General features: G+C 39.8%; 3 protein-coding genes across 3 annotated transcripts; all 3 read right to left on the reverse strand.

Moving 5' to 3' along the window:
- Window positions 1-9688: 9688 nt before the first annotated feature.
- Window positions 9689-45857, reverse strand: foxk2b (forkhead box K2b). Its single transcript, XM_061981467.2, has 9 exons — window positions 45366-45857; window positions 28934-29128; window positions 18860-19013; window positions 18643-18789; window positions 18376-18569; window positions 16257-16453; window positions 15956-16192; window positions 15692-15892; window positions 9689-10813 (listed from the first exon to the last, which is right to left on the reverse strand). The coding sequence occupies exons 1-9, from the start codon at window positions 45659-45661 to the stop codon at window positions 10620-10622; spliced, it is 1815 nt and encodes a 604-aa protein (XP_061837451.1). The 5' UTR covers window positions 45662-45857; the 3' UTR covers window positions 9689-10619.
- Window positions 45858-63255: 17398 nt separating this feature from the next.
- On the reverse strand, window positions 63256-64978 carry LOC133620192 (transmembrane protein 238-like). The gene is made up of 2 exons (XM_061981470.2): window positions 64926-64978; window positions 63256-64814 (listed from the first exon to the last, which is right to left on the reverse strand). Exon 2 carries the CDS (start codon window positions 64625-64627, stop codon window positions 64139-64141), a length of 489 nt encoding a protein of 162 aa, XP_061837454.1. The 5' UTR covers window positions 64628-64814; window positions 64926-64978; the 3' UTR covers window positions 63256-64138.
- Window positions 64979-67466: 2488 nt separating this feature from the next.
- On the reverse strand, window positions 67467-67976 carry LOC133620582 (phosphoinositide-interacting protein-like). The gene has a single exon (XM_061982168.2). It carries the CDS (start codon window positions 67974-67976, stop codon window positions 67569-67571), a length of 408 nt encoding a protein of 135 aa, XP_061838152.1. The 3' UTR covers window positions 67467-67568.
- Window positions 67977-72089: the final 4113 nt, after the last annotated feature.

Here is a 72089-nt window from a genome sequence, read left to right on the forward strand (position 1 = left end):
AAGTTTCATACGCTCCTTGTAATGATACTCAATGCTAGCATGTTAGCATACTAATGCTAGCTATCTTTACAGGTGTAAATTTTGGTACTTACATGTACACCTGTACCATTAGTTAAAAAAAGCTAACATGCTAAGTTAGCTGTTTTCTAAGCTAATTTTAGAAGTGTACACGCAAGTCAGATATTTTTGAAAGTGACATTTATTAGCTGTTAGCATGCTAACATTAGTAGGTTTACATGTTAACGTTAGCAAGTAAGTATGCTAACATTAACAGGCTAGCATACCAATACTAGCTAGCTTTACAGCTTACACCCCAGATTCATATATTTTAGTGCCACCTGTAAAAGGGTTTTAAAAAGCTACCATTCTATGAGTTAACTTTTAGCATTTTCTTAAACCAATTTTACAGGTGTACATGTAAGTCATATTTTGTTGCTTGCATGTATACCTGTGAACTTAGTTTAAAAAGCTACAATCCTAATAGTTAACTGTTAGTATGCTAGCGTTTTTTTCCCCCTCTAACGGCTCATATGGTAGCTGTTTAGACAAATTTGACAGGTATTAACTATTTTAGCTAACTATTAAGTGTCAGATATTTTGGCATGTGACATATATTAGCTGTTAGCATGCTAACATTAACATGCTTACATGGTAACTTTTAACAAGTAAGTAACCATGCTAAAATCTACTTGCTAATGTTACGCTAGGTTTTATTTTAGCTAGTTTTACAGGCATAGACCTCAGTCATATATTTTGGTACTTACCTCCACGTACACTTGTAAAATTAGTTAAAAACGGCATAACACAGCTTAAAAACTATTATTCCAACAGTTAACTGTTAGCATGCTAGCTTTTCTTATCTAACATGATGGCTTAACTAATTTTAAAGGTGTACATCTCAGTCATGTTTTGGATCTTGCCACTTACATGTATACCTGTGAAGATAGAGCTAACATGTTAACATTAGCATACGTTAGCATGTTAATTTTAACATGCATACTTGTTAAAGTTAACGGTTAATGTTAGCATGCTAACCGCTAATATATGTCAAATACCAAAATATCGGACTTAACTAATTTTACAAGTAAACATGTAAGTCAGATAATTTAGCATGTGAAATATATTAGCTGTTAGCATGCTCACATTGACATGTTTACTTTAACAAGTAAACATGCTAAAGTTTACATGCGTATGCATAACGTTATGCTAGCTTTTAATTTAGTTAATTTTACAGGCATACACCTCAAAGTCCTATATTTTGGTACTTACACCCCTGTATACCTTTAACATTTGTTTAAAAAGCTACCATGCTAACAGTTAACTGTTATCTTTTCTAGCTAACTATTAACATGGTAGCTGTTTAAACAAATGTTACAGGTATACATGTACGTTGCATATATTTGGTACTACCAAAGCTGACAGTTAAAGGCCTACTGAAATGTGATTTTGTTATTTAAACGGGGATAGCAGGTCCATTCTATATGTCATACTTGATATTGCCATATTTTTGCTGAAAGGATTTAGTAGAGAACATCGACGATAAAGTTCGCAACTTTTGGTCGCTGATAAAAAAGCCTTGCCTGTACCGGAAGTAGCAGATGAGTAGCGTGACGTCACAGGTTGTGGAGCTCCTCACATCCGCACATTGTTTATAATCACGGCCACCAGCAGCGAGAGCGATTCGGACCGAGAAGGCGACGATTTCCCCATTAATTTGAGCGATGATGAAAGATTTGTGGATGAGGAAAGTGAGAGTGAAGGACGAGAGGGCAGTGGGAGCGATTCAGATAGGGAAGATGCTGTGAGAGGCGGGTGGGACCTGATATTCAGCTGGGAATGACTAAAACAGTAAATAAACACAAGACATACAGGTAAAAGCCAGTAAATTAGAATATTTTGAAAAACTTGATTTATTTCAGTAATTGCATTCAAAAGGTGTAACTTGTACATTATATTTATTCATTGGACACAGACTGATGCATTCAAATGTTTATTTCATTTAATTTTGATGATTTGAAGTGGCAACAAATGAAATCCAAAATTCCGTGTGTCACAAAATTAGAATATTACTTAAGGCTAATACAAAAAAGGGATTTTTAGACATGTTGGCCAACTGAAAAGTATGAAAATGAAAAATATGAGCATGTACAATACTCAATACTTGGTTGGAGCTCCTTTTGCCTCAATTACTGCGTTAATGCGGCGTGGCATGGAGTCGATGAGTTTCTGGCACTGCTCAGGTGTTATGAGAGCCCAGGTTGCTCTGATAGTGGCCTTCAACTCTTCTGCGTTTTTGGGTCTGGCATTCTGCATCTTCCTTTTCACAATACCCCACAGATTTTCTATGGGGCTAAGGTCAGGGGAGTTGGCGGGCCAATTTAGAACAGAAATACCATGGTCCGTAAACCAGGCACGGGTAGATTTTGCGCTGTGTGCAGGCGCCAAGTCCTGTTGGAACTTGACATCTCCATCTCCATAGAGCAGGTCAGCAGCAGGAAGCATGAAGTGCTCTAAAACTTGCTGGTAGACGGCTGCGTTGACCCTGGATCTCAGGAAACAGAGTGGACCGACACCAGCAGATGACATGGCACCCCAAACCATCACCCAACCATGCAAATTTTGCATTTCCTTTGGAAATCGAGGTCCCAGAGTCTGGAGGAAGACAGGAGAGGCACAGGATCCACGTTGCCTGAAGTCTAGTGTAAAGTTTCCACCATCAGTGATGGTTTGGGGTGCCATGTCATCTGCTGGTGTCGGTCCACTCTGTTTCCTGAGATCCAGGGTCAACGCAGCCGTCTACTAGCAAGTTTTAGAGCACTTCATGCTTCCTGCTGCTGACCTGCTCTATGGAGATGGAGATTTCAAGTTCCAACAGGACTTGGCGCCTGCACACAGCGCAAAATCTACTCGTGCCTGGTTTACGGACCATGGTATTTCTGTTCTAAATTGGCCAGCCAACTCCCCTGACCTTAGCCCCATAGAAAATCTGTGGGGTATTGTGAAAAGGAAGATGCAGAATGCCAGACCCAAAAACGCAGAAGAGTTGAAGGCCACTATCAGAGCAACCTGGGCTCTCATAACACCTGAGCAGTGCCAGAAACTCATCGACTCCATGCCACGCCGCATTAACGCAGTAATTGAGGCAAAAGGAGCTCCAACCAAGTATTGAGTATTGTACATGCTCATATTTTTCATTTTCATACTTTTCAGTTGGCCAACATTTCTAAAAATCCCTTTTTTGTATTAGCCTTAAGTAATATTCTAATTTTGTGACACACGGAATTTTGGATTTTCATTTGTTGCCACTTCAAATCATCAAAATTAAATGAAATAAACATTTGAATGCATCAGTCTGTGTGCAATGAATAAATATAATGTACAAGTTACACCTTTTGAATGCAATTACTGAAATAAATCAAGTTTTTCAAAATATTCTAATTTACTGGCTTTTACCTGTATATACATACTTGCCAACCCTCCCGGATTTTCCGGGAGATTCCCGAAATTCAGCGCCTCTCCCGAAAACCTCCCGGGACAAATTTTCTCCCGAAAATCTCCTGAAATTCAGGCGCACCTGGAGGCCACGCCCCCTCCAGCTCCATGCGGACCTGGAGGGTCCGCATGGAGCAATGTTGTTGTAATATATTGAGTTGAAGGCAATAAACAGGCGAGGGGATGAAGTACTTCTCTTTACTGTAGACTTCAGAACAGACTCACACACTTGACGTCAGGTGCGCAACACCACGTAACACTTGATGAACTTTATGTTTATTCATGCACAACGCGGGTGTTTTTCAAAACGGAGAAGTTTCGAGCCGTATGTACACTTTTGCCGTCCTTCCACGCTACACAGAGTTATTTGTGGCAGCAGACAACGGCGACAAGCTCCGGTTGGAGGTCATTTCCAGAGGATTAGTGTTCAGAAATAGTTGTTCTTCGGAGGACACAGAGGTCAGAGGTCATCTAATAAAAGCCTGGTCACATGGTGCAGACTTTAAAAAGCGCATTCACTCGCTACTTTGCTTCTTCTGATATTGTCAGATGGCCTCCTCTTCCCCGTCCACTGTATTAACATTCCACGGAGGCAGTCGCAACAAGGTGGTTGCCATGGCGACGCCACCTACACAGCGGCGAGAGATGCTGCAGAGCGTGGTTAGTCAGCCGGCCTGTGTGGGTCGTCACCGCTGATATATGCTGCTAAATATGATATAAAATTATTATTTTATTTGATACATGCTTCTAAATGCTACAATATTGCTAAATATGATATAAAATGATTGTTTTGATTTGATACAGGCTGCTAAATGCTACATTGCTAAATATGATATAAAATTATTTTATTTGATACATGCTGCTAAATGCTACAACATTGCTAAATATGATATACAATGATTGTTTTGATTTGATACATGCTGCTAAATGCTACATTACTAAATATGATATAAAACAATTTTTTTTATTAGATACACGCTGCTAAATGCTACAATATTACTAAATATGATCTAAAATTATTTTTCCTATTTGATACATGCCAAATGCTACACTACTGCCAAATTTGTTCTAAAATTATTTTTTAATTTGATACACGCTGCTAAATGCTACAATATTGCTAGATATGATCTAAAATGTTTATTTTTTATTTGATACATGTCGCTAAATGCTACAATATTGCTAAATTTGTTCTAAAAAAATGTTTTGATACATGCTGCTGAATGCTACAATATTGCTAAATATGATCTAAAACTTTTTTTCTAAATTTGATACATGCTGTTAAATGCTACAATATTGCTAAATTTGTTCTAAAATTATTTTTTTATTTGATACATGCTGCTAAATGCTACAATATTGCTAAATATGATCTAAAATATTTTTTCTAAATTTGATACATCCTGCTAAATGCTACAATATTGCTAAATATGACCTACAATTATTATTTTTTATTTTGATACATGCTGCTAAATGCTACAATATTGCTAAATTTGTTCTAAAATTATTTTTTCATTTGATACATGCTGCTAAATGCTACAATATTGCTAAATATGATCTAAAAAAAATTTCTAAATTTGATACATGCTGTTAAATGCTACAATATTGCCAAATATGATCTAAAACATTTTTTTTGGTACATGCTAAATGCTACAATATTGCTAAATTTGTTCTAAAATTATTTTTTTTATTTGATACATGCTGCTAAATGCTACAATATTGCTAAATATGATCTAAAATATTTTTTCTAAATTTGATACATGCTGCTAAATGCTACAATATTGCTAAATATGAGCTACAATTATTATTTTTTATTTTGATACATGCTGCTAAATGCTACAATATTGCTAAATTTGTTCTAAAATTATTTTTTCATTTGATACATGCTGCTAAATGCTACAATATTGCTAAATATGATCTAAAAATGTTTTCAAAATTTGATACATGCTGTTAAATGCTACAATATTGCTAAATATGATCTAAAACATTTTTTTGGTACATGCTAAATGCTACAATATTGCTAAATTTGTTTTAAAATTATTTTTTTATTTGATACATGCTGCTAAATGCTACAATATTGCTAAATATGATCTAAAATATGTTTTCTAAATTTGATACATGCTGCTAAATGCTACAATATTGCTAAATATGATCTAAAATATTTTTTCTAAATTTGATACATGCTGCTAAATGCTACAATATTGCTAAATATGAGCTACAATTATTATTTTTTATTTTGATACATGCTGCTAAATGCTACAATATTGCTAAATTTGTTCTAAAATTATTTTTTCATTTGATACATGCTGCTAAATGCTACAATATTGCTAAATATGATCTAAAAATGTTTTCAAAATTTGATACATGCTGTTAAATGCTACAATATTGCTAAATATGATCTAAAACATTTTTTTGGTACATGCTAAATGCTACAATATTGCTAAATTTGTTTTAAAATTATTTTTTTATTTGATACATGCTGCTAAATGCTACAATATTGCTAAATATGATCTAAAATATGTTTTCTAAATTTGATACATGCTGCTAAATGCTACAATATTGCTAAATATGATCTAAAATATTTTTTCTAAATTTGATACATGCTGCTAAATGCTACAATATTGCTAAATATGAGCTACATTTATTATTTTTTATTTTTGATACATGCTGCTAAATGCTACAATATTGCTAAATTTGTTGTAAAAATTTTTTTTCATTTGATACAAGCTGCAATATTGCTAAATATGATCTAAAAATGTTTTCAAAATTTGATACATGCTGTTAAATGCTACAATATTGCTAAGGACGATCTAAAATTGTTTTTGATTTGATACATGCTGCTAAATGCTACAATATTGCTAAGTGTGATCTAAAATTATTTATCAAAACGTGATACATGCTGCAATATTGCTAAATTAGATTTATTTTTTTATTTTATTTGATACAAGCTATGAAATGCTTAAATTTAACTAAATATGATCTAAAAGTATTTGTAAAAATTTGATACATGCTGCTAAATGCTACAACATTGCTAAATTTGATTGACTTTATTTATTTGGTACAGGCTTTTAAATGCTACACTACTTCTAAATATGATTTAAAATATTGTTTTAATTTGATACATGCTGCTAAATGCTACAATATGGCTTAATATGATCTAAAAAATGTTTTTAATTTGGTACATGCCAAGTGCTACAATTTGCTAAATATGATTAAAAAAAATGTATTTGATAAATGCTACACTATTTCTAAATATAATCTAAAATTAATTTTCAAAATGTTATCCATGCTGCAATATTGTTAAATATGATCTATAACATTTTTTTATTTTTTATTATTTGAGGTATGAATCTAAATGCAACACTACTGAATAATATAAATGCAGTCTATTATACAGCATTATTCACATGTAAATAATATATGTACAATGCTGTATAAGACTGTATTTATATTATTCATATGTAAAAAATACACAGTGTTTATTGTGAGCAAACTGTGGTGCTGAATTTCCCCCAGGGATCAATAAAGTAATTTATATGCCATTCTATTCAGTAGTGTTGCATTTAGATTCATGCCTCAAATAAAAAAAAATGCTGCATATGATCTCTGTTTTATTTGAGAGATGCTGCTAAATGCTACTAAACATGATCTGATATTTTTTTCAAAGTTGAGACACGCTGTCAAATGCTACAGAACTGCTAAATATTCTCCAAAATGATTGTTTTCAAAAGTTGAGACACTGTTGCTGCATCCTGGGGGCAACAGGAAGTAGCTCACATGACTGTCAAGCTACAAAGCAAACATACTGACTTTGGCGCCCCCGAGTGGCCAAAGTGTGCGTTGCGTGTCTGACACCAAATTACTGAGCGCATTCTGCATCATTGACGAGTGGACGGATTTCATGCGTTGCGAGTAATGTGCTTCATGAAACACGTGCGACATGCCATGAATCACACGTCTGATTGTTCTCACTTGCTGTGAAAATAATATCCTCTCATTTTTTTCTTTTGGCTGCACTTCACCTTTCAACTGGACCAGAGGTGTCCAAATGTCTGACAGTTTTTTAAATACATAATATTACATAAAATCACAACAATAAGACACGTAGGAAAGAAAAAACTACTGCCTCAATATATTGAATATAGGCATAAATTAAATACAAAAAAGTAGCATTACCTCATTCACAATTATAAGTACATTTTAACAATGATCGTTTATGATTCAATGATCTTTTAAATTATATTTACTGTTGGATAAGAAATATATAAAACAATGCAACAGAACGTAGTACTAACAAGTACAGTATTTTAATGAGGTAATGTGATAATAATCTCCGTCAAATACACCATCAGCAGCTTCTCCATATTTACGTGAATACATGTTTGGATATTATTTTAACGTCCTTGCCAGGCGTTATGGACTCATTGTGCTTCAGTATGGTGCAGACGAGCAGTGCTACGCTCCAACTGCTTCACCAAGTTAGCTAGCTACACGCTCTGTCATGGTTTTAATTTATTTCTCTAATTCAATGAATAGCATCCACTTCTTCTCAGAACTGTCCTTCACACTCACTTTCTTCACAACCTGGCCTAAAAAAACAAAGTTATGTCCATCTCGAGCTATGAGCTAATGATAGCAAGTAAGAAAAGATGACACACTCATTCACTCACTCTTGTGGTCAAAAGTTTACATACACTTGTAAAGAACATAATGTCATGGCTGTCTTGAGTTTCCAATCATTTCTACAACTCTTATTTTTTTGTGATAGAGTGATTGGAGCACATACTTGTTGGTCACAAAAAACATTCATGAATTTATAAATGGCTGATTTATATAGGCTAGTAAGGTAAAGTTTTGTACCTGATAAGTTTCGGCTATCTTGCTTCTGCAGCCTTCATCAGAGGTGTCACGTGATGTTAGCGTGACGTCATCTGTGACGTGTTATATGGATTGTTCCATCCCACCTGAAGTGGTGGGATGGCGGTGTCCCCTGGTGTCTGGATGTCTACCAAACGGCCGGGGGCGGCCCTGCAAGACTGTGTCCCATAGTTGGTAGGCTCCTTCGTCCCTGTTGACAGTCTTTGACTTAAACATGTGGACAAAGCTGAAGAAACAAGTCCAGGTCAGAAAACCAACAATTTAGCTGAACTGCACCAATTTTGTCAAGAGGAGTGGTCAAAAATTCAACCAGAAGCTTGTGGATGGCTACCAAAAGCGCCTTATTGCAGTGAAACTTGCCAAGGGACATGTAACCAAATATTAACATTGCTATATGTATACTTTTGACCCAGCAGATTTGCTCACATTTTCAGTAGACCCATAATAAATTCATAAAAGAACCAAACTTCATGAATGTTTTTTGTGGCCAACAAGCATGTGCTCTAATCACTCTATCACAAAAAAATAAGAGTTGTAGAAATTATTGGAAACTCAAGACAGCCATGACATTATGTTCTTTACAAGTGTATGATCACGACTGTATATACATGCATACACACACATGCATACATACAGTACATGCATACATACACATACACACGGACTGAATTTTAAAAGAACAGTGAAAAAGTAAAACAAATATATATATATATTTATATATATTTAAAGACAACATTTTGTGTCAGCTTTGAGTTGTAGGTGACAGAGTATATTATTATTTGTACATTTGATCTTTTTCTCATTAGGTCTTGATTTTTTGTTGTTTTTTCTTACATTTTCACTGTTCTTTTATTTTATTATGTGTGGGGTTTTCTGTATTGTTAAAATGCTACACAGTTTTTTGGGGGGAAATAACAACCCAAAAAACCCTTGTGATGTCACTGCCAAAGCATAGAAATATGGCACCACTTTATGGAATGTTTACAATGAAAACAAAAACAAAAAATTATAGCTAATATTTCAGAATAATTTCTACAAATAGTAATATTTTTTGTTATTATTATTCCTTGTTATAAATTATTCTGATCTACATTTTGCCGTATAATTGACGTTTGTGATTGTTCCCTTGAAGAATAAAAAATAACTATAATTACAACCCAGTCTTTTGAACGGCTCTTTGGAAGAAATTAATCCTTTCAAAGAGCCATTATTCCATCTCTAATATTTATAAACACAAAGTAAATCTTGAATTATTTTGTACGCCATAAAGCAGTAAAACAAAAAAGGCACTGCCCTCTAGTGGCGAAATGAAGGACAAAAGACAGACTTTAAATTAATTTATTTAAAAAAAAAAGCATTCCTCCACTGAAGCTGAACAAACATTTCTTCTTTGACTACGTTTGGAACGTGTACAATCAGAGCGACGTCACGGGGGCGGGGTCAACACGACGACGAGGAGAAAAAGTTAAAGAAAAGGCGATGAAGAGGACGAAGGAGGCGTAAAAAAGAACAGAAACATTTCATCAAGTGCAGGTCAGCTTTGGATTGTTTTTTTTTTTGTCTTTTTCTTCCGTCGGGGCGAAGGCGCTCGCACTCATGCAGGATCAACGTGGCGTTTGCGTGTCACAAGGGGGCGGGGTCTGTTGCCGTACAAGTCATTTTTTCTTTTTTCTAGATTAGTCACCGAGCTGGCGTCTTTATATCGATGATGGAAGTTCATGAAAAGATGTAAAAAAAAATACAAACAAACAAAAAAACAGTCCTGTGCTCCACGCGGCTGCGGGACAGGAAGTTCCGAGCTGAGCGGGCTAGCTGCCAAACGTTCGGGAATACGGACTCCCGTTCTGATTGTGTCGATGGTTTGTCAAGATGGCCGCCACCCACGCCGCCGGCCCGGTAGGTTCTGGTGACACTGGAGGGGGGAGGAGGGGCCGCCGGGGTCTCCTATCGGCTGAGGTAGATGCGACAGAGAGGCGGCGTCCGTCTCGAGCGGAGGCGGGACCACTCAGGACGAAAGTCAGCTCTTAAGGTGGATTTAAGGCTTCCTGCAGTCGAGTTTCGTCAGCGGCCATGTCCGTTTAGCTCCGCCCCTTTTCTAAGTTTCAGTTCTTTAAGTCCACAAGAGTGAAAATGACGAGATTCCTCCTCGTTTGGCACCTCGAGATCGGGAGGCGGGACAAGTAAAAGAAACAACGAGGGATGCGAGGGGGAAAAAGTCGCGGTGCTGGAGGGGTGTGTGGCGTGTAATTAACGAGCTAATTGAGGCGGCTGATCGGGTCGTTACCTGCTGACGAGTCCGCCGCCGGCCTCGCCGCGTCCTCTGTTTTGACACGCTTAGCATCGGGCGCTCCTGCCGCCTGCTGGTCGCCGTTCTGCCGCTTGGTGGGGAGGCAGGCAGAGGCGGAGGCGTGGTCCGCCAGCAGATGCAGCGGGCTGGCCACCGCCGCAGCTGAAGAAGAGCGACAAATGGCAGCGATTAAAAAAAAAAAGGTAACAGCATATTTCTGCAGCAAATCTAATTTGATGATTTTCAATGCCACTTAAAACAAACGTAATGCCCAGGTCCTATTGCAGATAGCTGTTACCATAAATTCAAAACTACAGCAGTTTTTTTCCCTACGCTCTAAACCCTGCGGCTAGTTTATGTATTTTTCTTCGCTGATGGCCATAATGCAAATAGTTAAATTAAAAAATAAAAATAAAAAGCAAAGACACTGGAAAGGTGTGACGGCGCCATTTTTTAAATGAGTTCTGCTGCTTTGCCCATCTGTTTAGACTGAGCTTTCAACCAGAAGTACGAGTGCCGTTCCATCTTGTAGCCATCCATAGCGTTTCTACTCGTATGGATTGGTACCGGGCCGCACAAGAAATAAAAAAAAAACGTTTTTATTACCGGTAAATCAACAGAAAAAACACAATATATACATTATATATCAATATAGATCAATACAGTCTGCAGGGATACAGTCCGTAAGCACACATGATTGTATTTCTTTAGAACAAAAAATAAATAAAAAAATAAAAAAAATAAAACATACCCCCCCCCACGGTCCATGGGACAAATTTTCAAGCATTGACCGGTCCGCAGTTACAAAAAGGTGGGGAACCACTGTACTAAACCATCTCATGTGTAATGTCTGTAAGAGCGTTTTCATGCATATGTGTACTTGCTATCCTGTATTTTCCACAAATTTTCTCAAAAGCTGACAGTGCGGCTTATAACCCGGTGCGCCTTATATATGGATTACCGTATTTTCCGCACTATAAGGCGCACCGGATTATTAGCCGCACCTTCAATGAATGGCATATTTCATAACTTTGTCCACCAATAAGCCCCCCGGACTATAAGCCGCGCCTACGCTGCGCTAAAGGGAATGTCAAAAAAACAGTCAGATAGGTCAGTCAAACTTTAATAATATATTAAAAACCAGCGTTCTAACAACTCTGTTCACTCCCAAAATGTACGCAAATGTGCAATCACAAACATAGTAAAATTCAAAATAGTGCAGAGCAATAGCAACATAATGTTGCTCGAACGTTAATGTCACAACACACAAAATAAACATAGCGCTCACTTTCTGAAGTTATTCTTCATTCGTAAATCCTTCGTCTTCGGTGTCCGAAGTGAAAAGTTGGGCAAATTTACGATCCACTGGCAGATGTTGGCGTCGTCTGGCGCTGCCTCCTCGTCTTAGTGAAGGTGTGTTCGCCTTCTGTCATCCATTGTTCCCACGCAGTTAGCAGTCTAGCTTCGAATGCCCTGTTGACACCAATATCTAGCGGCTGGAGGTCTTTTGTCAATCCACCCGGAATGACGGCGAGTATTGAATTAAGCGCGTAAGCGTGTCTCTCAATGTGCTGTTATGAGCTAGCAAATATAACAACTACACTACCCAGCATGCAACGATAGTTACGAGCATGCGCGGTAGCCCTGAGAAGCGTTGTATGCTGGCAGTTAGAATGTGGTTATGAGCACGCTGTGAGTAAACGTTGAGAACTCAGTTAACACGCCTCGTCTGCATTATTTATAATTAGACAGACAACACACTTAATAGGAGCCATTTTGGGGTCTTTACATAAACACACAAATGGAAATGAAACGTCACATATCCCAGCATGCACCGCGCGCTTCTTCGTCATCCACTGTTCCCACGCAGTTAGCAGTCTAGCTTCGAATGCCCTGTTGACACCAATATCTAGCGGCTGGAGGTCTTTTGTCAATCCACCCGGAATGACGGCGAGTATTGAATTAAGCGCGTAAGCGTGTCTCTCAATGTGCTGTTATGAGCTAGCAAATATAACAACTACACTACCCAGCATGCAACGATAGTTACGAGCATGCGCGGTAGCCCTGAGAAGCGTTGTATGCTGGCAGTTAGAATGTGGTTATGAGCACGCTGTGAGTAAACGTTGAGAACTCAGTTAACACGCCTCGTCTGCATTATTTATAATTAGACAGACAACACACTTAATAGGAGCCATTTTGGGGTCTTTACATAAACACACAAATGGAAATGAAACGTCACATATCCCAGCATGCACCGCGCGCTTCTTCTACGGGGAAAAAAGATGGCGGCTGTTTACCGTAGTTGCGAGACCTAAACTTTATGAAAATGAATCTTAATATTTATCCATATATAAAGCGCACCGGGTTATAAGGCGCACTGTCAGCTTTTGAGAAAATTTGTGGTTTTTAGGTGCGCCTTATAGTGCGGAAAATACGGTAATATTAATATTCATTTTCATAAAGTTTAGGTCTCGCAACTACGGTAAACAGCCGCCATCTTTTTTCCCCGTAGAAGAGGAAGCGCTTCTTCTTCTATGGTAAGCAACCGCCAAGGTAAGCACCCGCCCCCATAGAAGAGGAAGCGCTTCTTCTTCTACTGTAAGCAACCACCCGCCCCCGTAGAAGAAGAAGAAGCGCGCGGATATTACGTTTCATTTCCTTTGTGTGTTTACATCTGTAAAGACCACAAAATGGCTCCTACTAAGCGACAGGTTTCCGGTTCATGAAAAGACGCAATCTCTCCATCCGCACACGGACTACTATTTCACAGCAACTGCCTAAAGACTTTCAAGAAAAGCTGGCTACTTTCCGTGCATATTGTAAAAACAAGATAGCTGAAAAAAAGATCCGGCCAGAGAACATTATCAACATGGACGAGGTTCCACTGACTTTTGATATTCCTGTGAACCGCACTGTGGATACAACGGGAGCACGTACGGTGAATATTCGCACCACAGGGAATGAGAAGTCGTCCTTCACTGTGGTTCTAGCTTGCCATGCTAATGGCCAGAAACTTCCACCCATGGTGATATTCAAAAGGAAGACCTTGCCAAAAGAGACCTTTCCAGCCGGCGTCATCATAAAAGCTAACTCGAAGGGATGGATGGATGAAGAAAAGATGAGCGAGTGGTTAAGGGAAGTTTACGCGAAGAGGCCGGGTGGCTTTTTTCACGCAGCTCCGTCCATGTTGATATACGACTCCATGCGCGCCCACATCACGGTGGTTTTTAATATATTATTAAAGTTTGACTGACCTATCTGACTGTTTTTTTGACATTCCCTTTAGCGCAGTTAGATGCGGCTTATAACACGGGGCGGCTTATAGGTGGACAAAGTTTTGAAATATGCCGTTCATTGAAGGCGCGGCTTATAACCCAGGGCGGCTTATGGTGCGGAAAATACGGTACTGAAGAAACCATCATTAGCATTAGCTAATATGCTGACACGTTTACTAGTGTCTGTGTTAGTATTATTATCTTGGAATGGCATTTTTTTTGTATTGTTCCTGTTACAAAAAATCCTCAGTAAATCCATCAAAACGTCACCGTGGAGTTATTGAGTCTGTTTAGCTGATTGGAGAGCTAACTTCCCCAGCTAGTGGGTCTATGACGATGACTTCTGTTTTGTTTGATCAGCCGTTTTACAGGTATGTAAATAAACATTTACAGAATCTTTTTGTGTAAATAACTAATTTCACAACGTATATATCTGAGGCTTACATACCAAAGACTATAAAAATGGAACCCATTACCTCCCTGTTTGGCACTCAGCATCAAGGGTTGGAATTGGGGGTTAAATCACCAAAAATGATTCCCGGGCACAGCCACCACTGCTGCTTACCTCACCTCCCAGGGGGCGATCAAGAGTGATGGGTTAAATGCAGAGAATAATTTCGCCACACCTAGTGTGTGTGTGACAATCATGGGTACTTTAATTTTTAACTTTATAGTCCGGTGCGGCTAATATATGGGGGGAAACTATTCTCGTAAAATTTAGTGGGCTTATATATCAGTACGTTCTAGATTTTACAGTAAAAAAAGAGCTCAGTAAAAAAAAACAAAAAAAAAACAGTCGTAGAGTTTTTTAAATTTACAATAATATGCTGTAAAATCCACCATAAATGTTACCGTGAAATCTATTGTAATTTTTACAGTGTACAATTTGATGGAAAACTATGAAATCATAAGTCGGGCAGATACTCAGGTATTTATTTTTATTTTAACAAAAGGATTGTTTTAAAAGTAGGATAAAATAATATTTTTTGCAAAAATGGATAACATTACGGTTTTAAAAATATGCAATTTCATGCAGTACATGTTTTTTTCCTGTCAAAACAAAGAATGATACATTTAGTAAGAAAAGATAAACTACTTTATTGACATCTTATTTCCGGGCATTCGCAGGCCATATAAAATTATGTGGCGGGCCAGATCTGGCCCCTCGGCCTTGAGTTTGACTCCTATTCTTTAGTAAATTAGAATTAAGTAGCAAGACTGTTTGATCTGATCATTTATCTTTATCGTTAACTGCCGTTAATAGTCGAATTGTGATTAGCTAATAGCATTAGTGATTTCACCACGTTGATACCCACTGAGCAACGTTTGTAGGACTAGTTGCACACGCTGTGGAACCCTCTCGGGGTTTACCATTGCTGGGCTTCAAACAGATTTTAAAGGTCAGCCGGTCACTTTCGCTGAAATTTGCATTTTCCCGACATATATTCCTTTACCCGCTTTCACCACAGCATGAGCATTTTCACAGGATGTAGCATTCTTTTTGGCTTTTAGCTCGGTAGCTAACACCCTGTACCCTCAGCCGAAGGACCCAGGTTTGGGTCCCGGGCTGACCGGAAGCAGGGACTAAACCAGGCGGAATTGTACTACATTTTTTAATGCCTTTGGACATCGAATTGAATGCTTTTAAAAGGCCATATTTTTTGCAAAATCCTTTTAATGAATTTATATTCTTTTTAATGACTCGCAAGAACCCTAGTGTTTCGGGACAAAGCGATGTCATGTGCGGCGTGTCGGGGTCTCTCACCGGAGCTGGCGGCGCTCTGGATGGCGGTGGTGATGCTGTGGGTGCCGTTCTGCACAATGGCCTTGATGGGCAGTTGGTGCTGACCAATGGGCGCCTGCTGCACGATGGTGACGGTTTGCAGGGGCGTGACCGCCTGGGTGCTCTGGATGATGCGACTGGCTCCGCTCGTGGAGGTGATGGTGGAAACGCCCTCCATTTTGACTGAGGAAACACGCACGTTAGCCGAAATGCTAATGCTAAGTGTCGCCGCGATCAAAAGCTCACCTTTGACCTCGGCGTGCTCGCCGTTCTCCTGCAGTTCGCTCTTGCTGATGATGGTGGCCGGCTGGGCGATGACGGTGGATCCCGCTGGGATCTGCTGCAGGACATGGACGGTCTGGACCGCCGGCTGGGAGGCGCTGGTGCTGACGGGGGACGCCATGGTGTAGGTGACAGGCTTCATGCTAGGAGGTAACTGACCCTGGACGGCGATGAGGACCGGCTGGCTGCTGACGGGGGAGCCTGGAAGACCACAGAACATGGTTGTCAGTCTTAAAGGGACACCTAAAGGCCCCCTAATACCCACCTGAGGTGGTCTGTGCAAAGCGAGCCTCTTGGATCACGGCCAGCTTGGGCTGCAACGCCGTGGTAATGACGGCGGGGGCCGAGGTGTCCATCTCCAGAGGGACAGGGGAGCCCTCTCGAGACAGGCTCTCAGGAGTCTGCACGCCGCTGGAGTGAGCCGACAGCACCCCCAAGTGGTTGGGAGAGGCGGGTGCGCTCCTGTCGGAGAACAAAAATTTAAGGCCTAAATTAAATGTTGTCTTATATGCATTTGAGTTGATGATTGATGATGGTATGTTCTTATTTCCAGGTTAAGGTTGAATAATGCTAACATCTGGCAGCTAATTTTAATTTTAACTTTTTGATGGACTTTATCCTCAACTCCTGCCTCATCAATAACATTTCCACATTGGTGAGACTTTGGCGTGAGCGATTTCAAAATACGCAGGACTCGATATGACTGGAAGCGACACTTAAAGGGGACCTATTATGTAAAACCAACTTTTCTTCCCCATTTTTTGTGTATTTTAGAATCTGCATAAGTCCCAAAAATGATAAATCAAACCAGATCAAAAGAAGAAGAAAAAAAATACTCCTAGGAAAAAGAAAAAAAAATACCTTTGGTGTGAGCGATGCGTAATGACAACGCAGGACACGCAAGTCAAGTCTAAGAACACAGAATTTCGTTTGTAATCGTTACGTCTCGTCTCGATTACTGTAACGTATTATTTTCGGGTCTCCCTATGTCTAGCATTAAAAGATTACAGTTGGTACAAAATGCGGCTGCTAGACTTTTGACAAGAACAAGAAAGTTTGATCATATTACGCCTATACTGGCTCACCTGCACTGGCTTCCTGTGTACTTAAGATGTGACTTTAAGGTTTTACTACTTACGTATAAAATACTACACGGTCTAGCTCCAGCCTATCTTGCCGATTGTATTGTACCATATGTCCCGGCAAGAAATCTGCGTTCAAAGAACTCCGCCTTATTAGTGATTCCCAGAGCCCAAAAAAAGTCTGCGGGCTATAGAGCGTTTTCTATTCGGGCTTCAGTACTATGGAATGCCCTCCCGGTAACAGTTAGAGATGCTACCTCAGTAGAAGCATTTAAGTCCCATCTTAAAACTCAGTTGTATACTCTAGCCTTTAAATAGACCCCCTTTTTAGACCAGTTGATCTGCCGTTTCTTTTCTTTTCTCCTCTGCTCCCCTCTCCCTTGTGGAGGGGGAGTTACACAGGTCCGGTGGCCATGGAGGAAGTGCTGGCTGTCCAGAGTCGGGACCCGGGGTGGACCGCTTGCCTGTGCATCAGTTGGGGACATCTCTGCGCTGCTGACCCGTCTCCGCTCGGGACGGTTTCCTGCTGGCTGCACTATGGACTGGACTCTCACTATTATGTTGGATCTACTATGGGCTGGACTTTCGCTGATATGTTGGATCCACTATGGACTGGACTTTCACAATATTATGTCAGACCCACTCGACATCCATTGCGGTCTCCCCTAGAGGGGGGGGGGGGGGGGGGGGTTGTTTACCCACAAATGCGGTCCTGTCATAGTCATTCACATCGACGTCCCTCTGGGGTGAGTTTTTCCTTGCCCTTATGTGGGCTCTGTACCGAGGATGTCGTTGTGGCTTGTGCAGCCCTTTGAGACACTTGTGATTTAGGGCTATATATATGGACGTAGCTGCGATTGTCAAGTTGACCAGCGTTTTACACAACAAGTTACGCCCGTGGTTTCAGCACATGCGAGCCCTGTTCTAACTTAGAGGAATTACCCAGGATGTGATTAAGTATTTCCAGGTAGTGGATTTGTTGTAGTGGCTGGGTGACAACCATACCAATGATGCTTGAGGGGCCTCCCGGCTACCAGTGACTACTGTGATCTACAGTAGAATACGCAGGGGTGAAAGGAGTGTAAAGGGGAATATATGGCTGGTATTTCATGTTTAGATGGCTCTATGTTAAAAATGTATTTAGAAGATTATTTTTTTAATGCTTTAACTATGAAAATATTTATTATTAATAAACATACTTCACAAAAATGTCTTTACCACGGTCAGGCCTGGAACTAATTAACCGCGATAAACAAGGAAGGACTGTACTGCGCTTCCATGGCAAAAGAGCGTGTGTCGGACCTAGAGGAGAGGGGTCCGTGTGGGGTCCTGAAGCAGGGGACGCCGCGGGGCCTTCGTTTCCTGAAGGCCTGCTCGATGAGCTTGCCCTCTGAGGACGGGTCTATCCTCCAGAAGGAACCTTTGCCGGGCTCCTCCTGCGAGCGAGCCACTTTGATGAAGTAGCGGTTCAGCGACAGGTTGTGACGGATGGAGTTCTGTGGCGAAGGAGGGGAAGAGAGACGTTAGCAGTCGCTTCGGCGTGTTGATGGTGCCGTCCGTCCCACAGACCTGCCAGCCCTTGTCGGCAGTTCTGTAGTAGGGATAGTTCTTGGTGATGTGGTTGTAGATCCCGTTTAGTGTGAGCTGCTTGTCCTGCGCCATGGTGATGGCCTGGACGATCAGCTGAGCATACGAGTAGGGAGGCTTGGAGTCGTCCTGCGTGGGGAATGACAACAGCTTAGCTTCGAGGAACATTACTTTGTATTAAGAGTAGCGCTGCTCTCACCTTAGGACTGTCCTCTCCTGACGCCTCTTTGTCGTTGTCAGGCTGAGAGTTGTCGTTGATGAGCTGCAGCTCGGCAGAGCTCACCATGCGGCCTCCCATGCGGTAGCCAGAGGAACCGGCACCTCGCGGGCTGGAGGGGCACGAGTTGGCAGCACTGAGGGGTAGAACAACAACAAGGCCATCACTGCACCGTTTGGAACTAAGTCCTCACTCTTCAAGGCTTGTGCATAACACTCCTTAAAGTTCATGCAAGTCAGAAAACTCCACACTCTTATACCAGGGATACCGATTATTAGGAGTCAAGGAGGCCGATAATCGAAATTTGAAGCAGATATTAATTTGCAGTAAGTAAACAGCTGGAAAAGGCTTGAAGTTGATTTTTTTTAAAATATTATTCTTTAGGAAACGTGGGACCAGTAGCGACATAATGTTTGATGCGGCACTAATGTTGTGGTTAACAGCAAAAACATCAAAAACCTTTATTACGTTTGTCTAAGAGGAGCATCAACATTTCCATTTCAAAATATGGCAAATCTCCTTGGAAAATTGGTAAAATATGGCATTGTCTACATCACAATAACTCATCTATTGTACTCAATTTCATAGCAGTTTATGGATTTATTACTTGTAAGGTTTCCTTGTGAGGAACCCTAAAATACTGCAAACATTTTGGGCTCTTTTTACATATAGTTGGGACATTTTTCATGCTGCCTAACATAATTTCTTCCTGGATGTTACAGAAAGTATGAGAAGGTGTGAGCCAACGTTCCCTCTAAGGTGCGCACCTGCGCAATTGCGTCCTCTGCGCACAGCAAATTAATGCCGCACAAGAAATCAAAAATCCCATCTGAACTTTAAACAAAATAAACACATTACAATTTATTCTGTATGATTTTGCAATGCAACTATGTGAGTGACAGGTGACAACAAGAGTGGTCCCAATGAATAAAACAATCTTTGTCAACACAGTTCAATTATCGTCTGTCGAGACACTTTACGGACAGGAATTCCATCAATCACTTTATTGAGCAAAACTGTTTGTAACCACACCAAAAAAATTAGTAAAAAAACCTTTTATCTATAAAAACTGGTAATTTTCTGCCAGGCTTAAACCAATGTTATCATCCGTCGTTTCAACAGAAGCCGTTCGCTCTCTCACCTGCACCAACACAAGCACTCATGGCACTTAGCCAGTGCTGCGTTTATGGCCACACAAAAAGTCGGACAACCCCAACGCCACACAATGTGTAAATGCCAGGTTGTAACACTCTGACTCCACAATCAGATGTGTGCTTATTTTACTGCCATTTATTAAGAATGTTAATCTAAGGATATTATTCATGAAATATTGTCACTAGATTTCATAAATGCTAATAAAAAGATGTATTTTACAGACAGAAAGTTACAGGAACTAAATGTAATCTCTGAAAGGGGTAACATTTCTTTTAAAGGCAGGACCCGCAGCCAGACATACAATACTAGCACATAGGTCATGAAAAACATGTTTTTTTGTTATTGTCATTGTAAGAGGGCAAAAACACTTATATCAGAAAATTATTTTAATAAAACATTTAAATTGTTATGATGTCAGGTTTGGGACAGGTGTGACGCTGGTGTGGCCACAGTGTGCACGTCTGATGTTGCTCACATGTGCTCCACTGAATGCTCAGGGAGTTTGTGCGTTTGCTCACACACATGAAAAATTAGAGGGAACATTGGTGTGAGCTGCTGCCTGCTGTTCTTTTCCTATATAACAAGTGTCATATTTGACATCCATGTCTGTCGCGGGTTTTTTTACGTGACTGAATAACAGAACATGAAACTTGTGGCACTACTTTGATGAGCCCACGGTTCGAGTGTTGCGAACCGAGGCTTGTCGAGCGACTCCATCGCTGCAGTAGCAAAAACAAACAAACAAGACCGAGAAGACGGCAGGAAAGAACGATACAAACTGGATTTCCTGGCAAAAAAATGGAAGTTTTGACAGGTAAGCACAGGAGACGTGAGCGCTGCGTTGAAAGCAGCTGAGCACACCGGAGAAGAATTCTCACAAGAACTCAAATGCCCAGTCGGATATCAAGACATATTTGGGGACAATTATTGACAATGAGAGTTTAGATTATTCTTACTTGAAATAGAGACAAAATAACTGACAGATGCAGGTAGGGGTGTAACGGTACGTGTATTTGTATTGAACCGTTTCGGTACGGGGGTTTCGGTTCGGTTTGGAGGTGTACCGAACGAGTTTCCACACGAACATATTAAGTAGCCGCCTCCGCTTCCTTCTGCTTCTGTCTCTGTCAGGACTCTACACAGCACCCAGCATTGTCCCACCCACACAACCATCTTATTGGTTACAAACAGAGCGGTAACAGCCAATCAGCAGTGCGTATTCAGAGCACATGTCAGTCAGTGGTTAGCGTTTAGCAGGTAAGCATCAGGCAGCGGACTCTCCCCAAATTATAATAAACACCTCCCAGTCAACTACGAGTAACATCACTATGAGCCCGTTGACCTTCCAGAAATATAAACTGCAGCTCAGCTTGCTCGCAGTCCTGGCTTGAGGTGAAGGCTAATTCAATTTTAGCGTAACGTTAGTTCATTTTGCGGTGTGTGTGTGTGTGTGTGCGTGTTACAGACAGCAAAGCCCTGTCTGTCTGTTATTTCACTCTACCTTTTTCTGTGTTGATTGAGCTGTGTTGAAGCAGGACATTATGTTAAATGAAGAGTTTCTGTCTATGATAGTTGATATAATAATGTAACTGCATCATTAAGCCTACATGAACTCCATGGTGTTCAGGGATGAATAGTCTCTCCTATTGCACCATTTTTTCAGCTATAGTTACATTACGGTAATCATTAGTAATGCAGCAGCCTAGTTTTTGAATGGCGGGGTACCTGCTATCACATGTTGATAAAAATATAACATTTACCGTATTTTCCGCACTATAAGCCGCACCTAAAAACCACAAATTTTCTCAAAAGCTGACAGTGCGGCTTATAACCCGGTGCGCCTTATATATGGATTAATATTAATATTCATTTTCATAAAGTTTAGGTCTCACAACTACGGTAAACAGCCGCCATCTTTTTTCCCTGTAGAAGAGGAAGCGCTTCTTCTTCTACGGTAAGCAACCGCCAAGGTAAGCACCCGCCCCCATAGAAGAGGAAGCGCTTCTTCTTCTACTGTAAGCAACCACCCGCCCCCGTAGAAGAAGAAGCGCGCGGATATTACGTTTCATTTAATTTGTGTGTTTACATCTGTAAAGACCACAAAATGGCTCCTATTAAGAGACATGCGTACAACGCAGAATTCAAACTCAAGGCAATAAGTCACGCAGTGGAACACGGAAATAGAGCAGCAGCAAGAGAATTGAACATAAATGAATCAATGTTGCGTAGGTAGAGGAAGCAACAAGATGACCTGCGCCACTAAGACAGGGAGACAGCGCCGGATGACATACGCTAACATCTGCCAGTGGATTGTAAATGCCTGAGCGGATATATCGGTCTCAACTGTGGTCCGAGCTTTACAGAAGGCAGGATTCACGGTACTGCTGGACAACAACAGCAAAACTGACTCTGATGACTTCGACAAGACGGAGCCGGCCATTTTGGATGCCGTATTCGCCCAACTTTTTAATTCAGACACCGAAGAACAATTCGAGGGATTTATGGATGAGGAATAACTTCAGAAAGTGGGCTTTAAATGTTTATTTTGTGTGTTGTGTGACATTAACGTTCAAGCAACGTTGAGTTATTGATATTGCTATTGCTCTGCACTATTTTGAGTGTTACTATTTTTGTGATTGCACATTTGCACATTACATTATGGGGGTGAACAGAGTTGTTAGAACGCTGGGTTGTAATATATTATTAAAGTTTGACTGACCTATCTGACTGTTTTTTTGACATTCCCTTTAGCGCAGCGTAGGTGCGGCTTATAACCCGGGGCGGCTTATAGGTGAACAAAGTTTTGAAATATACCATTCATTGAAGGTGCGGCTAATAAACCGGGGCGGCTTATAGTGTGGAAAATACGGTACATAATAAAAATCAACTACAGGGCCCGCGACCCCAAAGGGAATAAGCGGTAGAAAATGGATGGATGGATGGGCTTCCCAAATGCTGTAATAAATTAAGCATGATGAGTTGACTTGAAACTGTTTAATGTTGCACTTTTTATATGTACAAGAAAAGTTTTATCATTTTATTTAATCTGAGCAACAACTTGAGGCAGTTTAATGTTGATTAACGTGGGCAGAATTATTGTAGTGTTCCCAATGTTAAAAGGATAAAGCCATTGTTTACAAATTTGGTAAATAAATAACCAAAAAATTTATATTTTGTTGTTTTCTTACTGTACCAAAAATGAACCGAACCGTGACCTCTAAACCGAGGTAGGTACCGAACCGAAATTTTTGTGTACCGTTACACCCCTAGATGCAGGGCAAAGGGGCTGGTACTTAAGCAGTGGTTAGTACTATCTACTTCACCAATTATTGATTTTTTCAAATACTAAATACTCGTATCATCCATTCATCTTCTACCACTTGTCCCTCTCAATGTGTATTTATTTTATCTGCTGATGTAGGTATATTGTAATAAACAAAAGAAGGTTGATACCAATATACGTTAAAATATAATCAGTCGATCTCTAGTAAGCAGGGTACGATCGTTCCTTTCTCTCCTTCTCCCGCTGGCCTGAGTTTGCACTAGGAGTGCCACCATTTGTCCAAAATAACATTTGTCGCCAATAAAAATTGCATTGTCGACAGTCGATTATGTAATCGCTCCTAGTGTGGGAACATTTCAGTCTAATCTTGTTCCAGACATGAATACTTTGCTCATGCGTCGAAGTGTACCTCCTTTTTTAAGGCAGTACAGTTAAAACGGGGGCCTGATGTCGGACATGTGGAGTTTGCCATCTCAACTTGGTGAGATAGTTACCTTGTTGCCTTGCTAGCTCGCTAAAAAGTGTGAGACAAAGTTGTGTGAAAAATAGATTTAACTATTTTAAAGTAAAGTCTCCTAGCTAAACTTTGTCTAAATCAATTCAAGTACATTTTTTTTTATTGGCACAACAACAAACACACACGCACACTCAAAAAAACATTAGGTTCCATGGTAAAAAGTAAAAATAAAAAAATTGTTGGTAAAAGAGATAAAGTCACCTCGACATTATGGCAGTTTAATGGATTACAGGTAAAAGCCAGTAAATTAGAGTATTTTGAAAAACTTGATTTATTTCAGTAATTGCATTCAAAAGGTGTAACTTGTACATTATATTTATTCATTGCACACAGACTGATGCATTCAAATGTTTATTTCATTTAATTTTGATGATTTGAAGTGGCAACAAATGAAAATCCAAAATTCCGTGTGTCACAAAATTAGATTATTACTTAAGGCTAATACAAAAAAGGGATTTTTAGAAATGTTGGCCAACTGAAAAGTATGAAAATGAAAAATATGAGCATGTACAATACTCAATACTTGGTTGGAGCTCCTTTTGCCTCAATTACTGCGTTAATGCGGCGTGGCATGGAGTCGATGAGTTTCTGGCACTGCTCAGGTGTTATGAGAGCCCAGGTTGCTCTGATAGTGGCCTTCAACTCTTCTGCGTTTTTGGGTCTGGCATTCTGCATCTTCCTTTTCACAATACCCCACGGATTTTCTATGGGGCTAAGGTCAGGGGAGTTGGCGGGCCAATTTAGAACAGAAATACCATGGTCCGTAAACCAGGCACGGGTAGATTTTGCGCTGTGTGCAGGCGCCAAGTCCTGTTGGAACTTGAAATCTCCATCTCCATAGAGCAGGTCAGCAGCAGGAAGCATGAAGTGCTCTAAAACTTGCTGGTAGACGGCTGCGTTGACCCTGGATCTCAGGAAACAGAGTGGACCGACACCAGCAGATGACATGGCACCCCAAACCATCACTGATGGTGGAAACTTTACACTAGACTTCAGGCAACGTGGATCCTGTGCCTCTCCTGTCTTCCTCCAGACTCTGGGACCTCGATTTCCAAAGGAAATGCAAAATTTGCATGGTTGGGTGATGGTTTGGGGTGCCATGTCATCTGCTGGTGTCGGTCCACTCTTGTTTCCTGAGATCCAGGGTCAACGCAGCCGTCTACCAGCAAGTTTTAGAGCACTTCATGCTTCCTGCTGCTGACCTGCTCTATGGAGATGGAGATTTCAAGTTCCAACAGGACTTGGCGCCTGGACACAGCGCAAAATCTACCCGTGCCTGGTTTACAGACCATGGTATTTCTGTTCTAAATTGGCCCGCCAACTCTCCTGACCTTAGCCCCATAGAAAATCTGTGGGGTATTGTGAAAAGGAAGATGCAGAATGCCAGACCCAAAAACGCAGAAGAGTTGAAGGCCACTATCAGAGCAACCTGGGCTCTAATAACACCTGAGCAGTGCCAGAAACTCATCGACTCCATGCCACGCCGCATTAACGCAGTACCGGTAATTGAGGCAAAAGGAGCTCCAACCAAGTATTGAGTATTGTACATGCTCATATTTTTCATTTTCATACTTTTCAGTTGGCCAACATTTCTAAAAATCCCTTTTTTGTATTAGCCTTAAGTAATATTCTAATTTTGTGACACACGGAATTTTGGATTTTCATTTGTTGCCACTTCAAATCATCAAAATTAAATGAAATAAACATTTGAATGCATCAGTCTGTGTACAATGAATAAATATAATGTACAAGTTACACCTTTTGAATGCAATTACTGAAATAAATCAAGTTTTTCAAAATATTCTAATTTACTGGCTTTTACCTGTATTTCAAAGGGACCAGAGTCAGACCAATGTGGAGCACCTTTGCCACGCACACCTGAGCATAGCCATAACCCAATTATTTTGCCTCTCAGCAATCTCTGCGGCTGTGGGTTAAATGCAGGTTACAGTTGAGTTGTTCAGATTTCTCCACGGTTTGTCTGCTTGTAAGTACTCTATGCGTATGCGTTGCCGAACATGCGCATCTGCTCATTTTACCAGCAATGATGCGACGTGACGACGACAGTCATGTCCAAAGACAATAAAAGTACCGTATTTTCCGCACTATAAGGCGCACCTAAAAACCACAAACTTTCTCAAAAGCTGACAGTGCGCCTTATAACCCGGTGCGCTTTATATATGGATAAATATTAAGATTCATTTTCATAAAGTTTAGGTCTCGCAACTACGGTAAACAGCCGCCATCTTTTTTCCCCGTAGAAGAAGCGCGCGGTGCATGCTGGGATATGTGACGTTTCATTTCCATTTGTGTGTTTATGTAAAGACCCCAAAATGGCTCCTATTAAGTGTGTTGTCTGTCTAATTATAAATAATGCAGACGAGGCGTGTTAAATGAGTTCTCAACGTTTTCTCACAGCGTGCTCATAACCACATTCGAACTCCCAGCATACGACAACGCTTCTCAGGGCTACCGCGCATGCTCGTAACTATCGTTGCATGCTGGGTAGTGTAGTTGTTATATTTGCTAGCTCATAACATCACATTGAGAGACACGCTTACGCGCTTAATTCAATACTCGCCGTCATTCCGGGTGGATTGACAAAAGACCTCCAGCCGCTAGATATTGGTGTCAACAGGGCATTCGAAGCTAGACTGCTAACTGCGTGGGAACTTCTCAGGGCTACCGCGCATGCTCGTAACTATCGTTGCATGCTGGGTAGTGTAGTTGTTATATTTGCTAGCTCATAACAGCACATTGAGAGACACGCTTACGCGCTTAATTCAATACTCGCCGTCATTCCGGGTGGATTGACAAAAGACCTCCAGCCGCTAGATATTGGTGTCAACAGGGCATTCGAAGCTAGACTGCTAACTGCTTGGGAACTTCTCAGGGCTACCGCGCATGCTCGTAACTATCGTTGCATGCTGGGTAGTGTAGTTGTTATATTTGCTAGCTCATAACAGCACATTGAGAGACACGCTTACGCGCTTAATTCAATACTCGCCGTCATTCCGGGTGGATTGACAAAAGACCTCCAGCCGCTAGATATTGGTGTCAACAGGGCATTCGAAGCTAGACTGCTAACTGCGTGGGAACAATGGAAGACAGAAGGCGAACACACCTTCACTAAGACGAGGAGGCAGCGCCAGACGACGCCAACATCTGCCAGTGGATCGTAAATTTGCCCAACTTTTCACTTCGGACACCGAAGACGAAGGATTTACGAATGAAGAATAACTTCAGAAAGTGAGCGCTATGTTTATTTTGTGTGTTGTGACATTAACGTTCGAGCAACATTATGTTGCTATTGCTCTGCACTATTTTGAATTTTACTATGTTTGTGATTGCACATTTGCGTACATTTTGGGAGTGAACAGAGTTGTTAGAACGCTGGTTTTTAATATATTATTAAAGTTTGACTGACCTATCTGACTGTTTTTTTGACATTCCCTTTAGCGCAGCGTAGGCGCGGCTTATAGTCCGGGGCGGCTTATTGGTGGACAAAGTTATGAAATATGTAATTCATTGAAGGTGCGGCTAATAATCCGGTGCGCCTTATAGTGCGGAAAATACGGTACCAGTATTTTTCAGAAGAAATACAGAAGAGATTTTAATTCATTAGTACTGCGGTATACAGTACAACCTTAGACCATACTGTGAAATGGTGATATTTTTGCCCAAGGTTATCATTCCGTCTGAATCAGGCCTATTAATTAACAATCACCTTGCATAGTAGAATCCCAGAGACTCCAAATAAGAATGGATGTTATCCATCAAGTCAGAGTAATGGCAGTACAAGAACAAAAGGAAGTGAATGTGTCAAAGAAGTAGTGTGAGTACATGCTTACCAGGGGTGTAACGGTACACAAAAATTTCGGTTCGGTACATACCTCGGTTTAGAGGTCACGGTTCGGTTCATTTTCGGTACAGTAAGACAACAACAAAATATACATTTTTTGGTTATTTATTTACCAAATTTGTAAACAATGGCTTTATCCTTTTAACATTGGGAACACTATAATAATTTTGCCCACGTTAATCCACATTAAACTGCCTCAAGTTGTTGCTCAGATTAAATAAAATGACAAAACTTTTCTTCTACATATAAAAAGTGCAACATTAAACAGTTTCAAGTCAACTCATCATGCTTAATTTATTACAGCATTTGGGAAGCCTGTAGTTGATTTTTATTATGTAAATGTTATATTTTTATTAACACGTGATAGCAGGGACCCTGCCATTCAAAACGAAGCAGCTACATTACTAATGATTAATGTAACTATATCTGAAAAAATACTAAAATAGCAATAGGAGAGACTATTCATCCCTGAATACCATGGAGTTCATGTAGGCTTAATGATGCACTTACATTATTATATCAACTATCAGAGACAGAAACTCTTCATTTAACATAATGTCCTTTTTTGCTGCTTCAACACAGCTCAATCAACACAGAAAAAGGTAAAGTGAAATAACAGAGACAGGGCTTTGCTGTCCGTAACACACACACACACACACACACACACACGCACGCACGCACGCACGCACCCCAAAATGAGCTAACGTTACGCTAAAATTGAATTAGCCTTCACCTCTAGCCAGGACTGCAAGCGAGCTGAGCTGCAGTTTATATTTCTAGAAGGTCAACGGGCTCATAGTGATGTTACTAGTAGTTGACTGGGAGGTGTTTATTATAATTTGGGGAGAGTTGCTGCCTGATGCTTACCTGCTAAACGCTAAGCACTGACTACATGCGCCCTGAATACGCACTGCTGATTGGCCGTTACCGCTCTGTATGTAACCAATCAGATGGTTGTGTGGGTGGGACAATGCTGGGTGCTGTGTACTGACAGACAGGCATAAGGAAGCGGAGCAGCTGGTTAAGACTTTAGCTTAGCTTAATATGTTCGTGTGGAAACTCGTTCGGTACACCTCCGAACCGAACCGAACCCCCCGTACCGAAACGGTTCAATACAAATACACGTACCGTTACACCCCTAATGCTTACAATTATACTCTTTGCTGCCAGCAAGTGTGTGTGTGTGTGTGTGTGTGTGTGTGTGTTTGTGTTGTTGATGGGTTGAGGTCCAACAAATACCTGATGGTTCCGGTGGGCGAGGGCAGCGGGCTCATGAGGTGGGCGATGTTGTCTGGAATGTTGATGGTGAGCGGGGCGATGTGAGGCTGGACCGGCTTGACGGGAGACTCGGGAGCTTCACGCTTCATCTTCTTCCCGCTGGAGAGCGCCGTGAAGGTGATCTTGATGTTGGTGCTGGGGAACCTGAACGTGCATCTGAGGGAACACGATCAGCGTTATCGCTCAGTGAGGACTTCGTTAAAGCTGCTTTAATTAGTGTCCTTGCCAGTAACATTGAACAGCTGCTGGAAACAATCCATCTTTTCAATCGTTTTGTCCATGTTTCCTTCTCACTCTAAATCACATTCATAACCAAAACTTGATGAAAACATCAAATATAAACACGAGAGGGAACAAACACACCGCTCTTTACAAATTGATGGGGATGTTCCAATAAGGGTTTTATGCTCCCCATTCCGATACCGATTATCCATAAGTGAGATAGGCTGATACTGATCACATGTATTAACTGTAAATGTTTCTATTTATGGTGAGTGCTGACAATAACATTATTAAAATTAGTTCCTTATTCTCTTTTATTACATACAATTGTTTGAACTAAATAAAGCTAATTCTGCACAAGAAATGTGCAAATAAATAAAACAACTTATAAACAAATAATGGGCAGCACGATGGTACAGGGGTTAGTGCATGTGCCTCACAATACGAAGGTCCTGAGCAGTCCCGAGTTCAATCCCGGGCTCGGGATCTTTCTGTGTGGAGTTTGCATGTTCTCCCCGTGACTGCGTGGATTCCCTCCGGGTACTACGGCTTCCTCCCACCTCCCCCGCCCGAATGCAGATGAGATAGGCTCCAGCACCCCCCGCGACCCCAAAAGGGACAAGCGGTAGAAAATGGATGGATGGATAAACAAATAAAAATATTTAATCATTCTATTATTGATCATATAATGGATTTTCCCTCTGCATGTACTGACTGTGACAATACTGACACACCAACAGTTGCAGTGTTGGCGCGAGGGAATTTTCAAAATTCATTAAAAAAATAATACAAAAGACAAAAGTTTTTTATGCATATGTAAATGTATTCTGTTATAAACATTCTGTGTTCATTAGTATTAACATACTTGTTCTTAGGGCTGAGCGATTATATGATTGTGATCGTTGATCGCGATTAATTTGAGTTTGATCTCGGTGATCAGCTGTTATATTTATATGTTATATTTCCTCGATCAAACATGGCGGAACGGACTGATAGAAGTTACAGCAGTAGTAAACAGTAGGGAAGCAACAATGCTTGGTATAATCCTGCACGGCACAATACCCCTTTATTGACCGTGATCCTGTGCACGTGCAAAATTAAGAGCGACAAACTGCAACAAAAGTCCAATGTGATGTAATGTCCCAACAGAGGCACACAGAGTTTATTGCTCTTCCTAAACTTCTTCGATGACCTTAACACGCCAACAGCAGTGCTCAACATCGTATTCCTAAACTCGCACACGCTAGGTCGATTAATCGACATTGAATCAACACCGAGGTTTTAATTACTGCAATAACGTAACCGCAAGAGCCTGAAGTTTTATTTTTTTCTCCGCCAATTAAAATTGTTGAGCAGCGCATCACTTTATCTCTTGCTTCAAACAGGGAAAGTCTGTGCATTGCTCTCAGCACCTGAGCGCGCTTATTTGACAGTACAATTAACTGCACGCAGTGAGAACTCGTTTCAGTCATTCAGTTTTTGTCTCAGTTGGGCGTACAGCGAGAAAACCAGCTTTACACACAGGAAGCATGGACAGAGAGCATCTCTACTCGCTTGTGAGAAGTTTCGCAAAGTAACAAAAAGGAGCTTCAAATCGGATGGGCAATATGAGCCCATCAACACGGACGAACGAGCAAGAATGCCGTGATCACGTGATGGTAACAAACAAAAAGACAACATCCAACTTTGTTTTTTCAACTGGAAAAAAAATGCACTTTAAGATTAATATTTTTTTAGGTAAGTTTTTCCATTTTCTACAACTAGATAGTAGTTATCTTTCAATTACAATACAATGGTAAACAATTCTAAAGTACTGAAAAATAAGTGGATATAATTTTAAATGTTTACTTAGATTATTATTATATATTATGATTATATTACATTATAAAAACTATAGTTTTTATCGATTATTTCTTCAGTTTAAGAGCATGATGTAGACAAAGGCTCTGAGTATGTCTGTATAAAGCCAAATAGTCTGCATTCACATGTTATTTTTGCAGCTTTCTGCATTATTATGGATAAAATATAAAAATTGCAAACCGAACCGCAATCAGAATTTTTGAAGGAGAATACCAATACCCCACCAGCAACACAACACATCCTCATTCTCCAATATCAACATTAGGGGTGCACAAAAAATAATGTTTCACATTTGAATCGCCAATCTTATTCATCCTGATTCTAAATTGATTCATAATTTCCCAAAATGTACATACATTTTTTTTTAACTACCCGGTAAACACTATTTTTTTCATAAGAATATATATATATTTTAAATACCTTTTTACAGGGGCGCCGAAAAGGGGGGGGTAAAGGAGACGGATTCTAGGGGCCCATGATGGAGGGGGGCCCAGAGAGGCCCCTAATGATGATGAAATTATAATACAGAAAAAATAATGACACTGTGTTGGGGGCCCTGTAAAGATTCTTTTCATGGGGCCCAAAATCCCTAGCGGCGCCCCTGCCTTTTTAGGCCACCGCCTTGTAACCAGAAGGAGCTGTTTTAACTGCAAATTGTTTTGAAAAAGTTTCATTATAATAAATATACCAAGTAATACATTGCGAGAATTGGTTTGAATCGCGAATCCTGTTGAATGGAATCTTAATCGAAATCGAATTGTTAAGTGCCCAAAGATTCACACCCCTTAACAACCTACAACACATTACCATGATTAATTAACGTGGACCCCGACTTTAACAAGTTGAAAAACTTATTCGGGTGTTACCATTTAGTGGTCAATTGTATGGAATATGTACTGTACTGTGCAATCTACTAATAAAAGTCTCAATCACTCAATTATTCAAAGCGGGTCGTTACTGTGAGAAGTAAACATGGTGGAAGGATAACAGGAGAGAATAGTGAAAAAGCCCAACTTCCATCATTTGGACTTGTTTTGTATTTAGCCTGTACTAACATCAGCAAAAAATGTCAATGGCTAAAATAAATCACTAAAGCGAGTGTGTGAGCCAACAACAACAACAATAATATTACCACTAGTCCATTCCCTTCCTCTCACTGAAACCACCCACAGGTAGTTTGACACAGGACATGTTTGTGTACAACGACAAAAAGAACGCCAGCAAACAAACTGACTAACTGAGGAAGACTTTCACTCGATTTTAAACCCCCGCCTGCCTCACGAAAAGAAGGAATGTCAACAAAAGAGGGCAGCGAGACGGAATGGACAGCGTGTGAGGGAGGGGGAGGGGAGCCTCTTGTGTTTACATCAGCCGAGAGGAATCCCAGGAATACCAAGTGTCCCCTGGGCCGTAACCACGACAGACCTCACAGCTTTTCTACTAAACGTGGAGGACGTAAACACGGCGATACACGTGACCTCGCAGCAAACACACAAACGATGCAGTGCTAAAAAAACATGGAGACTCAAGTATCAAAATGCTATGATCAAGTAGTTTTGAGAGCAGGAAGAAACATGGGTAAAGTGCAACTCTTTGCTGACATAAAGTATAGAACAATATTACCATTTCATATCACGGTTATTGCGACCAAAATCATAATCGCAGTTTTGTTGAAAGTAGAGATGTCCGATAATGGCTTTTTTGCCAATATCCGATATTGCAATATTGTCCAACTCTTGGGTAGCATGGGTGTATATTGTAGCGTCCCGGAAGAGTTAGTGCTGCAAGGGGTTCTGGGTATTTGTTCTGTTGTGTTTATGTTGTGTTACGGTGCGGATGTTCTCCCGAAATGTGTTTGTCATTCTTGTTTGTGTGCAGTGTGGCGCATATTTGTAACAGTGTTAAAGTTGTTTATACGGCCACCCTCAGTGTGACCTGTATGGCTGTTGACCAAGTATGCCTTGCATTCACTTGTGTGTGTGAAAAGCCGTAGATATTATGTGACTGGGCCGGCACGCAAAGGCAGTGCCTTTAAGGTTTATTGGCGCTCTGTACTTCTCCCTACATCCGTGTACACAGCAGGGTTTTAAAAAGTCATACATTTTATTTTTTGAAACCGTTGCCGATAATTTTGAAACCGATAATTTCCGATACTACATTTTAAAGCATTTATCGGCCGACAATATCGGCAGTCCGATATTATCGGACATCCCTAGTTGAAAGTCCTCAAAAGTACTTATACACAAAATGAATTATTTATAAGAAGTTGTTTTTTTAAATAAATAAAATGAATAAACACACTGTTAAAAAAAATACTATTTTGCATGTTGTGTTTATGCTTCACCGATAGTGTTTTAGTCTTAGTATTGTAATTTTAATGGCTAAGCTTTTATGGTTTCAAACATTTATTTATACTGTAGCACTATTAGTATTTATTTGATTGAAAAGTGTGTAACAAATAAGATATATTGTCCATTATTTCTGGCGCGTGCTGTGGTGTCCTACCCTGTTCAGCAGTCCTTGAACTCACCGTAAAAATACCACTGTCTTGTATTCCTCAGAGTATATATCAACCACTCTGTTCTAATATCAACCACTCTGTTCTAAGAGAGCACATCTTGTAGGTTCAGCGTGAATCTGAGCTGTAGTTTTGATTAAAATTTTTGGAGGTGATGAAACTGCCATGTAAAATCGCTATTGCTAATCAGTAGCATGTCAAAAGCAAGGACAATGTGTATTAGCATTAAGCTAGCGTATTTTTGGAAAAATGGAGCCTTTACTTTACTTATGTTGGAGCGTTTGTGAATTTCTTTGTTGGAATTGAACATTTCCACATTACCTAGTAGGTAGTTTGGCTGACTTGTGCTCATCCTTCCATCAAATCACATATGAATCATGTCATTATTTTAGGGTTACTTCTGTTCTAAATTAGTCATTGTTCATCAAAAGTTGGGCTGGACACAAAAAAGTTGCAGTGTCAATTCACACTAATGTGCAATTTTTTTTAATGATATTGTCTTTAAAAAAATACATGTTACTTAATGAGCTGCAAACTCAAGGACTCGCTGCACGGTTGTCCTGCAGCGCTCGGTGGCTATTTTTCACCAGCTCGCAGGAGTAACGAAAGCAAAATTATTTATGGTTTCTTTTTACTTGTCTTTATTACGTGCAGTCAGTGTTGGGTTAGTTACTGAAAAACAGTAACTAGTTAGTTACTAGTTACTTTATTTCAAAAGTAACTCAGTTACTAACTCAGTTACTTACATCAAAAAGTAATGCGTTACTGTGAAAAGTAACTAGTTACTTCTTCTACTTTTTTTTTTTAAAGCTCCCATTAATGCCCTTTTAGCCTTCATTTTAGTACTGTTATTGCACTGGAGAATAATACAATCTGTTGATCAACTTGACATACATTTGCATCACTGAACTCTGCTAAGCAATGTGCTCTACATACAACACACAAAGACAAAGATATGTTTCAAAGGGCCAATTTATTTCAGGCCAGAACAAATTGACAAAACTATTTTAAATAGCTGCAACATAACATACATAAGTAACAAACAGCATAATAACACTAACACTAACACTAACCACGTTAAACCCAGATTCCGAACTAATAAAGGTCTTAACTCATTCTCTTTCTATGCCACTTCAATATGGAATGCACTCCCAACAGGTGTAAAAGAAAGGGCATCTCTATCCTCCTTCAAAACCGCACTAAAAGAACATCTCCAGGCAACTACAACCCTAAACTAACACCCTCCCTTCCACATAATACCTCTTCGGATTGTAAATAATCAAATGTAGACACTTTTTCTTATACTTTCTGATCTCTCTCTCTGTGTCCACTACTTGCTGTACATATCCTACCAAGTCAGTCCTACACTGTTTCAATGTCCATTTCTCTGATGATGCAATTGTTGATGACTGAAGTGTTGATACCAACCAAACCTACCCCCCCCCCCCTCCATATCCCACACCCCGGATTGTAAATAATGTAAATAATTCAATGTATATACCCTGATGATTATCTTGTGTGATGACTGTATTATGATGTTAGTATATATTTGATAGTATATATCTGTATCTGGACCCCGACTTAAACAAGTTAAAAAACTTATTTGGGTGTTACCATTTAGTGGTCAATTGTACGGAATATGTACTGTACTGTGCAATCTACTAATAAAAGTTTCAATCAATCAATCAATCAATCAACAACATAGCTGTAAAGCTGGCTTCACCTAAGGAAGGCACACGTGACATACACAGAGCCTAACCAGGCAGATTTGAATTGTTGTTTTGGGCAGTAGACGGGATCTTTGATCCAAGACACAACTTACATTTAATTAAAATGTTCTTTTCTTTGTGCTCGACAAAAGAAAAGAAGTGAGAATATCTCATACTTGCCAACCCTCCCGAATTTCACTGCCTCTCCCTGGGACAACCATTCTCCAAATTTCTGCCGATTTCCAGCCGGACTTAAGGCACGCCCCCTCCCGGTCTGTGCAGATCTGAGTGGGGACAGCCTGTCGTCACGTCCGCTTGGCCAACCAAAAAGTAACCACAGAACACTATACCGTATAGGCGTATAGTGTTCTGTGGTTACTTTTTTGTTGGCCAACGGTTGTATTGCGCACCCCCCTCCTCTCCCCTCCCCTTCCCACACTCAGACACACACACACACAGAGAGCGCAGAGGAAGAATCAGAAGCACGTCTCTGCTTCGCTGGAATAAAACACACTCAGATCCTCAGTTTCTAGCCGATACTACATAAAAAGTAACGTAAAATAACGCAGTAACGCATCATGTAGTAACGGTAACTGAGTTATTGAATATAAAAAAATAACGCGTTAGATTACTAGTTACCGGCGAAACTAACGGCGTTACAGTAACGCGTTACTTTGTAACGCGTTAGTCCCAACACTGCGTGCAGTAGTGCTGTGCAAAAGAACTCTAAATACCGTAGTACGACATAAAAATGTCTATCGTACGATGTCACTCTCCTTTGTTTAAAATTTACGATGACAGCAGGAGTATTGATACCAGCAATGTAGCAGAGATGGAAAGCACAATGGAAGCTAAAGCAACAAAACATGAAGAGGAATTGGTGCCAAATGGAAGAAAGAGGAAGTTCTTTGTTTGGTTTAAAAAAGTCAGACATGGACCAAACGACAGTAATCTACAAAACGTGTCGCCAACAAGTCGCTACTAGCGACTTGAACAGTCTTGTCTTCTGCTATACTGTAATTCTTCCAAACGACCTGTTTGGAATTTGGTTAGCTAGTGACGTATTTGTCGCTCGTTACGTCAGCTGACATCTGCATATATGGTACAGTTTTAACCGAAGAGCTTTGCGCGAGTCCAACCATTGCAATCAATAAGTTCCTTCTTTTTCTCTATCCTCTTGTTGTGGGGCAGATTGGCTCATACATGCACATGAATCCTCCACTTATGGTGCGTTCCGTTTACCTCGGATGTTGGAAGTGGGAGTTTGGAATGAGGTCACAGCAGAGTTGCGAGCGTACCAGTAATCAGAAATCAAGACGGCCACTTCCATGAAAGCTATTTTTGAGCTTGCCTGGTCTGAATATAAACAACCTATGGGAAACTACTCACTCTTTCTGCAACCTTCCAATGAAAAAAATAACATTTGATTTGTATTGTATTTCTGTTAACAGTGTGTCAAAAGATTTCAATAAACAAAAAAAAAAGTTCAGTGCTGAAGGGTTCAGTGCTGTACTGTTCGTTAAACTCAAGACTCACTTCTGGTAAGTTAAGACTGAAGCAATCAATACTGTTTCAGAACCAGCCAATGAGGTGAGTTTTGAAGCAAAGAGTGTTTATGCACTGAATTTTGCTCCACTGAATTTTTACACACAATGTTATATTACTGTATTTTACCATTAGTTAAGATTATGATGCAGTAAGTTGAATGTTGCGGACACGTTTGTTACTGGAGTCTGCCTGGAGACTTTGCATGTGTAAGTAATATGCAACTACAATTATTTGATACTGTTTATATTGACAAATGTGGTATTTTTACACTGCAATATTCGTCAATTGTTATCACGCATGTCTTGCTTGTGTGCTTAGCTGTTGTGTAGTTGCTAGCTCTTAGTAGCCCATATATGAAAGATAATTTGTGTCTTCATTATAAAACCCTTTTTGGACACTGAATTATTTGCTTTGGAATTTTGTGAAACTATTTTTTTTTTTACATTAAATTATGCTGACAATTGCATTGAATAAAAATGTATGAGCCAAAAACCCCCACAGTGGATGAAGAGGAAACAGACGCTATTGCTAGCAATGAAATACATGTAATTTACACTACAGTAATGTTACCATTAGAGGTGGGAATCTTTTGGCACCTCACAATTCGATTACAATTCAAGAGCTACGATACGATTAACATTTGATTATTGATGCATCTGTAATTTATTTATATTGATGCATTTTCACATTTCTTTTCATTTCACTAAATAACCCTTTATCACTTGCAACTTCAAAAAACAGTGCATTTGTAATAAGAAACAGCTAAATTAATTCTCATTACATTTATTAAATTATTGGAAATGTGTGCAAAACTGGAACATAAGTACCCTATAAAAAGGAGCTGTTCTGATCACTCTGTGAGGTGGCTCGCTGCAGTCAGCCAAAATGTACAACTGTCTGCATTACTTTATTTACAATAAATAAATGGATTATCGACTATTGATGTTTACTCATTGATTTTATAATCGTCCATGTCCGAATTGCGATGCATCTAAAAATCTATTACGGTACTTCCCCCACCTCTAGTTACCATACATAAACATCAAACAATACATTGCATATGGCTGATTTAGAGCTACAAAAACTAACCAGTATAGACGCAAATATTATTGTTTACATCCAGAGCAGCCATCTTTGAGTCCAACTCGGGGTTGGTGAGAATGCTCCAACTTTCCAGGAAGGAAATCGGTTTCAGTTGTAATTCCAACTACCGTAGGTATTTGTCAGTAGACTCCAATTGAAGCGCTAAAAAACTACAACATTGCTGACGGGGAGAAGACGCAGTCGAAGTCGAAGCCGCGTAAATAGGACCCGCCCACAAAAAACAGCGCATTCTGAAGAGACGGTCAGAAAGCGGCTTGAAGATGGTCTGTTAAAACATGATCTATGCAATTTTGTGATAAAAGAACCATCATTACATGTTATGTAGACCACAAGGAAGTGCTTTGCATGTGCACAACAAATCACAACAGGACCCTTTTCAAACACAAAAAGATTATGATGAGTGATAATAAAAGTAAACATGTGATGTAGTGCTCATGGGGGACATTATATTTAGACTAGGGCTGCAACTAACGATTAATTTGATAATCGATTAATCTGTCGATTAAATCGATTAATAATCGGATAAAAGAGACATACTACATTTCTATCCTATCCAGTATTTTATTGGGGGGAAAAAACATACCGACACCATACTTATTTAGATTATTGTTTCTCAGCTGTTTGTAAATGTTGCAGTTTATAAATAAAGGTTTATTAAAAAAAATACAAATAAATTCCAAAATAATTTTTTTTTTTTTTTTTAAAGAGCCTCTGCGCATAGCATAGATCCAACAAATCGATGACTAAATTAATCGGCAGCTATTTTTATAATCGATTTTAATCGATTTAATCGATTAGTTGTTGCAGCCCTAATTTAGACTAATGTCAACAACTGAACAGTACTGAAAGTGCTGTAATATGCATTATGTAACTCTCCAAACTGATAGTCTTTTTAAAGCGGAGTATGTGTCAGTAATAGGATAATACTTAATGACAAACATACCGGTACTGCAATTTAAGGGTTGTTTTAGACATAGGGCGGAGCGATAAAAGGATATCAATATATATCGTGATTGAAACGTAATTGACACCAATAAAAAATGCATTCGATAAAACGTTTTGATATTTTTTCAAGTAAGAAAGCGGAAGTTGCAAAGCAAGGTTGGTTGCATGAACGAAAGCAATCGCTCTCTGGTAACCGAGCAACGCAGGAAGTGATCACTGATCAACTGGCATGACACGCTAACAGCCAATCAGGTAATAGTAGTAAGTGCGCCATCTCGTTGTCTGGCGGTTGATTCTTTGCATGGGGTGACAAGAGAAAGTAAAAATAGAGAAATTGTGGATAAAACAGAACAAGTCACAGGAAGCCCAGTTAGGTAAAATTAAAGTAGAGAAATGGAAAAATATCAATCGAGGGTGAATGGTGCCCTTTTGGGGGTACAGGCGGCACTTCATTTAAAGTAAATAGCCCTTGAGCTAGCATTTTTATGTATGAAAATATAAATATGAAGCTCCAAATAAATTTAAGAATAATGGCATAATTATGTATTGTAATTGTAAAAGCACAATTTGTTGAACTAGGGAATCACTTAGTAAAGTCATAATTGCATTCATGGTAATTTGATTATAATATGAAGCTTTTTATTACATGTAATCTTAATAAATTCCTGATAATAGTTTAGTGCTTTAGGCAACGTTGGCCATGCAGCAATAGATCTACTACAAGTTAGTGATTTTGTATTGTAAATCATGATAAAAATCATGAGAGACAGTGTCTACTTTTACCAGCAATATGCACAATTTATGAAAATGACTCACCAGGCAGTTTGTAGTTTTGTTTTCTCAATCTTTCCTTCTCTGCATGTTTGCTGCCCTCGCCATGCTGTTTCAATGACATCCAACCTTTGCCACCATCTTCGATCACTTTCCCACCGCAAAGACTGCAAACTGCTTTCCCCGCATCTTTGTGCTTGAAAATGAATTCCGAAAGCGGGCACCCGTCCACTTCTTTTTCTCACCACGACCAATTCCAAGAATTCTTTATCCTCGCATCCAACCCAGACACCGTTCCGCTATCTCTCTTATATCTTTCTTCCGTGACATGTGGGAAAAATTGTGAGCAATCAATTACGGTACACGGAACACATATGTGTTATTTCAAAACAAAATCACTGCATGATATTCATCAATTCCACACTATCTATATTAAGACTTAGACTTCCTTTTATCGTCATTTAAATTTGAACTTTACAATACAGATAAGAACGAAATTTAGTTGCATTAGCTTGTTGTAGTGCAGGATAAAAGAGCAATAAGACGCAGATTAAAATAAATAGATTACTGTACAGATAAATAAATTGCACTTTTGCATATGCATCCACGTTTATAGATGTATGTTATATTGTCTTTATATTCCAGCGAGTTAATCCGTTTTTGGGGGGAATTGAGGGGATTAAAATGTTAAACACACAAGTACTTAAAAATATGATGATGTTTATTTAGGACCACTACCATTATTGGTTTTCCCATTTAATAGCGCAGAGTCTCACGGGATTTTACTCCAGAGCGTTCTCGAATATCAATGGAAGCAACCGATACCAACCAACACATACGAAAGCAACCAGACTTCATTAGTGTGTTGTGTATGAGCGGTTTTATACGAAAATCTAAAAAAAAAAAAAAAATCCACTCTGGATTAAAAGAAATTCGGAATTCACTTGGGATTCCTTAGTATGGCAGTATTTTTGGACTAATGTGGTGAATAAATAATGCAAGGCATCACCACCTTAGCCGCGCTCACCCTTTAGAGCACAGCTGTAACTTTCTGGCACTAAACCTGTAGAAAATAGTTCTTCTCAGGTTTCTGTTTACATTTTGCTACACTGTATCAAGCCTTTCGTACATATTCCTTACTTTTGTACCTTAATTTTAAGAGGTTGTTGTTAGGTGTTCAGTGTGATTTAAAAATGTTGTTTACAGTGCGGACATATTCCATGTGCCTTAATAGCTGAGGCGATAATAATCAGAGGAAGGTTACATTAAAAAAAAAAAGTTGGCTAGAAGCTACAATTTCCCCCCCCCAGAATTCCGCTAAACAGCGGACACCTGGGATCCCTTAGTCTGGCAGTTTTTTTTACTAATGTGGTGAATAAATAATGCAAGGCACCACCACCTTAGCCGCGCTCACCCTTTAGAGCACAGCTGTAACTTCCTGGCACTAAACCTGTAGAAAATAGTTCTGTTTACATTTTGCACTAATTTTGTTACACTGTATCAAGCATTTCGTACATATTCCTTACTTTTGTACCTTCATTTTAAGAGGTTATTGCTAGGTGTTCAATGTGATTTAAAATTGTGTTTACAGTGATTGAGTGTGTTTCATGCTTGTGTTGACATATTCCCTTTTGCCTTGATGGCTTAGGCCAGGGGTCGGCAACCCGCGGCTCCAGAGCCGCATGCGGCTCTTTGATCACTCTGATGCGGCTCAGCAGTTTACTTGCTGAACCCCCCAATTTTCCCGTGAGACTTCCGGATTTCAGTGCCTCTCGCAGAAAACTCCCGGGATTAATATTCACCGACTTTCACCCTTACAGCTATAATAAGGGCGTGCCATGATGGTACAACATTTGGCGCACTCTACAGACTACAATCTGTATTAACAGCGTGCCAGCCCAACCACTTGTTATACAGCACACATCTTCTGCTTACACACGCACGTTACAGCAAGGCATACTTGGTCAACAGCGACACAGGTTACACTGACGGTGACCATATAAAACAACTTTAACACTCTTACTAATAATGCGCCACACTTTGAACCAAAACCAAACAAGAATGACAAACACATTTCGGGAGAACATCTGCACCTTAACACAACATAAACACAACAGAACAAACACCCAGAATCCCATGCAGCCCTGACTCTTCCGGGCTACATTATACACCCCTGCTACAACCAAACCCCGCCCCCACCCCAACCCTGCTCCCTCACACATCAACCCCCCCCCCCTTTGTGCATCGGTTGAGGTGGGCGGGGTTTGGTACCGGGGTGTATAATGTATCCCGGAAGAGTTAGGGCTGCATGGGATTCTGGGCATTTGTCCTGTTGTGTTACGGTGCAGATGTTCTCCCGAAATGTGTTTGTCATTCTTGTTTGGTGTGGGTTCACAGTGTGGCGCATTATTAGTAAGAGTGTTAAAGTTTTTTTTATACTGCCACCGTCAGTGTAACCTGTGTGGTTGTTGACCAAGTATGCCTTGCTGTCACCTCAGTGATCAAGCGGAAGCCCCATACAACGTGTGGCTGATCAGGCACGCTGACTGTAGTGGGTGCTATATGCTGTACCATCACGGCACGCATGACGCTGACAAGCGCCATTCATTTGAATCCTGCGTGCCGCACCAGCTTTCACATTCCATTTAAAAGTGTGGGCAGCGTGTCTGAGACCCCTGGTTTATACATAGCACAAAGCAAAAAAAACTTTGTATGCAGTGTTATTTCATTTAATATTTCAAAAAAAAATTGCGGCTCCCATTGTTATCTGTAATTTGTGAAACTGGTCGAAATGGCTCTTTGACTGGTAAAGGTTGCCGACCCCTGGCCTAATAAATTAAAGTGCTGGTATTATTGTACATCGTCCTATTATATAAGTAGTTAGCAATAACGGATGTATTTACGCATGGAAAATTGGACCAAAAAAAGCTAACAGTGTATATACGCATGTAATATTGCACAAAATATGAATAAATAACTTTTAGAATGGAAATAGTAATCCACAGAAATATATTGGAACTAATGTCAAGTATTTCTAGCTTTCTTATATATCCATGCTCTTGTCCTGGAATGTGATGTATCACCTATAACCCATCAGATACTAAAGCCAAAACAAAGCCTACTACTAGCAAAAAACAAAAGTCTATGGAGAGCTTTTTTGCAAAGGGAAAAGGCCAGGGGCTCCCACTAATTGAATGTTACGGTGAGTTATCCATGTATTCATTTTTCATGCACTTATTTGCTACATCTATATGCCACTCGCGGAAGGCTGGTCCGTGAAAATAATGCCTACATTAAACCGGTCCCTAGTGCAAAAAAGGTTGAGACCCCTGCTGTACATCACCTTTTGCATTATATTAATTTATATTATTATTACGTGTTGTCTACTGCAGTGTTTTTCAACCACTGTGCCACAGTCTGGTGTGCCGTGGGAGATTATCTAATTAATTGGGGTAAAAAATATTTTTTGCAAACCAGTAATTATAGTCTGCAAATTATGTGTTGTTGTTGCGTGTCGGTGCTGTCTTGAGCTCGGCAGAGTAACCGTGTAATACTCTTCCATATCAGTAGGTGGCAGCAGGTAGCTAATTGCCTTGTAGATGTTGGAAACAGCGGGAGCAGGTAAAAGGGTATCTAATGCTTAAACCAAAAATAAACAAAAGGTGAGTGCCCCTAAGAAAAGGCATTGAAGCTTAGGGAAGGCTATGCAGAATGAAACTAAAACTGAACTGGCTACAAAGTAAACAAAAACAAAATGCTGGGCGACAGCAAAGACTTACTGTGGAGCAAAGATGGCGCCCACAATGTACATCCGAACATGACAATCGACAATGTCCCCACGAAGAAGGATAAAAACAACTGAAATAGTCTTGATTGCTTAAAATAAAGTAGATACGGGAAATATCGCTTAAAGGAAGACATGAAACTGCTACAGGAAAATACCAAAAAACCCCAGAAAAAGCCACCAAAATAACTAGAACTAAAACACTACACACAAGAAAACAGCAATACACTCAAAATAAGTCACGGCGTGATGTGACAGGTCGTGACGGTACACCTACTTTGAGACAAGAGCTATATTGATGCATGCTTGGTGATGGTTTAAAGTCCGTCCATCCATCCATTTTCTACCACTTGTCCCCTTTGGGGTCGCGGTCCAACAATTGCGACAACAACTTTTTACTGTCAACTTGAGTTTAGTTTTTTAATGATTTCTGTTGGTGGTGTGCCTCTAGATTTCTTCAACGCAAAAAAACGTGCCTTGGCTTAAAAAAGGTTGATAAAACACTAGTCTACCTTGTACTTTTTTTTTGATGTCATTGCCTGAAAAAAATGAAAAATACAATGAAGTATATTTTCCAACAGTTTGACAGTAATTAATGCACTGTGATATTATTGTCAGAGGTACACAGATGAAGAAGGGCTTTGACATTGGGTTGTTTGTGTTACAGAAGAGTGTGGGGTTGCCCATTAAGGAGGGGTTGCTGCTGCTGTGGCATGATGCCATTTAATAATAATAATAATAATGGATTAGATTTTATATTGTGCTTTTCTATTATTAGATACTCAAAGCACTTACAGAGAAGTGGGAACCCATCATTCATTCACACCTGGTGGTGGTAAGCTACATTTGTAGCCACAGCTGCCTTGGAGTAGGCTGCCAGTTTGCGCTTACGGCCCCTCCGATTCATTCATCATTCCTTCACCAGTGTGAGCGGCACCGGGGGCAAGGGTGAAGTGTCCTGCCCAAGGACACAACGGCAGCGATTTGGATGTCAAGAGGCGGGGAGCGAACCTGCAACCCTCTGGTTTCTGACACGGCCGCTCTACCCACTACGCCACATCGCCCCGAATTTCCATGATCACTAGTGATAATGGTGTAGCTATGTATGTGTGGAGTGTGCATAGGTATGTATATATTTATAAATTATGTATATACACAAGTTCATTAAGTTTGTACATAGAGTGAACAGGTAGTTCTAGCTCAGAGTAATTTATGATTTAAAGAAAAGGGGTGGGATTAAATAAGTGTAAACTTCTTCTCACTCCTTTTCAAATATGTAAAAAAAAAATAAAAAAATAAAGTCCATTGCTCATTTTGTTTATTTTTTTCTCGTTTTTTATTCTCCATTATTTTCATTTTGTTATAATGGCTGTTAAGGCTATAGCACTGTATTGGATCAGGCTTGCTCATGCTTTTTTGCATATTTGAAATAACAATTTATCAAATCAAATTGTTTTAAGCTAACTCTGCATTATTGTACCTAAAAAAACAAACTTGGCTAAAGGGTCAATCCATTTTTGACTTTTTGGCACGACACCCGTAGGGCGGAGACGCTCGGGTTTGTTTACGTTCAGCAGCTCCATTCACAAACACGGCCGAGCTAACGCTGGCTAGCAACGACGAAAACACGCGCTAATGTTGCCCAATAAGCACCATTAATAATATTATGGAGTATTGACATGAGTGTTGACGTTAGTGTGAGCTAGGCCGGCTAACGCGGCTAACACGCTGCGAGTGAAGGCTAATGGCTACTGTTGCTAACAAGAATGTCAACAAAGACGATGACTGAGGAGGAAGGATGCAGTTTAAGCTAGCTAGCTAAAACATGTGCTCCTCTGGCCCGCCATGTTAGCAAACACCGCAGCGTTAATAACAATAATAATGTTTATTTAGCCACCGGCTAACAAGCTAGTCCCCGCATGGAGAACTCACATTGGCGGCAGCTGCAGAGGAGCGGCGCCCCGGCGGAGGAACACCCCGTCCACGAACACCCCGTTCTTGCCCAGGCACCGCAGGTAGAAATCCCCGCCGCCGGTGCCGTCGTCGCTGGCGGTGAAGATCTCCAGGTGCCGCCGCGAGATGAAGCTGGAGTGGCCCATGCTGACGTCCACGGAGCCCTGTGAGGAGTTCCTCCCGATGGTCACCGAGCGCTTTTTCATCAGGTACTCGAACTCGCGGCCCTCCAGCCGCGCCACCGGCCCGGACGAGGCGCTCACCACCGCAGCCATGTTGGCGGTCAATGCCGGGGAAGGGGGGGGGGACGAAATGAAGCAAGAGAGGTAAAGGGGGGGACGCGGTAGAGGCGCTGAGCGGTCGAAGCTACACAGGGGACATGAATCAAAATAGGACTCGGGAGGGGACCATGCAGGCCGGGACAGCGGCTTAGACCACCGCGGACAGAAGAGGTCCTACCTAACGCAAAGGGGGCTGGATATGCGGCTGCTAAAAACGCCCTCCGCCAATCACGTCCCAGGACGGTGACGCAGCCCGGCGAGGGCGGCCAATTGGAGCAGAGCCTTAATCCGGGGACACATTCAAGGTCGGTTGGGGGGTACAGTCAGCACATATGCCGCTTCTGTTGATCGAGGAGGCGCACAGCAATGGCGGCTAACCAGTAGTGATTACTAAACACAACATGCAGACTAAACAACTAACTAACTCTCTAACCAGCTAGGTTAGCTTTACCCTGGTGTGCGTGTTAAAGCCACAGCGCCTATGCTCGTACACGCCTGCTCGTGCACGTCGCTCTTCTTGCACCAAGCAAGTCAGAGTATAACACTGTTTTTATATATATATATATATATATATATATATATATATATATATATATATATATATATATACAGTTTCCAATAATTTCTACAACTCTTGTATTTTTTGTGATAGAATGATTGAAGCACATACTTGTTGGTCACAAAAAAAAAGTATACATACAGCAATGTTAATATTTGGTTACATGTCCCTTGGCAAGTTTCACTGCAATACGGCGCTTTTGATAGCCATTCACAAGCTTCTGGTTGAATTTTTGACCACTCCTCTTGACAAAATTGGTGCAGTTCAGCTAAATTTGTTGGTTTTCTGACATGGACGTGTTTCTTCAGCATTGTCCACACGTTTAAGTCAGGACTTTGGGAAGGCCATTCTAAAACCTTCATTCTAATCTGATTTAGCCATTCCTTTACCACTTTTGACGTGTGTTTGGGGTCATTGTCCTGTTGGAACACCCAACTGCGCCCAAGACCCAAACTCTGGGCTGATGATTTTAGGTTGTCCTGAAGAATTTGGAGGTAATCCTCCTTTTTTATTGTCCCATTTAAAGCACCAGTTCCATTGGCAGCAAAACAGGCCCAGAGCATAATACTACCACCACCATGCTTGACGGTAGGAATGGTGTTTCTGCGGTTAAAGGCCTCACCTTTTCTCCTCCAAACATATTGCTGGGTGTTGTGGCCAAACAACTTAATTTTTGTTTCATCTGACCACAGAACTTTCCTCCAGAAGGTCTTATCTGTGTCCATGTGATGTCAGATGAAACAAAAATTTAGCTGTTTGTCCACAGTACCCAGCAATATGTTTGGAGGAGAAAAGGTAAGGCCTTTAATCCCAGAACACCATGTCCACTGTCAAGCATGGTAGTGGTAGTATTATGCTCTGGGCCTGTTTTGCTGTCAATGGAACTGGTGCTTTACAGAGAATAAATGAGACAATGAAAAAGGAGGATTACCTCCAAATTCTTCAGCCTAAAATCATCAGCCCGGAGGTTAGGTCTTGGGCGCAGTTGGGTGTTCCAACAGGACAATGACCCCAAACACACGTCAAAAGTGGTAAAGGAATGGCTAAATCAGGTTAGAATGAAGGTTTTAGAATGGCCTCCCCAAAGTCCTGACCTAAATGTGTGGACAATGCTGAAGAAACAAGTCCATGTCATAAAACCAACACATTTAGCTGAACTGCACCAATTTTGTCAAGAGGAGTGGTCAAAAATTCAACCAGAAGCTTGCCAGAAGCTTGTGGATGGCTACCGAAAGCGCCTTATTGCAGTGAAACTTGCCAAGGGACATGTAACCAAATATTAACATTGCTGTATGTATAGTTTTGATCCAGCAGATTTGGTCACATTTTCAGTAGACCATAATAAATTCATATACATATATATATATATATATATATATATATATATATATATATATATATATATATATATATATATATATATATATATATATGTATATATATATATATAAATAATACACATTAAACGGTCTCATACCAGAGTGACACCAACAGAATTAAACTAAAATCTGCGCAGAAATAAATACTAAATATGTCAAATAAAATCACCTTTAGGAATGTAACACACCTGTCAAATTACCATAAGTATTTCTTCAGATTATTCTAACTTTATTGAATATTTTATTCACCGGTAACGCCGGTAGTTATTCAAAATTCGTTCAATGCCACAACTGGCCACTAGAGAGAGCCATTCACCTTTACAGGGCTTTAATAGTGACGTCATGATGCTGCTGGACGAGTTTTCGCCAACGGACGGAATATCAACTCATCAACTCAACATCATTTCCTTGTGCCGCATTTGTGTCCTCCTACACTTGAATAAGATTAGAAGTAGAAGGTTAATGTGTGTCTCTAATACAGAAGCTTTTTTTTTTTTGCGTTTGAACTTTTTGAACTTATTTCTTTTTACTTTAAATTATACTGATATTTTCATTGGATAAAAATGTGTGAGCAATATGTTTGTGCTTAAAAAATCAGTGTGTAAAAATTCAGTTTATAAAAATTCAATGTAAAAAATTCAGTGTATAAAAAATGTGTGTAAAAACATAAGTGTAAAAGATCATTGTTGGGACGGCGTGGCGCAGTGGGAGAATGGCTGTGCGCGACCCGAGGGTCCCTGGTTCAATCCCCACCTAGTACCTGAGCAAGACACTTCACCCTTGCTCCTGATGGGTTCTGGTTAGCGCCTTGCATGGCAGCTCCCTCCATCAGTGTGTGAATGTGTATGTGGAAGTAGTGTCAAAGCGCTTTGAGTACCTTGAAGGTAGAAAAGCGCTATACAAGTATAACCCATTTATCATTTATTGTCTAAAATTCAGTTCAGAAAATCAGTTTGTAAGAATTAAATGTAGAAATCAGTTTGTAAAAAAATAATTCTAAAATAATCTGTATACAAATTTTGTTTAAAAAAAATCAGTGTGTAAAAATCAGTATGCTAAAATACAGTGTACAAAAAATAGTTGTAAAATAAATCTTTGTAAAAAAAAATAATTGTATAAAATTTAGTGTAAAAAAAGTCAGTGTGTGCAAACTCTGTGTAAAAAATTCAGTGTATAAAATTTTCTGTAAAAAAAAATTAATTGTATAAAAAAATAGTTGTAAAATAAATAATTGTAAAAAAAATAATTGTATAAAATTTAGTGTAAAAAATCAGTGTGTACAAAATCTGTGTAAAAATATTCAGTGTATAAAAATGTTGTGTAAAAAAATTCAGTGTATAAAAAAGTGTGTAAAAACAAGTGTAAAAGATCAGTGTAAACATTTCAGTTCATAGAAATTCAGTGTAAAAAACTAAGTTGATAAAAACTTAATGTAAAAATTTGTGTATAAAAATTCACTGTAAAAGAAACTGTACAAACAATCAGTTTAAAAAAAAAATCAATGTGTAAAACTCAGTGTGCCAAAATACAGTGTATAAAAATAATTGTAAAAAAAATAATTCTATAACATTTAGTGTAAAAAAGTCAGTGTGTACAAAATCTGTGTAAAAAAAATGTAGTGCATGAATATTTTGTGTAAAAAAAATTCAGTGTGTAAAAAAATAAGTATAAAAGATAAGTGTATACAATTCAGTGTACAAATTCCAGTTCATAGAAATTCAATGTAAAAATCAGTGTGTAAAAATTCACTGTAAAAAAATAGTGGAAACATTTAGTTAAAAAAAATCAATGTTTAAAAATCAGTGTATAAAAAATAGTTGTAAAATAAATCAGTGTAAAAAAATTCATTGTATAAAATTTAGTGTAATAAAATCGGTCTGTACAAAATATTTGTAAAAAAAAATATGTTTATAAAAATTCTGTGTAAAAAAAAAAGTAAAATAATTCACTGTGTAAAAAAATTCAGTGTGTAAAAATTCTGTGTAAAAAAAAAAAAATTCAGTGCAGACATATTTGCTGCTTAAAAACTAAGGACTCACTTACTTAATGGAGATTGAAGCACCTGATTGGCTGGTCCTTAGACAGGATGAATTGTTTCAGTCTTAAATAACCAAGGTTTACAAATATTTTTACACTGAATTTCACATTTATTTATACTGAATTTTTACACACTGACATTTTAAAACATACATGTTTTCAAACGCAAATAAAAGCTTGCATATTAAAGACCCTCCATTTAAAAGGGATAACCAGTGTCTTTATCAGGGACCTGATTAGAGTGTAGAAGCATCATGAGTCATTAGAAATGATATGTTACAGGAGAATATTACTCTTTGAAAGCATTTTCCTGCTTTGACATTCAACAATAAGACATGCAGTCTGACGTAAAGGGCGGGGCTGCAGCCAACAGTCAACAGCCGTGACCTTTTACCCCGCTGGCGGCGCCACCTTAAAAGCCAACAATAAAGATGCGGTTAGATGATATTGTCTGCATGTTTTTTTTATGTCTGACGTGTCGCTCTTGTCTTTACACTCAGGACCTCTGGAAAGGCGGCAACTATCAAGCAATCAGGACCCACGCCATGATGATGAGAGGATGAGTGAAACACGAGGAAGACATGAACCACGGGCGCCGTTCAGCCAAACAAACATCAGAGGAGGAGGCGCAGGCGGAGGAGGAGGTGGAGGCATCCCTCGGGGGAAAGCTGAGCGAGCGGTAGTTTGCATCTCTTTGCAGAAAGCTCCATTACGCCTCTCTTCTACTTCCTCTCCAAGGGCCAGGAAGCAAATGGACGCCATTAATAACGCTCGCCACAAGAGGACTAATGGCGCCTTGAGTGCTGATTTCTGCTGCCAAGAACGGGGCCGTGTTTGGGAGGAGGATTTGTCTTCTTGTCCTCTCTGGATGCAAACAAAACGTCCCTAAATGTCCTCTCAAAAGCAACGTGTGGACGTTTAGGAGACTCACAACCAGGAAATGGACGTGGACACACAAATATTAGGACATAAGGTGGTCACGTTATGGATAGTCTATCTTAAAAGTTCTACTGTGTGTTTTTAATATAGTGTACAATGAACAATTTAATGAAATGAAGCTTCGGAAGTGGTAAGACAGTGGTGTCCAAAGTGCGGCCCATGGGCCATTTGCAGGCCGCAGCTACATTTTTATGGCGCACTGCAAATTCTACATGAAAAAAGTGAAATAAAAGAGCAACCAGGTGAAATGTAACAATATAAAGTTGCCACTCTCATAACACTAAGCTGCCGTGCAGGCTGTTTTTTTTCCTTCTTTAAACTGTTGTTGCTCAAAAATATAATAATGAATCAAAATCAATGTTGTTATGAATTATTGACTCATTCAAGGCTCCAATTACTTCAATCAATCAATCAATCAATGTTTATTTATATAGCCCTAAATCACAAGTTTCTCAAAGGGCTGCACATGCCACAACAACATCCTCGGTTCAGATACCACACCAGGACAAGGAAAAACTCAACCCAGTGGGATGATAATGAGAAACCTTGGAGAGGACTGGTGCAATGGACGTCAAGTGGATCGAGCATAATATTGTGAAAGTCCAGTCCATATTGGATCTAACATAATAGTGAGAGTCCAGTCCATAGTGGGGCCAGCAGGGGACCATCCCGAGCGGACACAGGTCAGCAGTGCAGAGATGTCCCCAACCGATACACAGGTGAGCGGTCCACCCCGGGTCCCGACTCTAGACAGCCAGCACTTCATCCATGGCCACCGAACCTGTGCCCCCTCCCCTCCACGAGGGAGAGGGTGGCAGAGCAGAAAAGAAAAGAAACGGTAGATCAACTGGTCTAAAAGGGGGTCTATTTAAAGGCTAGAGTATACAAATGAGTTTTAAGATGGGACTTAAATGCTTCTACTGAGGTAGCATCTCTAACTGTTACCGGGAGGGCATTCCATAGTACTGGAGCTCGAATAGAAAACGCTCTATAGCCCGCAGACTTTTTTTGGGCTCCGGGAATCACTAATAAGGCGGAGTTCTTTGAACGCAGATTTCTTGCCGGGACATATGGCACAATACAATCAGCAAGATAGGATGGAGCTAGACCGTGTAGTATTTTATACGTAAGTAGTAAAACCTTAAAGTCACATCTTAAGTACACAGGAAGCCAGTGCAGGTGAGCCAGTATATGATCAAACTTTCTTGTTCTTGTCAAAAGTCTAGCAGCCGCATTTTGTACCAACTGTAATCTTTTAATGCTAGACATAGGGAGACCCGAAAATAATACATTACAGTAATCAAGACGAGACGTAACGAACGCATGAATAATGATCTCAGCGACGCTAGTGGACAAAATGGAACGAATTTTAGCGATATTACAAAGATGAAAGAAGGCCGTTTTAGTAACACTCTTGATGTGTGACTCAAACGAGAGAGTTGGGTCGAAGATAATACCCAGATTCTTTACCGAGTCGCCCTGTGTAATTGTTTGGTTGTCAAATGTTAAGGTGGTATTATTAAATAGGTGTCGGTGTTTAGCAGGACCGATAATCAGCATTTCCTTTTTCTTAGCGTTGAGTTGCAAGAAGTTAGCGGACATCCATTGTTTAATTTAATTAAGACACACCTCCAGCTGACTACAATCCGGCGTGTTGGTCAGCTTTAGGGGCATGTAGAGTTGGGTGTCATCAGCATAATAGTGAAAGCCGTATTTGCGTATGATGTCACCTAGCGGCAGCATATAGATGCTGAAGAGTGCAGGGCCAAGAACCAAACCCTGGGGAACTCCACACGTTACCTTAACATAGTCCGAGGTCACAAGGGACAATACAGACAAAAGCTGGAGGGATTCTACTCCACCGCAGATTCCCGGCGCATGTGGCAAGGCCTGCAACACATCATTGACTACAAGCAGGGGAGCAGGGGGGTCACAAACAGCCAACGCTCACTGCCAGATGAGCTGAATGAGTTCTACGCCCTCTTCGAGGTCCTCAACATCAACCAACAGAGAAGGGTTCTGACCACGGAGTGCACGCAGGACCCACCACTCACTGTGACAACAGCAGAGGTACGTACAGTTCTGAGGAGAACAAACCCACGGAAGGCAGCCGGCCCAGACAACATCCCTGGCCAGGCCCTCAGGGTGTGTTTATCAGAGCTGGCTGACGTACTTGCTGACATATACAACTTGTCACTAGCACAAGCTGTTGTGCCCACCTGCTTCAAGACCACCACCATTGTGCCCCTGCCAAAGAAAAACACTGTGACCTGTCTGAATGACTATTGCCCTGTTGCACTCACCCCAATAGTGATGAAGTGCTTCGAGAGGATAGTCATGTCACACATCAAGAAGACCATCCCAGACACACTGGACCCTCTACAGTTTGCCTACCGGCAGAACCGCTCCACTGAGGATGCAGTCAACACCGTCATCTACACCACCCTCACCCACTTAGAGGGCAAGGACACCTATGCCAGGCTATTATTCATTGACTACAGCTCTGCTTTTAACACGGTCATCCCACAAAAACTCACTGCTAAACTCCTCACTGTTGGTCTCACACCAACTCTCTGTGACTGGGTCCTGAACTTTCTCACAAACCCGCCCCAGTCAGTCAGAATCGGCAACTAGACATCAGGCACAAAGGTTCTAAGCACAGAGACCCCCCAAGGCTGCGTGCTGAGCCCCCTATTGTACACCCTCTTCACACACAACTGTGTGGCCTTCCAGAACAACACCAGTATCATCCAGTTTGCAGATAATACTACAGTTGTCGGACTGATCACCGGGGGAGCTGAGGCAGCGTACAAAAGGGAGGTAGCGGAACTGGTGGCCTGGTGTCAGGATAATAATCTCTCCTTGACCACAGACAAGACCAAGGAGATGATTATTGACCCACACTACACACCTCTGTACATAGGGGGGACAAAGGTGGACAGGGTGAAAACCTTTAAATTCCTCGGGACCCACATCAGCGAGGACCTCATCTGGGATCACAACACCCAACAAACAATAAAGAAAGCCCAGCAGCGACTGTACTTCCTAAGAAGGCTGAGAAAATTTGGCATGCCACCCAAAATTCTCAGCAACTTCTATAGAAGTACGTTTGAGAGTGTCCTTACCAGCTCAATCACGGTCTGGTATGGAAACTGCACTGCTAAGGACAGGAAGGCACTCCAGCGAGTGATTAAAACGGCTCAGTACATATCAGGAGCAGCCTTTCCCTCACTACAGAACATGTACTCTACCAGGGCCACCAGGAGAGCACACAACATCATAAAGGACAGTACACACCCCCAGCACAGTCTCTTCAGCCTCCTACCATCAGGCAGACGATACAGGAGCCTGAAATCCAGGACTACGAGACTGACAAACAGTTTCTACCCACAGGCCATCAGGCTTGTGAATGCTAACTTGTGAATGCTAGCTACACCCCAACCCCCCTCCCCGTTTTACTTTTTACTTTTATCTTTTTGAACAAAAGACAGCTACCATGACCACCCCCGAACTGTGAACCATCACTGTAGACACTTTTCACCTTTGATCACTAAAGACACTTTAACTGCTGCTGTGACCAAATGTCACCTATATATTTATACTGTTGACTGTCAATCAGAATGTGTAATTTATCGTTTAGTTATTTTTAACATTTTCATTTTGCAACCGCAAGATTTTAGTGGGCTCTTTTGTAAATTGTCATTGCTCAAAACATAATAATGAATCAAAATCAGCGTTGTTATGAATTATTGACCCATTTAAGGTTCCAATTACTTCATTTTTGGGGAGAAATCATGGCATATTTTATGTTTTTGCTCCCACAAAAACAAGGTTTTGACAAAAATACTGAATTTTTTTTGCATAATATTGTTATGAATTATTGACTAATTCAAGGTTCCAATTACTTCACATCAAATATTCCACTTTGAAATATGTTTAGGGGAAAATATTTCATATGTTGTGTGTTTGCCGTATAAAAAACTATGTTTTATTTGACAACAGGTGCATAAAACATAACAATTATTTAAAAAAGTATATATGGCATTTTTTGTATAAAAACTATGTTTTCTTTGACAAAAGGTGCATAAAACAACAAAAAAACATGAAAAAAGATTTAAAAAAACTTATGACTGACGGGTAGATGTGATGTTGATCTAGGGATTTAAAAATGTATTTAACGTTTGATTTATTTTTAATAATTTCATGAGTGGGGCCCATTTGGATCCCCAAGATTTTAGTGGGCTTTTTTGTAAACTGTCATTGCTCAAAACATAATAATGAATTAAATCAACGTTGTTATGAATTATTGACCTATTTAAGGTTTCAATTACTTCATTTTGGGGGGTGGGGGGGGAATCATGGTTTTGACAAAAATATTGAAAAAAATGTACATAATATTGTTATGAATTATTGACTAATTCAAGGCTTCAATTACTTCACATCAAATAGTCCACTTTGAAATATGTTTGGGGAAAATATTTTATATTTTGTGTGTTTGCCGTATAAAAAAACTATGTTTTTTTTGGATAAAAGGTGCATCAAACAAAAATATATATATTTACATTTTTTTTTGTAATAATCTTATACATGGCATATTTTGTGTTTTGACCTACCCACCGGCCCCCAAAAAACATGTTAAAAAAAACTTATGGATGAAAAACAACAACAAAAACATGGTTTTGACAAAAGGCATAAAATATCTTTTCAAATTAACTTTATATCGACAGTTGATCTCGAAACTTAAGCGTTGAGAGTGAAAGTAAAAGTAAAATAAAATCCAAGTAATATAATGTATGATTTATTTGGATCCCCAAATTTTAGCTGACTTATGTTTAAACCGTCATAGCTCAGAAAAAAATTACAATAAATTAAAATAAATGTTGTTATTAGTTTGTTGACCTATTAAGGCTCCAATTACTTCACATCAAATATTCCACTTTGCACATTTTTTGTGGGAAAACATTGCATATTTTGTGTTTTGCCATAAAAACATGGTTCTGACATATATTAAAAAATAACTTTACATCCACAGACTGAGGTTGATCTACAACTCCAAGTGCCACCATAACGACCAACATTTTAAAAAAAAGTAGCGTAGTAGGCCCTAGTAATCATTAAAAACAAGGCAGAGGTTTAATTTGACAAGTATATTTCATCTTTGTGGCCACTGCAACATTACACACAGTTTGAACAGTAACACTGTGTTTGAATATTTCATTGAGTGATTCTCTGAAGTACCACTAGGTGGAGCACGAGTACCATTCGAGGAATCGTGAAGGGATCGGCTCGTTAGGCGCCCAAAGATTCAAAGCCCTAACGCAGAGGCCAGTTTGGCTTTTAGCTCGGTGGCTAGCGCGCTCGTCTCTCATGTCGGTGACCTACTGTATGGGCGGAACAGAAAGCAGGGTTGTGTAAAAAGAACCTGTGCCGCCTGTTTGACGAGCGCTGACAAACCAGGCGAGAGTCTGTGAGGGCAGGTTTCAGTCTTCATCGCAGTCACGTACACCATGATCCATCAAAACCGTAAGAAAATATTGTCTGGGTCCTCCGCCTTTCCTGCTTCGGCTCCCGAGTCCCCGCAGGCCCGGCGGTGGAACCGCGGGACGTCGGCCTCCTCGCCGCGCGGACCAGCCCGGTCTTCCTGCCGGGTCACAGGATGTCGGGTCTGGGCAGGTCCAGCTCCTCCTCGGGGACCACCAGGCTGCCCATGTACCAGAAGATCCACAGGAAGAGGCTGAGGAAGATCAGCAGAGGCCCCGACAGCACGAAGAAGTCGTAGAAGCTGAGCGAGGAGAAGATGCCGACGAGGAAGAGGAGCAGGCCCACGACGTCCAGGAGCACGGCCAGAGACAGGAAGAGGACGGTGCATCTGTTGGGGTCGGCGGCCATGGCGACTTGACTCTGACGACGCCTGATGCTGGCTGCTCTCTCACAGCCCAGCACGCAATGATGCTGCTCTCTCACAATGTGACCCGACTGGTTGTGACGACTAGTCGGTCCTCATTCCTCATCCTCACGACTGCTGACGTCAGCACTTTGGCCAGCCGTCAGGCAATCAGCAGGGACACCTACAGTGACCTTTGACCCATCGCCATGCTGCCTGACCCCCCCAACAACACAAAAGGTGTGTGTCCCCGACGCATCAACACAACAGTGTGTTACCCAGCCCTAGTGACACAAAGTGTGTGTCCCCGATACGTCAACACGACTGGGTGTTGCCTTGCCCTATTGTGTTTTGTTGTGTCTTGCTGTTGTTTTGTGTCATTTCATCTGTTTTATTGTGTGTGTTTTTGTGCCTTAGCATTGTTGTGTGTCATTGGTCTGTTAATATGTGAGTTATTGCGTTTTTTTGTGTTTTAGCATTGTTGTGTGTCATTCCGTCTGTTAAACTGTGAGTTATTGTGTTTTTTTGTGTTTCAGCATTGTTGTGTGTCATTCCGTCTCTTTTATTGTGTGTGTTTTTGTGTCTTAGTGTTGTCGTTGTGTCATTCCGTCTGTTAATCTGTAAATTATTGTTTTTTTGTGTTTTAGCATTGTTGTGTGTCATTCCGTCTGTTAATCTGTGAGTTATTGTGTTTTTTTGTGTTTTAGCATTGTTGTGTATCATTCCGTCTGTTAATCTGTGAGTTATTATGTTTTTTTGTGTTTTAGCATTGTTGTGTATCATTCCGTCTGTTAATCTGTGAGTTATTATGGTTTTTTGTGTTTTAGCATTGTTGTGTGTCATTCCGTCTGTTAATCTGAGTTATTGCGTTTTTTTGTGTTTTAGCATTGTTGTGTGTCATTCCGTCTGTTAAACTGTGAGTTATTGTGTTTTTTTGTGTTTCAGCATTGTTGTGTGTCATTCCGTCTCTTTTATTGTGTGTGTTTTTGTGTTTTAGTGTTGTCGTTGTGTCATTCCGTCTGTTAATCTGTAAATTATTGTTTTTTTGTGTTTTAGCATTGTTGTGTGTCATTCCGTCTGTTAATCTGTGAGTTATTGTGTTTTTTTGTGTTTTAGCATTGTTGTGTATCATTCCGTCTGTTAATCTGTGAGTTATTATGTTTTTTTGTGTTTTAGCATTGTTGTGTATCATTCCGTCTGTTAATCTGTGAGTTGTTATGTTTTTTTGTGTTTTAGCATTGTTGTGTGTCATTCCGTCTGTTAATCTGTGAGTTATTGCGTTTTTTTGTGTTTTAGCATTGTTGTGTGTCATTCCGTCTGTTAAACTGTGAGTTATTGTGTTTTTTTGTGTTTCAGCATTGTTGTGTGTCATTCCGTCTCTTTTATTGTGTGTGTTTTTGTGTCTTAGTGTTGTCGTTGTGTCATTCCGTCTGTTAATCTGTAAATTATTGTTTTTTTGTGTTTTAGCATTGTTGTGTGTCATTCCGTCTGTTAATCTGTGAGTTATTGTGTTTTTTTGTGTTTTAGCATTGTTGTGTATCATTCCGTCTGTTAATCTGTGAGTTATTATGTTTTTTTGTGTTTTAGCATTGTTGTGTATCATTCCGTCTGTTAATCTGTGAGTTATTATGGTTTTTTGTGTTTTAGCATTGTTGTGTGTCATTCCGTCTGTTAATCTGAGTTATTGCGTTTTTTTGTGTTTTAGCATTGTTGTGTGTCATTCCGTCTGTTAAACTGTGAGTTATTGTGTTTTTTTGTGTTTCAGCATTGTTGTGTGTCATTCCGTCTCTTTTATTGTGTGTGTTTTTGTGTTTTAGTGTTGTCGTTGTGTCATTCCGTCTGTTAATCTGTAAATTATTGTTTTTTTGTGTTTTAGCATTGTTGTGTGTCATTCCGTCTGTTAATCTGTGAGTTATTGTGTTTTTTTGTGTTTTAGCATTGTTGTGTATCATTCCGTCTGTTAATCTGTGAGTTATTATGTTTTTTTGTGTTTTAGCATTGTTGTGTATCATTCCGTCTGTTAATCTGTGAGTTGTTATGTTTTTTTGTGTTTTAGCATTGTTGTGTGTCATTCCGTCTGTTAATCTGTGAGTTATTGCGTTTTTTTGTGTTTTAGCATTGTTGTGTGTCATTCCGTCTGTTAAACTGTGAGTTATTGTGTTTTTTTGTGTTTCAGCATTGTTGTGTGTCATTCCGTCTCTTTTATTGTGTGTGTTTTTGTGTCTTAGTGTTGTCGTTGTGTCATTCCGTCTGTTAATCTGTAAATTATTGTTTTTTTGTGTTTTAGCATTGTTGTGTGTCATTCCGTCTGTTAATCTGTGAGTTATTGTGTTTTTTTGTGTTTTAGCATTGTTGTGTATCATTCCGTCTGTTAATCTGTGAGTTATTATGTTTTTTTGTGTTTTAGCATTGTTGTGTATCATTCCGTCTGTTAATCTGTGAGTTATTATGGTTTTTTGTGTTTTAGCATTGTTGTGTGTCATTCCGTCTGTTAATCTGAGTTATTGCGTTTTTTTGTGTTTTAGCATTGTTGTGTGTCATTCCGTCTGTTAAACTGTGAGTTATTGTGTTTTTTTGTGTTTCAGCATTGTTGTGTGTCATTCCGTCTCTTTTATTGTGTGTGTTTTTGTGTTTTAGTGTTGTCGTTGTGTCATTCCGTCTGTTAATCTGTAAATTATTGTTTTTTTGTGTTTTAGCATTGTTGTGTGTCATTCCGTCTGTTAATCTGTGAGTTATTGTGTTTTTTTGTGTTTTAGCATTGTTGTGTATCATTCCGTCTGTTAATCTGTGAGTTATTATGTTTTTTTGTGTTTTAGCATTGTTGTGTATCATTCCGTCTGTTAATCTGTGAGTTATTGTATTTTTTAGTGTTTAGCATTGTTGTGTGTCATTCCGTCTCTGTTATTGTGTGTGTTTTTGTGTTTTAGTGTTGTCGTTGGGTCATTCCGTCTCTGTTATTATGTAAGTTATTGTGTTTTTTTGTGTGTCTTACAGTTGTTGTGTGTCCTTCCGTTTGTGCTATTGTGTGAGTTATTGTGTTTTTTGTGTTTTATTGTTGTTGTGTGTCATTTCATCTGTGTTATTGTGTGTGTTTTTGTGTCTTAGCATTGTTGTGTGTCATTCTGTCTGTGATATTGTGTGTGTTTTTGTGTCTTAGTGTTGTTGTGTGTCATTCCATCTGTGTTGTGTGTGTTTCTGTGTCTTAGTGTCATTCCGTCTGTGTTATTATGTAAGTTGTTGTGTTTTTTTGTGTCTTGGTGTTGTTGTGTGTCATTCCGTCTGCGCTATTATGTAAGTTATTGTGTGTTTTTGAGTCTTACTGTTGTTTTGTGTCATTTCATCTGTTTTATTGTGTTATTGTGCCTTAGCATTATTGTGTCATACCGTCTGTTAATCTGTGAGTTATTGTGTTTGTGTGTCTTAGTGTTGTTGTGTGTCATTCCATCTGTTATTGTGTGTGTTTTTGTGTCTTAGTGTCGTTGTGTCATTCTGTCTGTGTTATTATGTAAGTTGTTGTGTTTTTTTGTGTCTTAGTGTTGTTGTGTGTCAATCCGTCTGTGTTATTATGTAAATTATTATGTGTTTTTGTGTCTTACTGTTGTTTTGTGTCATTTCATCTGTTTTATTGTGTGTGTTTTTGTGCTTTAGCATTGTTGTGTGTCATTCCGTCTGTTAATCTGTGAGTTATTGTGTTTTTTTGTGTTTAGCATTGTTGTGTGTCATTCCGTCTGTTAATCTGTGAGTTATTGCGTTTTTTTATGTTTTAGCATTGTTGTGTGTCATTCCGTCTGTTAATCTGTGAGTTATTGTGTTTTTTTGTGTTTCAGCATTGTTGTGTGTCATTCCGTCTCTTTTATTGTGTGTACTTTTGTGTCTTAGTGTTGTCGTTGTGTCATTCCGTCTCTGTTATTATGTAAGTTATTGTTTTTTTGTGTCTTACAGTTGTTGTGTGTCCTTCCGTTTGTGGTATGGTGTGAGTTATTGTGTTTTTTGTGTCTTACTGTTGTTGTGTGTCATTCCGTCTGTGATATTGTGTGTTTTTGTGTTGTGTGTCATTCCGCCTGTGTTATTGTGTGTGTTTTTGTGTCTTAGTGACGTTGTGCGTCATTCTGTCTGTTTTATTATGTAAGTTATTGTGTTTTTTTGTGTCTTAATGTTGTTGTGTGTCATTCCGTCTGCGTTATTATGTAAGTTATTGTGTGTTTTTGTGTCTTACTGTTGTTTTGTGTCATTTCATCTGTTTTATTGTGTTTTTGTGCCTTAGCGTTGTTGTGTCTTACGTCTGTTAATCTGTGAGTTATTGTGTTTTTTTGTGTTTTAGTGTTGTTGTGTGTCATTCCGTCTGTGTTATTGTGTGTGTTTTTGTGTCTTAGTGTCATTCCGTCTGTGTTATTATGTAAGTTGTTGTGTTGTTTTGTGTCTTAGTGTTGTTGTGTGTCATTCCGTCTGCGTTATTACGTAAGTTATTGTGTGTTTTTGAGTCTTACTGTTTTTTTGTGTCATTTCATCTGTTTTATTGTGTTATTGTGCCTTAGCATTGTTGTGTCATACCGTCTGTTAATCTGTGAGTTATTGTATTTTTGTGTCTTAGTGTTGTTGTGTGTCATTTCGTCCGTGTTATTATGTAAGTTATTGTGTTTTTTTGTGTCTTAGTGTTGTTGTGTGTCATTCCGTCTGTGTTATTATGTAAGTTATTGTGTTTTTTTGTGTCTTAGTGTTGTTGTGTGTCATTCCAATCTGTTATTATGTGAGTTATTGTGTTTTTTTTGTCTTAGAGTTGTTGTGTCCTTCCGTTTGTGCTATCGTGTGAGTTATTGTGTTTTTTGTGTCTTACTGTTGTTGTGTCATTTCATCTGTGTTATTGTGTGTGTTTTTGTGTTTTAGCATTGTTGTCTGTTATTCCGTCTGTGATATTGTGTGTTTTTTGTGTCTTAGTGTTGTTGTGTGTCATTCCGTCTGTGATATTGTGTGCTTTTGTGTCTTAGTGTTGTTGTGTGTCATTCTGTCCGTGTTATTGTGTGTGGTTTTGTGTCTTAGTGTCGTTGTGTGCCATTCCGTCTGTGATATTGTGTGTGCTTTTTTTTGTGTGTTAGTGTTGTTACGTATCATAAGTTTTTTTTTTTTGCGTCTTAGTGTTATTGTGTGTCATTCCGTCTGTTATTGGGTGTTTTTGTGTCTTAGTGTTGTGTGTCATTTTGTCTGTTATCATGTGTGTTATTGTGTTTGATTTTGTGTCTCAGTGTTATTGTGTGTGTTATTGTGTGTTTTTATGTCTTATTGTTGTTGTGTGTCATTTTGTCTGTTATTGTGTGTGTTATTGTGTGTCTTTCCATGTGTGTTGTTGTGTCATTGTTTGTTATTGTGTGTCATTCTGTGTGTTATTGTGTGTCATTCGGTGTGTTTTTGTGTGTTATTGTGTTTTAGTGTTATTTTTTTGTCATTCCGTGTGTCTTAGTCTGTGTGTTATTGTGTCTTAGCATTGTTGTGTGTCATTCCGTGTGTGATATTGTGTTTTTGTGTCTTAGTGTTGTTGTGTGTCATTCCATCTCTGTTATTGTCTGTGTTTTTGTGTCTTAGTGTTGTCGTTGTGTGTCATTCCGTCTGGGTTATTATGCAAGTTATTGTGTTTTTTTGTGTCTTAGTGTTGTTGTGTGTCATTCCGTCTGTTATTATGTAAATTATTGTGTTTTTTTGTGTCTTAGCGTTGTGTCATACCGTCTGTTAATCTGTGAGTTATTGTGTTTTTTTTGTGTCTTAGTGTTGTTGTGTGTCATTCCATTGATTGATTGATTGAAACTTTTATTAGTAGATTGCACAGTACAGTACATATTCTGTACAATTGACCACTAAATGGTAACACCCCAATACGTTTCTTAACTTGTTTAAGTCGGGGTCCACGTTAATCAATTCATGGTGAATGACAGTATTGTGTTGATGTGTAAAAGTGTGTTACAGTGTAATGTTGTATAGCAGTGTGTGTGTGACAGTATTGATTGTGTTGATGTGTAAATGTGTGTTACAGTGTTATGTTGTATAGCAGTGTGTGTGACAGTATTGTGTTGATGTGTAAAAGTGTGTTACAGTGTTATGTTGTATAGCAGTGTGTGACAGTATTGTGTTGATGTGTAAAAGTGTGTTACAGTGTTATGTTGTATAGCAGTGTGTGTGACAGTATTGTGTTGATGTGTAAAAGTGTGTTACAGTGTTATGTAGTATAGCAGTGTGTGTGACAGTATTGTGTTGATGTGTAAAAGTGTGTTATATTGTTATGTTGTATAGCAGTGTGTGACAGTACTGTGTTGATGTGTAAAAGTGTGTTACAGTGTTATGTTGTATAGCAGTGTGTGTGACAGTATTGTGTTGATGTGTAAAAGTGTGTTACAGTGTTATGTAGTATAGCAGTGTGTGTGACAGTATTGTGTTGATGTGTAAAAGTGTGTTATATTGTTATGTTGTATAGCAGTGTGTGTGACAGTATTGTGTTGATGTGCAAAAGTGTGTTACAGTGTTATGTTGTATAGCAGTGTGTGACAGTATTGTGTTGATGTGTAAAAGTGTGTTACAGTGTTATGTTGTATAGCAGTGTGTGTGACAGTATTGTGTTGATGTGTAAAAGTGTGTTACAGTGTTATGTAGTATAGCAGTGTGTGTGACAGTATTGTGTTGATGTGTAAAAGTGTGTTATATTGTTATGTTGTATAGCAGTGTGTGACAGTACTGTGTTGATGTGTAAAAGTGTGTTACAGTGTTATGTAGTATAGCAGTGTGTGTGACAGTATTGTGTTGTGTAAAAGTGTGTTATATTGTTATGTTGTATAGCAGTGTGTGTGACAGTATTGTGTTGATGTGTAAAAGTGTGTTACAGTGTTATGTTCTATAGCAGTGTGTGTGTGACAGTACTGTGTTGATGTGTAAAAGTGTGTTACAGTGTTTTGTTGTATAGCAGTGTGTGTGACAGTATTGTGTTGATGTATAAAAGTGTGTTACAGTGTTATGTTGTATAGCAGTGTGTGTGACAGTATTGTGTTGTTGTGTAAAAGTGTGTTACAGTGTTATGTTGTATAGCAGTGTGTGGGACAGTATTGTGTTGATGTGTAAAAGTGTGTTACAGTGTTATATTGTATAGCAGTGTGTGTGACAGTATTGTGTTGATGTGTAAAAGTGTGTTACAGTCTTATGTTGTATAGCAGTGTGTGTGACAGTATTGTGTTGATGTGTAAAAGTGTGTTACAGTGTTATGTTGTATAGCAGTGTGTGTGACAGTATTGTGTTGATGTGTAAACGTGTTACTTTGTACAGCAGTGTAGCAAAGTGTGTGACAGTGCCAAAGTGTGTGTGCAGTGTGAACATTGTGTTTGTCGAGTCAACAGTCAAACCGGTAAAGTCGGTGTCACGTGACGCGGAAGCAAAGCGCAAATATGACTCAGCATTTATTTAAAACGACAGAATCAATATTTCAGACATGTTTTGTTTCGTCTCCCCTTCAGAAAACGTGTTCGCTGACGAGGAATATTTATTCAAATAAACATTAGTAGTAGAAATATTTGACACAATAAATATCATCTTTAACTTAGTCCTTGGCGTGAATGGTTAGGACACGTGTTGATAAATGACGACCATTTGAAACAGGAAGTAATCACGTGACGCGGAGTTAAAATATTGATTCAATGACGTCACCGTCGTTCTTCCTCCTTGCGGTCCTCGCGGTCATAGCCGTCATAACGCTTATAATCTTCATAAGCGGCATTGTCGTAGGCCGTGGACTTGCCCCACGTGACTTTGCCGGCCGGGTGGGGGTCGGTGGGGGTCGCGACCCCGGCGTCGACGCCGTCGTCGTCCGCGCGCTTGACGCACGCCGCGGCGGCCATGTCGCGCGTGATCCTCTCGGAGATCTTCCTGACCAGGCGCGCCAGGCCGCTGCGCTTCCTCCGCGGCTCGGCGGCGGGCCTGACGTTGCCCGCGTACCACATGACCCAGAAGGCCAGGCTGAGGAAGATGACGAGCGCGCCGCTGAAAATCAGGAAGTCGCCGTAGAAGCGGCCGTCCGCGCGCACGTCGCCGAACACGCCCACCAGGAGGATGACCAGCCCGATGACGTCACAGGCCAGGCCGGCGAAGAAGAGGGGTGCGCAGTTGCCCAGGAAGACCCTGACTGCGTCCATGCTGGAACACTTGCGCCGGAGTAACGGAGGATGCTCGGCGCGGCTCACCTGCAGCCTGGCCACGCCCACCAGACAAACAAGGTGTGTTCCGGAAGTGGGTAACCGGAGACGGGGAGGGTGACGCAAACCAGAAAGACCCCTAGCAAGGGACTCGAACCCATGACATTCGTATTGTGAGGCACACGCTCTGCCGTCATAAAAGTCAACTAGTGTAAATAATATCAGATTTATTGATCGTTTTAATAACACGCATTTATTTAGTACAGTGTAGAACAACGAGCGTTATAAACGTACTCACTCATGCACACAAGAAGTGGAACCCTGCTGGCGTAGGACAAGTCTTTGGGTGGACTTTTCTTTTCGTAGCGCAGAAGAAGAGTAGAGGCAGGAAGTGACATCACGTTAGCAAAGTTAACATTTTATGCTTTTGTTTTACTCAGGCATCATTATGGCTTTATTTGGAAGCCCCGCCCACTTTATGATTTTTATTTTTTAACGATTTTTATTCTTTTTTAATCAAACTTAAATTTAATTTGATGCATGTTTTGTAACGATTTTTATTCTTTTTTAATCAAACTTAAATTTAATTTGATGCGTGTTTTGTAACGAGTTTTATTCCTTTTTAATCAAACTTAAATTTAATTTGATGCATGTTTTGTAACGATTTTTATTCTTTTTTAATCAAACTTAAATTTAATTTGATGCGTGTTTTGTAACGATTTTTATTCCTTTTTAATCAAACTTAAATTTAATTTGATGCATGTTTTGTAACGATTTTTATTCTTTTTTAATCAAACTTAAATTTAATTTGATGCGTGTTTTGTAACGAGTTTTATTCCTTTTTAATCAAACTTACATTTTATTTGATGCATATTTTGTAACGATTTTTATTGTTTTTTAATCAAACTTAAATTTAATTTGATGCATGTTTTGTAACGATTTTTATTATTTTTTAATCAAACTTAAATTTAATTTGATGCATGTTTTATAAAGATTTTTTATTCTTTTTTAATCAAACTTAAATTTAATTTGATGCATGTTTTGTAACGATTTTTATTCTTTTTTAATCAAACTTATATTTAATTTGATGCATGTTTTGCGACTTGTCCGGGTGTATCCCGCCTTCCGCCCGAATGCAGCTGTGATAGGCTCCAGCGGTAGAAAATGGATGGATGGATGGATGTTTTGTACCAAGTACTTTTGTACTAAAATGTTATTTGAAATCAGTTTAAAGAAATAATTTAATTTATTTATTAACTAACATTTAAATATATTAATTGATTAACACATAAATAAGCGTATATTGGATTTGAGTACAACTATTTATTAACTCTGCTCACTAATCATGGCTTTATTTGGAGTCCCCGTCCCCTGTATGGATTTTTAAATTAATTCATGTGAAGCTATTTTATTATTTTTTAATCCAACTTGATTTTGTTTTAATGCATGTTTTTGGAAATTAAATTGTATTATTTAAGTTAATAAGTAAAATATGAATATATTTGATAATATATAACAATATACATAGTTTATATTTAATTAGTTTTATAAATAAAATTTTCAGTTATTAATTTACACATAAATACATTTATTTGATCTCAGTACAAATATTTACTAACTCTGCTCACTAGTTATGGTCTTATTTGGAATCCCCACCCACTTAACGACTTTTTTTATTTTTTTATTTTATACTTTTTAAATCAAACTTGAATTCAATTTGATGCATGTTTTTGGAAAATACCTTTTATTATCTAAATTAGTTTAAAAAAACAACAACAATTTAATTACTTTATAACTAACTTTTAAAAGTATTAACTAATTAATGAATTAACACTTAAATACGCGCATTTGATCCGAGTACAACTGTTTGCTAACTGTTCACTAATTATGGCTTTATTTTGAAGCCCCGCCCACTTTATGATTTAAAAAAAAAAAAAGTTTATTCATGTAAAACGATTCTTATACCTTTTTAAATCAAACCGGAATTTATTTTGATGCTTGTTTTTGGAATATACATTTCATTATTTAGATTAGTTTATCAAATATAACCCACTTAATTAATGTATATACTAAAAATGAATGTATCCAATGATTAATTTAATTAACGTATGAATAAGGGTATTCGATTTGACTATTTCCTAACCCTGCTCACTAATTATGGCTTTATTTGGAAGCTCCGCCCACTTTATGAATTGTTTTAATTTATTCATGTGAAAATATTTTTGTACTTTTTCAATCAAACTTAAGTTTTATTTGATGCATGTTTTTGAAAAACACATTTTATATATATATACATATATATATATATACATATATATATATATATATATATATATATATATATATATATTGTCTGTGTATCTGTGTTGGCCCTGCGATGAGGTGGCGACTTGTCCAGGGTGTACTACCACGACATCCGCCCGAATGCAGCTGAGATAGTCTCCAGCACCACCTGCGACCCAAAAGGGACAAACAGTAGAAAATGGATGGATATATATTTATTTATTTTTATTTATTTATTTATTTGCATTTATTTATTTACATTTACTTATTTACATTTATTTATTTTTTATTTCAATTCTAATTTTAATTAATTAATTAATTTATATATATATACACCAACATGTAAATGTATTCAATGATTATTTTAATATTTACATAAATAAGCGTATTGATTTGACTGCGTGGGGGAAATGTGCCATTATATTCTTAGCAGTGACAGAGCAGGAAGGAGCTGGGAATAAGTTTGCAGTAAAATGTCATGCATTTATTGACATTTCACATTCCTCACGCAACATGACGGCGGGCTCCTGCGCGCAGCACGTGATGCTGGCTCCACTTCTCCTTACACTTGTACCACACACTCCAAAAACTGTGGCCACAGCTTGACCCCGGAACAGACTACAGACCGTGCTAGTCCTCCTTGGCGTCGAGGCGGCGGTCAGATGTCGAAGGCGGGCTGTCGGTGGTAAGCCAGCGGCTTCTTCACGCCGGAGCGTCTCCGGTTCTCCTTGGTGATAGGGATGAGGACCACGCCCACCACCAGCACCATGAGGCCGATGGAGAGCAGGGCGGGGCCCAGGAAGTTGCTCACCTTCCTGCTGTGGCCGGCGAAGTAGAAGCCGCTGATGATGACGCCGCACACCAGCAGGCCGCTGCCCGTGGACATGAAGTGGATGGGGAACCAGAAGACTTGGCAGCGGCCCGGCGGCGTCTCGGCCGTCCAGAGCGAGTCGCTGCGGGACAGAGTCAGCACGGTGCTGTCCGTGCGGCTGGGCGGCGTCAGCTGGTCCCGGGACTGCGACAGCGCGCACTCTCCCAGCGGGATGTTCTCCGGGCTGCCCGTCATGGCTTCCTGCCGGAGGAGCGAGGAGAGGGCATCTCACCTTTTGACCTTTGACCTTTGGCACGAACAGAGAGGCAGGGACCTACCTTTGAAGACGTCGAGCGAGTGTGATGCGACCGCACCAGAGAAACCAGTAAGAGTCTGACGGATGCTTCCCATTCTCTTCATCCTCCTCCTCCTCCTCCCCCTCCTCTCTTCCTCTTCCTCACCCCCCCACCCGCTGCCCACAAGACCTCCATCATGGACTCAAACATTCTGACTGACTCAGCTCTTCTTCAGGAACCACCATGATGATGATGATGGAGGAAGGTCAGCTCACAACTTGATTGATCGCCAAACAGCCCTCAGCCATCATCAATACAGTTTATGCGCGCGCATGTGCGTAACCAGACACCATGACGCGTGATACACTTAAACCCACTAATATTCTTTTAGACACGCAACTGCGTTATTTCGCTTTAATACATTAACCAAAAAAAAGTTGTTTTTGTCGGGTGTGGAAGGTACGCACGCGCGCACACACGGGCACTTTTCGTTCTGTCAATGAACCTCTCTTGTCAAAACTTCCGTGTCGTCACACCTGCAATAGCGCCGGTAATCCAGCAGAGAGCAGCAGCGACACATAGTTGACTGCAAAATAAGAGCTGGCAAACTATGAGGGAAAAAGACTAGATTTTAGGATAGAAAATTCAAAAAAGTAGTGAAATTATGTGTCCATTAAATTTTTTATTATTTAATTTTACTTGATAAGACTAAAATACTTAAGATTTGTATATCTAGAAATTAGGATGTTCTCATCCTAATTTTCAGTTTATTAAGTTAATTTTTTATTTTATTTATTTATTATTATTTATTATTATTATTATTATATTATTATTTATTTATTTTTATTTATTTATTTATTTATTTATTTTATTTTATTTATTAAGTTAATTTTCAGTTCTCATCCTAATTTCATCAGTGATGAAGCCTACATGGACGAGAGGAACAACGTCTTCTAAGACGAACCAAACAGTCCAGTTGCGATTGATTGAATGCCCCGAGAAGACTATAAGTATTTTATTCTGAAACCAAGCATTATTCGACTTGTACTTTTTAAATCAATCATCATCCGGATGTTGCAGAATCTGTAAACAAGATGTTTTATGTGGGGGGAAACCAAAATATCTAATTTTTCACTTATTTTGCCAGTATTAACATTTTAAAACTATAATACCCCAAAATATAACCTATCATTAGAATATTTTACGGACTTTCATACTGGACATGACATACATACTGTACATTTATATTGGTAGGAGAAAAGAGATTGGCTGACAAAAAAAGCTATTGAGATGTCCCTGTTTACAATAAAATATATACATTTTTGTTGTTGTTGCAAGCTAATTAAATAAATAAAGTGAAACCCAAATTATCCAATTGAAATGTGGATTTTACAATAAATTAAATTGTTAATGAAATACAATAAAATCCCAAATATAGAAAAGCCCCTTCATTGAAGGAATTTAAGTTGTTTTGGAGTAGCCCAATTAAAAAAAAAAATAATAAAAAAAAAAAAAAAAAATATATATATACGTATATACACACCTGTTTTTCAGGTTTCCCTGCTCTTCAGGGGATATTCCTGCCCTGAAGAGCAGGGAAACCTGCAAAACAGGCTTATAGGGATGAAACAGCCTCTGTGTTATTTCCTGACCTAACGTATATTCCGCTCTACCCTGGTATTGAACACTGTATAGCGGATGAACCACAGTAACCTCGACTATATATATAATTGGGCTTATCCAAAACAACTTAAATAACTTTAACAAACTCTGTATTTTAGGGGCTTTTCTATGTTTTGGATTTTATTTTATTTCATTAACAATTTAATTCAATGTAAAATCCACATTTCAATATATATATACAGTATATATCAGTGGCGGGACGTGCGTTTCCCACCTAGGCCTTCAGTGATGTCCGACTTCAATGATTACTTCTCATAATACCATAATTGGTGTCCCCACATGATTATTGCTGGAGAAATACTACACAGAAACACATTTACGCACTACTGCACATTGAATCACATCAACAGTGTACAAAATCAGAATCAGAATCAGCTTTATTGTCATTACGCAAGGTAACGAGATTGAGGCCATTCCATACAGTGCGATGTGAGCATGCTAGAAAAACAATGTGCAAATATATAAAAATATAAAAAATGTAGAAGTGCAATGAATATGGTGTGAAATAAATATATACATGAAAAAACAAAACAAAAACAGGGTGGTTGGTGGAATGGGTTATTGCACCGAAGAGAAGGCAGTTATGAGGGACAATGGGGCAGTCCGTTCAGGATGGTTATGGCCCTGGGGAAGAAGCTGTTCTTTAGCCTGTTTGTTTTGGTTTTAATGCACCTGTAGCGCTTCCCAGAGGGCAGCAGGTGGAACAGGTCAGAGCCAGGGTGGGTGCTGTCTTTAATGATGGCACTGGCTCTGTTGAGGCAGCGGGAGGTGTAGATGTCCGTCAGAGAGGGGAGAGGGCGGCCGATGATCTTCTGAGCCGTCTTGACCACTCTTTGCAGCCTCTCCCTGTCTGCTGCAGTGCAGCTGCCATACCATACCGTAATACAGTAGGTCAGCAGGCTCTCGATGGACGAGCGGTAGAAGGTCAGCAGCAGGTCAGGCTTCAGGTTGTACTTCCCGAGGACTCTAAGGAAGTGTAGCCGCTGCTGAGCCTTCTTGATGATTGATGTGGTGTTGACTGTCCAGGAGAAGTCATTAGAGATGTGGACTCCAAGGTACCTGAAGGTGTGGACCCTCTCTACACGCTCGCCGTTGATGTAGAGGGGGGCAGGGTCGGTGTTGCTGGTGTTGAGAGCGAGGTTGTTCTCCGAAGACCAGGCCGTCAGCTTCAGGACCTCCTCTCTGTAGGCAGCCTCGTCACCCCTGGAGATGAGCCCGACCACTGTGGTATCGTCGGCGAACTTGACGGTAAGGTTGTCACTGTGGGCCGGACTGCAGTCATGGGTGTAAAGGCAGTAGAGGAGGGGGCTCAGTACACAGCCCTGTGGGGAGCCGATGCTCAGCGTGCGGGAGGATGAGAGGTGCGGGCCAAGTCTCACATTCTGGGGTCGGTCCGTTAGGAAGTCCCTTATCCAGGCGTTTGTGAGAGGGGGGAGGCCAAGAGTGTCCAGTTTATTGCAGAGTCTGTCCGGGATTATTGTATTGAAGGCAGAGCTATAGTCCACAGAGAGCATCCGGACGTAGCTCTGCTGCTGCTCCAGGTGGTTCAGAGCAGAGTGGAGAGCAACAGCGATGGCGTCCTCTGTGGACCTGTTCGCCCGGTATGCGAACTGGTGGGGGTCGAAGTCTGGAGGGATATGGTCCTTGATGTGCTGGAGAACAAGTCGCTCGAAGCACTTCATGATTACCGGAGTGAGGGCCACTGGTCGGTAATCAACAAAAAACAGGTTATTTTCTGGCGCATTTAAAAATCAATGAAATTAAAACATATCTTATGTGGTACCGTCAAAATTAAAATGGCAAAATAACATATTAAACGTGAAAAAATAAAGAAATCAAATATTTGAACTCACAATTTGTAGCACCCATTCGAGCTTCCGGGGTTGGCCGACATGGTCTCACAAGATGTAGTTGCTCTTTAAATATCCTTCTTGAAAATGGCCTTGCAAATATATGTGTTGTCTTGCAGACGAGGTGTCTTGGCTGAATTCTTAAAGTTAACTCTACAGCGTGCTCGTCAGTAACATCCAGCTGCATCTCTACATTCAACAACCTAAATGGGGCTACTGCGCATGCTCTTCGCTACTGTGGCATGCTGGGTAGTGAAGTTCTTACGTTACCTAGCTCATAACATCGCAATGTATATCTGTCACCTAATCAATGTTTTGCTCTCCTTCTCTGCTATCTCAGTATGGCTACGGCGCAACACTTCCTGCTTCCTGCTAAATTGAAACTTGTGATTGGATACTCACTTTGGAGTGACAAGTGAGTATCCAATCACAGTCTCGTTAACATCAGGCTACTTAGATAGGCTATTGTCAACAACTTGTGATCTGATTGGCTTTCGCAACTGTCTATCAACTGTATGTGCCCGTTCACTTACAGTGCA

The sequence above is a fragment of the Nerophis lumbriciformis genome, linkage group LG24 (genome assembly GCF_033978685.3).
Source record: "Nerophis lumbriciformis linkage group LG24, RoL_Nlum_v2.1, whole genome shotgun sequence".
Lineage (NCBI taxonomy): Eukaryota > Metazoa > Chordata > Actinopteri > Syngnathiformes > Syngnathidae > Nerophis > Nerophis lumbriciformis.

What these genes read in the sequence shown, in the direction of transcription:
- foxk2b (XM_061981467.2), bottom strand. Translation starts at nt 45,661, where the DNA reads ATGGCTGCGGTGGTGAGCGCCTCGTCCGGGCCGGTGGCGCGGCTGGAG. An exon ending in CAGGAGAGGACAGTCCTAAG is followed by an intron (nt 18,790 to 18,859) that starts GTGAGAGCAGCG and finishes TTCCCCACGCAG; the next exon opens with GACGACTCCAAGCCTCCCTA. An exon ending in CCAGAGCGCCGCCAGCTCCG is followed by an intron (nt 10,814 to 15,691) that starts GTGAGAGACCCC and finishes GCTCTTCTTCAG; the next exon opens with CTGCGGCGGTGGCCAGCCCG.
- LOC133620192 (XM_061981470.2), bottom strand. Translation starts at nt 64,627, where the DNA reads ATGGACGCAGTCAGGGTCTTCCTGGGCAACTGCGCACCCCTCTTCTTC.
- LOC133620582 (XM_061982168.2), bottom strand. Translation starts at nt 67,976, where the DNA reads ATGACGGGCAGCCCGGAGAACATCCCGCTGGGAGAGTGCGCGCTGTCG.